The sequence below is a fragment of the Zea mays genome, chromosome 4 (genome assembly GCF_902167145.1).
Source record: "Zea mays cultivar B73 chromosome 4, Zm-B73-REFERENCE-NAM-5.0, whole genome shotgun sequence".
In the NCBI taxonomy this organism is placed as follows: domain Eukaryota; kingdom Viridiplantae; phylum Streptophyta; class Magnoliopsida; order Poales; family Poaceae; genus Zea; species Zea mays.
The window spans coordinates 204623645-204695449 of NC_050099.1; the positions used below are offsets into that span (position 1 = coordinate 204623645).

The window sequence follows — 71805 nt, forward strand, 5'->3', positions numbered from 1 at the left end:
AACAATTTCACAAGGAATGAGGTATGGCATTTAGTTCCATGTCCTAATCAAAATGTTGTAGGTACCAAATGGGTATTCGGTAACAAGCAAGATGAGCATGTGTGGTAACAAGGAACAAAGCCCGACTTGTGCCCAAAGGTTATTCACAAGTCGAAGGTTTGGTCTTTGATGAAACTTATGCACCCGTAGCTAGGCTTGAGTCAATTAGAATATTACTTGCCTATGCTACTTACCATGGCTTTAAGCTTTACCAAATGGACGTGAAAAGTGCCTTCCTCAATGGACCTATCAAGGAAGAGGTCTATGTTGAGCAACCTCCCAGCTTTGAAGATAGTGAGTACCCTAATCATGTTTACAAACTCTTAAAGGTGCTTTATGGGCTCAAGCAAGCCCCCAAGAGCATGGTATGAATGCCTGAGAGATTTTCTTATCGCTAATGGCTTCAAAGTCGGTAAAGACGATCCTACTCTCTTTACTAAAACTGTTGCAAAAGGCTTGTTTATATGCCAAATTTATGTTGATGATACTATATTTGGGTCTACTAACAAGTCAACTTGTGAAGAGTTTAGTAGGATCATGATACAGAAATTCGAGATGTCTATGATGGGGGAGTTGAAGTATTTCCTTGGATTCCAAATCAAGCAACTCCAAGAGGGCACCTTCATCAGCCAAACAAAATACATACAAGACATACTTAAGAAGTTTGGGATGAAGAATGGCAAACCCATCAAGACACCCATGGGAACTAATGGGCATCTCGACCTCGACACGGGAGGTAAATCCGTAGATCAAAAGGTATATCAGTCGATGATAGGTTCTTTACTCTACTTATGTGCATCTCGACCAGATATTATGCTTTCTGTATGCATGTGTGCAAGATTTGAGGCAAATCCTAAGGAAGTTCACCTTAGGGCCGTAACGAGAATCATGAGATACTTAGTTTACATTCCTAAGTTTGGGCTGTGGTGCCCCAAGGGATCTACCTTTGATCTAATTGGGTATTCCGATGCCGATTATGCCGGATGTAAAATAGATAAAAAGAGCACATCAGGGACTTGTCAGTTTCTGGGAAGATCCCTGGTGTCATGGGCTTCAAAGAAACAAAATTCCGTAGCTCTTTCCACCGCCGAAGCCGAGTACATTGCTGTAGGCCATTGTTCTGCGCAATTACTTTAGATGAGGCAAACCCTTAGGGACTATGGCTACAAATTGAGCAAAGTCCCTATCCTATGTGACAATGAGAGTGCAATCCGCATGGCGGAAAATCCCGTTGAACACAGCCGCACTAAGCACATAGACATCCGGTATCACTTTCTGAGAGATCACCAACAAAAGGGGGATATCGAAATAGCTTATGTGAGCACCCACAACCAATTAGCCGATATCTTTACCAAGCCACTAGATGATAAAACCTTTAGCAAACTTAGGAATGAGCTAAATATACTTGATTCTCGGAATTTTAATTGAAACATTGCACACATAGCTCATATGCATACCTTTGATCATGTCTCTTTCATTTGGTGCAAATGCATATTTCTTATTCTTCTTGTGCCAAGGATACGACTAATGTGCTTTTAAGTATATTTCCATATTTAGTCATAGATTGAAAGGGAAATGGAGTTTTCGGCAAAGACAAGACTTCCACTCCAACTCTGACGGTATCATTTACCCTTTGTCGTTACTCATGTCACTCTCAATGGTATGAATCTTCACTCATACTTATTTTAACATTTGAGAAAACGTATTAGGCCCCCAAGGGGAAGAAAAATGCAAAAGGGCTCTCAAGTTCTCCGTTTTAGGTGCTTAATGCCAAAGGGGAGAAAATATTAAGCCCAAAGCAAAAGGACCGCACCACCATTTCAAAAAAAATTCGAAATAAATTTCAATTTGTATATTTCAATTGGTGTATTTTTAAATTGGTATCTAGTTTTCAATGTGAAAATAAGATTTCAAAAATTGGTATCTATCTCAAAAACCCTCTTGAAAGCTAAGGGGAGAATTTCATTCAGGGGGAGGTTTCATATAGTCAAAGGAAAAGCATTTGAAACAGGGGGAGGAATTTCAAATCCTAAAAATACTTCTTGCAATCATGTTTCTATACCTTTGACTATTTGCAAAAGTTTTTGAATAGATTTCCAAAAGATTTGCAAAAACAAAACCTATGGTGCAAATGTGGTCCAAAATATTAAATAAAAAAAGCCAAACCATTCACTCTTATTCATATGTTTAAAATCGTTCATTGGTTTAATTCTAAGTAACCTATGCACAATCATCTTAAATTTCAAACTAATTACATTTGTACACATTTCATTTGCTTTGGTTTGTGTTGGCATCAATCACCAAAAAGGGGGAGATTGAAAGGGAAATAGGGTTAACCATTTCCGATAATTAATTTTGCTGGTTGACGACCAACACAAACACATGGACTAACTAGTTTGTCTAGAATTCATGTATTACATGTGCATAAGATTCAATATAAACCAAGAAAGAAATCATGTTAGGGACACAATTTAATTGGAGCAAAAGGACTTGAGTGTGCTGAAAAATGGCGCACCGGACAGTGTCCGGTGCACCAGGGCCGTATAGAGTTGAACCAGCCACTCTCGGGAAAATAGAGGCGCGCTCCTCTATAATTCACTGGACTGTCCGGTGAGCCACCGGAGCAACGACTCTCTGCGCCAACGGTCGACTCTGCAAAAGGAACAGTACGCAACAGTGCCGCGACAGAGTCAGAAGCGCAGAAGTTAGAAGGCAACAGACTATCCATTGTGGCACCAGACTGTACGGTGCAGCTAGAAGACAAAGGTCTCCAACGGTCAACTGCTCAGAACCCTAACGGTTGCACTGACGTGGCGCGCACCGAACAGTGCACAGTGGCTGTCCGATGGCGCACCGGACTGCCTGGTGTGCTAATCGCCAGCAAAATTCAGCCAACGGCTATAAGTGGTTGGGAAGCTATAAATACCCCAACCACCTCATTCGCTTTAATCCAAGAATTTCCGAGTTCTCATTCATTGCAAGAGCAAAAGCCCAACACTTTAAGACACAATCAAAGCAATCAATCTCTCTCACTAGTTTCTATCTATCTCTAGATTCTCTCTCTCTCTCTCTTCCTTTTAAGTAGAATTAGCTTAAGCTAGTGGAGGTTAATTATTTATTTTTGCCAAAACACTATGGGTCATGACATGTTGCATCATGCTGAGCTTAAAATATTCTTTGAAGTGTTGCACATGTTTGAATTTATTTGAATTTGAAACCTAATTTGAATTTGGAATTGAAAACCCTATAGAAAAGAAATAGAAAAGGAATTAGAAAATCTAGAGAAAAAGAAAAGGAGAAAGCAGCCCAAACCAGCCCAGCTCGGCCCAGCCAGGTCGCACGCCCGCGCTGCCTGACAGGCGGACCCCGCCTGTCAGTGGGAGCTCTTTCTCCTGCGCGCCCTCCCTCTCTCGCTCGCTGCCCAGTGGGGCCGACCTGTCGGCGCCAGTTTCTTCACCCGCGCGCTTCTCCTCTCTGCCTCGCGGGCCTGGTTCGCCAGTTGCTGAGTCGTTGCCCCAAGCGCCCCTTTCCTCTCTCTCTCTCTCTGTGTGTGTGTCGTGGACCCTCCCTGTCAGATCCCCCCCCGCGCCCGCCGTGGACCAGAAGTGCACACTCGCGCACATCGTCGGATTTCTCGGCCACGACGACCGCACACGCGCCCAGCTCCCTTCTTAGAGCCCCGCCAGTGCCCCGCACTCGCCCCCGCCTCATTTCGCGTAGCTCCGTCCTCTCTCGCGCTCTTCCCTCGCCGCCAGACGCCGCTGGAGACCCGAGCCCGCGTTCCCGACCATCCAGCTCGCCGGAGACCGAGCCAAGCCTCCCCAAGCTCCGCCGTGAGGTGAGACACCTTTGCCCATGCTCAATTTCCCTAGTTTCGCTCTGTGCTTGGCCAATTTTGGCATCGCCGGTGCTCGGCCGGAGTAGGTCCCTAAGGTGCATTGGCCTTTGCTGAAGCTAGCCCAGGCCATTGTGAAAGTCACCTAGAGGGGGGTGAATAGGCAAATCTGAAATTTATAAAGTTTAAGCACAACTACAAGCCGGGGTTAGCGTTAGAAATATAATCGAGTCCGAAAGAGATGGTGAAAACAAATCACAAGCAAATAAGAATGGATGACACAGTGATTTGTTTTATCGAGGTTCGGTTCTTGCAAACCTACTCCCCGTTGAGGTGGTCACAAAGACCGGGTCTCTTTCAACCCTTTCCCTCTCTCAAGCGGTCACTTAGACCGAGTGAGCTTCTCTTCTCAATCAATTGGGACACTTAGTCCCCGCAAGGACCACCACACAATTGGTGTCTCTTGCTTTGATTACAAAGATCTTGGGAACAAGAAATGGGGAAGAAGAAAAGTGATCCAAGCGCAAGAGCTCAAAAGAACACGACAAAACTCTCTCTTCTAGTCACTATTGCTTTTAGTGGAATTGGGACTTGGAGAGATTTTGATTCACTATAATTGTGCCTTGTATTGAATGCACTAGCTCTTGTATTGAATGTGTTGGCTAAAACTTGGATGCCTTGAGGTGTTGGTGGTTGGGGGTATTTATAGCCCCAACCACCAAAGTGGCCGTTGCGGAAGGCTGCTGTCGAAGGGCGCACCGGACAGTCCGGTGCGCCAGCCACATCACCCAACCGTTAGGGTTCGACCGTTGGAGCTCTGACATGTGGGGCCACCAGACAGTCCGGTGGTGCACCGGACAGTCACTGTTCACTGTCCGGTGCGCCATCTGCGCCTGCTCTGACTTCTGCGCGCGTAGTCCGTGCACTGTTCACCTTTTGCAAACGACCGTTGGTGCTGTAGTTGTTACTCCGCTTGGCACACCGGATAGTCCGGTGCTACACCGGACAGTCCGGTGAATTATAGCGGAGAGGCAATCCTAGAAACCCGAAGGTGACAAGTTCGGAGTTGATCTCCATGGTGCACCGGACAGTCCGGTGCGCCAGACCAGGGCTGCCTTCGGTTGTCTTTTGCTCTTTTTATTTGAACCCTTTCTTGGACTTTTTATTGGTTTGTGTTGAAACTTTGGCACCTGTAGAACTTATAATCTAGAGCAAACTAGTTAGTCCAATTATTTGTGTTGGGCAATTCAACCATCAAAATTATTTAGGAAAAGGTTTGACCCTATTTCCCTTTCAATCTCCCCCTTTTTGGTGATTGATGCCAACACAAACCAAAGCAAATATATAAGTACAAAATTGAACTAGTTTGCATAAGGTAAGTGCAAAGGTTACTTGGAATTAAACCAATTTATACATTCATAGGATATGCATGGATTGCTTTATTTCTTTTAACATTTTGGACCATGCTTGCACCACTTGTTTTGTTTTTGCAAACTCTTTTGGAAATTCTTTTTAAAGTCTTTTTGCAAATAGTCAAAAGTAAATGAATAAGATTTCGAGAAGCATTTTCAAGATTTGAAATTTTCTCCCCCTATTTCAAATGCTTTTCCTTTGACTAAACAAAACTCCCCCTCAATGAAATTCTCCTCTTAGTGTTCAAGAGGGTTTTAGATATTAATTTTGAAAGGGGTCATACCAATTTGAAACCATATCAAAAATAAGATACCAATTTGAAAAACTTCTTTAATACAAATTGAAAGAACATAATTTTTGAAATTGGTGGTGGTGCGGTCTTTTTGCTTTGGGCTAATACTTTCTCCCCCTTTGGCATGAATCGCCAAAAACAGATACTTGTGAGTGAAATATAAGCCCCTTTTTCAAACTCTCTCTCCCAATGGTAAATAATATAGGAGTGAAGATTATACCAACTTTGGAGAGCGGTGCGGAGCGACGGCGAAGGATGAATAATTCGATGGAGTGGAGTGGAAGCCTTGTCTTCGCCGAAGACTCCATTTTCCTTTCAATCTATGACTTAGCATGAAATACACTTGAAAACCACATTAGTCATAGCACATGAAAGAGAGGTGATCAAAGGTATATAAATAAGCTATGTGTGCAAAATATCAATCAAAATTCTTAGAATCAAGAATGTTTAGCTCATGCCTAAGTTTGGTAAAGGTTTTCTCATCTAATGGCTTGGTAAAGATATCAGCTAATTGTTCTTTGGTGCTAACATATGCAACCTCGATATCCCCCCTTTGTTGGTGATCCCTCAAAAAGTGATACCGAATGGCTATGTGCTTAGTGCGGTTGTGCTCAACGGGATTATCCACCATGCGGATTGCACTCTCATTATCACATAGGAGAGGAACTTTGGTTAATTTGTAACCATAGTCCCTAAGGGTTTGCCTCATCCAAAGCAATTGCGTGCAACAATGGCCTGCGGCAATATACTTAGCTTCGGCGGTAGAAAGAGCTACAGAATTTTGCTTCTTTGAAGCTCAAGATACTAGGGATCTCCCCAAGAATTGACAAGTCCCTGACGTGCTCTTTCTATCAATTTTACACCCTGCCCAATCAGCATCTGAATTACCAATTAAATCAAAAGTGGATCCCTTGGGGTACCAAAGACCAAACTTAGGAGTAAGAACTAAATATCTCAAGATTCATATTTACGGCCCTAAGGTGAACTTCCTTAGGATCGGCTTGGAATCTTGCACACATGCATATGTAAAGCATAATATCCGGTCGAGATGCACATAAATAGAGTAATGATCCTATCATCGACCGGTATACCTTTTGATCTACGAATTTACCTCCTATGTCGAGGTCGAGATGCCCATTGGTTCCCATGGGTGTCTTGATGGGCTTGGCATCCTTCATCCCAAACTTTGTGAGTATGTCTTGAATGTACTTCGTTTGGCTGATGAAGGTGCCCTCTTGGAGTTGCTTGACTTGAAATCCTAGGAAATACTTCAACTCCCCCATCATAGACATCTCAAATTTTTGAACCATAATCCTACTAAATTCTTCACAAGTAGATTTGTTAGTAGACCCAAATATGATATCATCAACATAAATTTGGCATACAAACAAATCATTTGCAATAGTTTTAGTAAAGAGAGTAGGATCGGCTTTTCTGACTTTGAAGCCATTAGCGATAAGAAAATCTCTTAGGCATTCATACCATGCTCTTGGGGAATGCTTGAGCCCATAAAGCGCCTTAGAGAGTTTATACACATGGTTAGGATACTCACTATCTTCAAAGCCGTGAGGTTGCTCAACATAGACCTCCTCCTTGATTGGTCCATTGAGGAAGGTACTTTTCACGTCCATTTGATAGAGCTTAAAGCCATGGTAAGTAGCATAGGCAAGTAATATACGAATTGACTCAAGCCTAGCTACGGGTGCATAGGTTTCACCGAAATCCAAACCTTCGACTTATGAATATCCCTTGGCCACAAGTTGGGCTTTGTTCCTTGTCACCACATCATGCTCATCTTGCTTGTTGCGGAAGACCCACTTGGTTCCTAAAACATTTTGACTAGGACGTGGTACAAGATGCCAAACCTCATTCCTCGTGAAGTTGTTGAGTTCCTCTTGCATCGCCAACACCCAATCCGAATCTCTCAATGCATCTTCCACCCTGTATGGCTCAATAGAAGACACAAAAGAGTAATGTTCAAAAAAATGAGCGACACGAGATCGAGTGGTTACCCCCTTATGAATATCACCGAGGATGGAGTTCACGGGGTGATCTCGTTGTATCGCTTGGTGGACTCTTTGGTGTGGCGGTCTTGGACCCTCATCGTCTTCCTTGTCTTGATCATTGGCATCTCCCCCTTGATCATTGTCCTCCTCTTGAGGTGGTTCTTCTTGTTCTTCATTTTCATCATCTTGAGCTTGATCCTCATCTTGGGTTGGTGGAGATGCTTGATTTGAAGATGATGGTTGATCTTGTGCATGTGGAGGCTCTTCGGATTCCTTAGGACACACATCCCCAATGGACATGTTCCTTAGCGCGATGCACGGAGCCTCTTCATCATCTAGCTCATCAAGATCACTTGCTCTACTTGAGAGCCGTTAGTCTCATCAAACACAATGTCACAAGAAACTTCAACTAGTCTAGTGGACTTGTTAAAGACTGTATATGCCCTTGTGTTTGAGTCATAACCAAGTAAAAAGCCTTCTATAGCCTTAGGACCAAATTTAGATTTTCTACCTCTTTTAACAAGAATAAAACATTTGCTACCAAAGACTCTAAAATATGAAACATTGGGCTTTTTATCGGTTAGGAGTTCATATGATGTCTTCTTGAGGATTCAGTGAAGGTAGGGACGGTTGATGGCGTAGCAAGCGGTGTTGATTGCTTCCGCCCAAAACCGGTCTGAAGTCTTGTACTCATCAAGCATGGTCCTTGCCATGTCAAGTAGAGTTCTATTCTTCCTCTCCACTACACCATTTTGTTGTGGTGTGTAGGGAGAAGAGAACTCATGCTTGATGCCCTCCTCCTCAAGAAAGCCTTCAATTTGAGAGTTCTTGAACTCCGTCCCGTTGTCGCTTCTAATCTTTTTGATCCTTAAGCCGAACTAATTTTGAGCATGTCTCAAGAATCCCTTTAAGGTCTCTTGGGTTTGTGATTTATCCTGCAAAAAGAACACCCAAGTGAAGCGAGAATAATCATCCACAATAACTAGACAGTACTTACTCCCGCCGATGCTTATGTAAGCGATTGGGCCGAATAGGTCCATGTGGAGTAACTCCAGTGGTCTGTCAGTCGTCATGATGTTCTTGTGTGGATGATGAACACCAACTTGCTTCCCTGCTTGACATGCGCTACAAATCCTGTCTTTCTCAAAATGAACATTGGTTAGTCCTAAAATGTGCTCTCCCTTTAGAAGCTTATGAAGATTCTTCATCCCAACGTGGGCTAGTCGGCGATGCCAGAGCCAACCCATGTTAGTCTTAGCAATTAAGCAAGTGTCGAGTTCAGCTCTATTAAAATCAACTAAGTATAGCTGACCCTCTAACACTCCCTTAAATGCTACTGAATCATCACTTCTTCTAAAGACAGTAACACCTATATCCGTAAAAATACAATTATAGCCCATTTTACATAATTGAGAAACTGAAAGCAAGTTATAGTCTAAAGAATCTACAAGAAAAACATTGGAAATAGAATGGTCAGGAGATATAGCAATTTTACCAAATCCTTTGACCAAACCTTGATTTCCATCCCCGAATGTGATAGCTCTTTGGGGATCATGGTTTTTCTCATAGGAGGAGAACATCCTTTTCTCTCCTGTCATGTGGTTTGTGCACCCGCTATCGATGATCCAACTTGAGCCCCCGGTTGCATAAACCTACAAAACAAGTTTAGGCCTTGTTCTTAGGTACCCAAACGGTCTTGGGTCCTTTGACATTAGAAACAAGCACCTTGGATACCCAAACACAAGTCTTTGAGCCCTTGTGTTTGGCCCCAACATATTTGGCAACTGCTTTGCTTGATTTGTTAGTGAACACATAAGAAGCATCAAAAGTCTTAAATGAAATATTAGGTTCATTTGATGCAATAGGGGATTTCTTTTTAGGCAATTTAATATGAGTGGATTGCCTAGAGCTAGATGCCTCACTCTTATACATAAAAGCATGAGAGCCAGAGTGAGACTTCCTAGAGTGAATTCTCCTAATTTTGCGTTCGGGATAACCGGCAGGATATAAAATGTAACCCTCGTTATCCTGAACCATGGGAGCTTTACCCTTAACAAAGTTAGACAATTTCTTGGGGGCATTAAGCTTGACATTGGGCCTATTTGGTTCAGCTTTTTTCTGACCAGCTTTTCTGAGAATCTGACTGTGGAGAGAATCTGGCTGTGGGAAGAATCTGAGTATTGTGTGGATTACGTGTGGAGGAAGATGAAGTGGTCCAAAGTGTTCAGGATCTAGAAAGCAACAGATTCCTACTATCGTGATGATTCGACCGATTTTGTGTTCATGTTGATTTTGGACGGTTTTTACCAAAGCATTCTTATAGAAGCTGGCTGAAAAGCTGGGGCGTTTGGCGATTTGCAGCAGCTTTTGGTGGCCAGAAGCTGAAAAAAGCCCAAACAAACAGGGGCATTGTCTCCCTGTTGGAAGCCAATGCCATCCTTAATGCCTGGGCGTCTCCCACTATAAAGCATGCTTCTAGAAAATTTAAATTTTTCATTTTCTAAGTCATTCTCATTAATTTTGGCACTAAGTTGAGCTATGTGATCGTTTTGTTGTTTAATTAAAGCTAGGTGATCATGAATAGCATCAACATTAATATCTCTACATCTAGTGCAAATAGTGACATGCTCAACGGTAGATGTAGAGGGTTGCAAGTATTTAATTCATCAATCTTAGCATGTAAAATAACATTCTCATCTCTAAGATTGGAAATAGAAACATTGCAAACATTTAAATCTTTAGCCTTAGCAATTAATTTTTCATTCTCAAGTTTAAGGCTAGAGAGAGATGCATTCAACTTGTCAATCTTAGTGATCAAACTAGCATTATCATTTCTAAGACTAATAAATGAATCATCACAAACATCTAACTTCTCAACCTTAGCAATTAATTTGGCATTTTCATTTCTAAGGTTTGAGATAATATCATGGCAAGTGCTTAGCTCACTAGTTAATTTTTCACATTTCTCTACTTCCTGAGCATAAGCATTTTTAACCTTAACATGCTTCTTATTTTCTTTAATTAGGAAGTCCTCTTGGCTATCCAAGAGTTCATCCTTCTCATGAATAGCTCCTATTAATTAATTTAATTTTTCCTTTTGTTGCATGTTGAGGTTGACAAAAAGAGCAAGCAAATTATCCTCATCATCACTAGAGTTATCCTCATCACTAGATGTTGCATACTTAGTGGAGGCTCTAGATTTTACCTTCTTTTTGCCGTCCCTTGCCATGAGGCACTTGTGGCCGACGTTGGGGAATAGGAGACCCTTGTTGACGGCGATGTTGGCAGCGTCCTCTTCGGAGGAGGAGTCGGTGGAGCTCTCGTCGGAGTCCCACTCCCGACAAACATGGGCATCGCCGCCCTTCTTCTTGTAATACTTCTTCTCCTTCCTTCTTCCCTTCTTATCATCGCCCCTGTCACTATCACTTGATAATGGACATTTAGCAATGAAATGACCGAGCTTACCACATTTGTAGCAAACTTTCTTGGAGCGGGCTTGTAATCTTTCCCTGTCCTTTGCTTGAGGATTTGGCGAAAGCTTTTGATGGTTAAAGCCATCTCCTCGTTGTCGAGCTTGGAGGCGTCGATGGGAAGCCTACTTGACGTAGACTCTTCCTTCTTCTCCTCCGTCGCTTTAAAGGCGACGGGTTGCACCTCGGGTGTGGAGGTGGCGCCTCGCTCGATGATTTGTTTGGAGCCTTTGATCATCAACTCAAAGCTCACAAACTTCCCTATAACCTCCTCGGAAGACATTAGCTTATATCTAGGATCACCATGAATTAATTGAACTTGTGTAGGGTTAAGAAAAACAAGTGATCTTAGAATAACCTTGACCATTTCATGGTCATCCCATTTGGTGCTCCCGAGGTTGCGCACTTGGTTCACCAAGGTTTTGAGTCGGTTATACATGGCTTGTGGCTCCTCTCCTTGGTTGAGCATAAATCGACCGAGCTCCCCCTCGATCGTTTCCCGCTTGGTGATCTTGGTCACCTCATCTCCTTCGTGCGCAGTCTTGAGTACGTCCCAAATTTCTTTGGCACTCTTCAACCCTTGCACCTTATTATACTCCTCTCGACTTAGAGAGGCGAGGAGTATAGTAGTGGCTTGGGAGTTGAAGTGCCGGATTTGGGCTACCTCGTCCGAATCATAGCCTTCATCCCCCACGAATGGTTCTTGCGCTCCAAATTCAACAATGTCCCAAATGCTAGCGTGGAGTGAGGTTAGATGGTGCCTCATTTTATCACTCCACATACAATAATCTTCACCATAAAAAACCGGTGGTTTGCCTAGTGGGACGGAAAGTAAAGGAGTGCGTTTGGAAATGTGAGGGTAGCGTAAGGGGATTTTACTAAACTTCTTGCGCTCATGGCGCTTAGAAGTGACGGACGGTGTGTCGGAGCCGGAGGTGGAAGGCGAAGAAGAATCAGTCTCGTAGTAGACCACTTTCTTCATTTTCTTCTTCTTGTCGCCACTCCAGTGCAACTTGACGCGGGGAGGTGATTCCTCCCTCTTCTTGTTACCGGACTCTCCTGATGGAGCTTTCTCGTGGCTTGTGGCGGGCTTCTCGCCGGTCACCATCTCCTTCTTGGTGTGAGCTCCCGACATCACTTCGAGCGGTTAGGCTCTAATGAAGTACCGGGCTCCGATACCAATTTAAAGTCACCTAGAGGAGGGGTGAATAGGCAAATCTGAAATTTATAAAGTTTAAGCACAACTACAAGTCAGAGTTAGCGTTAGAAATATAATCGAGTCCGAAAGAGAGGGCAAAAACAAATCACAAGCGAATAAGAACGGATGACATGATGATTTGTTTTACCGAGGTTCGGTTCTTGCAAACCTACTCCCCGTTGAGGTGGTCATAAAGATCGGGTCTCTTTCAATCCTTTCCCTCTCTCAAACGGTCACTTAGACCGAGTGAGCTTCTCTTCTCAATCAATTGGGACACTTAGTCCCCGCAAGGACCACCACACAATTGGTGTCTCTTGCTTTGATTACAAAGATCTTGGGAACAAGAAATGGGGAAGAAGAAAGCGATCCAAGCGCAAGAGCTCAAAAGAACACGACAAAACTCTCTCTTCTAGTCATTATTGCTTTGAGTGGAATTGGGACTTGGAGAGATTTTGATTCACTCTAATTGTGTCTTGTATTGAATGCACTAGCTCTTGTATTGAATGTGTTGGCTGAAAACTTGGATGCCTTGAGGTGTTGGTGGTTGGGGGTATTTATAGCCCCAACCACCAAAGTGGCCATTGGGGAAGGCTACTGTCGAAGGGCGCACCGGACAGTCCGGTGCGCCAGCCACGTCACCCAACCGTTAGGGTTCGACCGTTGGAGCTCTGACATGTGGGGCCACCGGACAGTCCGGTGGTGCACCGGACAGTCACTGTTCATTGTCCGGTGCGCCATCTGCGCCTGCTCTGACTTCTGCGCGCGCAGTCCGCGCACTGTTCACCTTTTGCAGACGACCGTTGGCGCTGTAGCCGTTACTCCGCTTGGCACACCGGACAGTCCGGTGAATTATAGCGGAGAGGCAATCCCAGAAACCCGAAGGTGACAAGTTCGGAGTTGATCTCCCTGGTGCACCGGACACTGTCCGGTGGTGCACCGGACAGTCCGGTGCGCCAGACCAGGGCTGCCTTCGGTTGTCTTTTGCTCTTTTTATTTGAACCCTTTCTTGGACTTTTTATTGGTTTGTGTTGAACCTTTGGCACCTGTAGAACTTATAATCTAGAGCAAACTAGTTAGTCCAATTATTTGTGTTGGGCAATTCAACCACCAAAATTATTTAGGAAAAGGTTTGACCCTATTTCCCTTTCAGTTAGCGCGCCTTAAGCCCCCTCCCCGTGACCGGAATGCCTCGCCGGAGTTCCTCCGGTCCGCCCGAGACCTTCTCCCCACCGTTCTCCCCTCTCTGCCCTCGGATTCGTTGCCTCTTCCCCACCATTGAGTTCGCCGTGGCGTTCTCTCCCTCTCTGCCCAATCCCGCTGACCCCGGAACCCCCTAGCTCACGCCTGCCTCAACTCCAGCAACCTCACCGCTGCGGAGAGGAGTAGCGCCGCCCGCAGCCATTCACCCCTCCCCGGTCTGATCCCCTCCGTCTGATCCTGATCGCACGGACCAGATCGCGGGATACCGCTTCGCGCACGCGCGCCCTGCGCCCCTGGCCCGCTTGTCAGCGCTCAAGTCCCCTGGCGCTAGGCCCGCTCGGTCAGTGCGCCCTCCCCCTCTGTTGCTGACGCCCCTGGCCCGCCTGTCAGCGCTCGCTCGCCCGCGCGCGTGCCCACGGCTGCAGATCTAATCTCAGTCGTTGGTTTTAGATCTGATGGTTAGATTCACCCGATACCCCTTCGCGCGGTAGTTTTATTAAAGAGACCCTCGGTTTGTTTAGAATCAACCCGCCGTCCCTGGTTTTTCGCGCGCAGACCCCTGTACTCTTGCAGATTGAACCCTGGACTTTTAAATATTCACAAAATTATACCTAATTTCATATTTTGAATTCCCAAACTTGTTTATTTCATATCTTTTGCATATGAACTCCAAATTTAGTGATTCAAATTGCAAAATGTTCATAGTTTTATTGTCTATTCAAATAAATAAGTTCTAGCTAGTGTCTGCACATTCTAATTTTTATGTTTAAGTATGAACTAATGTAGGTGTAGATTTGTTTATTTAATAAAATAAATAAAAGGAAAACCCTAGAGATTAAAACATGCTTAATCTTGTGAGATTAATAATGTGTATTAGATGGATTCCTCTCTGTTCTAATCTTTAGGTCACAATAAAATAAATTGAACTATGTTATGTATTTGTGAGTAACACTTAGAGAAATAATAATCTATTTCCAAATGAGGTTAGTTTATGTTATAGTTTATGTTATACTTTAAAATCATTATCCCTTATGTAGTATTGTGTCTTTTAAGATGCATTCCTATGTTTGTACATGTTTGGTGTGCTGTTCATTTGTACTTTCCAAATGTATTGAATGCATGCTCGCTTTATTTAGACAACGAGCAGTCCGAGGTTCCTGAGTGTGTTGTTGGAGACCTCCCTGAGCAACAACCTGGTGAAGGCAAGTGTCCTCTGACCTATTATGTCCTACATACTCTATAATTCACTGTCTCGCATTACATTATCTAAATCTAAGGATTGACTAGTTTGTATGTACCTTATCCTTGTTTACCTTTTGGGTTATCATGGTTAGCATTTTTGCTATTGTCTTAACTTTAATCAATGAACATGATGTGAACATTTATGATACGATATTGTTATCCTGATTATGTTGATGATCTTGTGATACTCTAGGGGGCTCAGGCCTTTTTCCTGAGTACCTCTCTGTAAGGACCTGTTCGTGGAGTGACCACCTGGGATAATAGTGCAACCATGAGGGTGGAATGGGACGCCCTTAGCTAATTAATTAGATGAACCTGGGGGTGTAGTTGGCTTTGCCGGAGGGCCGTCAATGGGGGTCGGGTGTCACACCCGGTTTTAGAAGGCAAACCGAATGCGAACCATGTACGTGCCAGGATCAGCAACTCGCGTACACAGCGGTTACATAACTGTACATCATCACACAGTGTTCAAATAATAATATAAAAGAAGGTATAATAGTCGATTACATCATGATGTCTGAGACATCTATCCACATAGTCTTTAACAATTATCAAAGTGCGGAAAAGAAACGTAGATACACACGACCTTCATAGGCAGCCGACTGGGGGTTTGCCGCTAATCCACGCCTATGACTCATCGTACTCTTGGAACTCTTGGAAGTCCTTCTCCACGACTTCATCCTCACCTGAGCAGTAGTTGCAACGCGGACAACCTGGGGGGGGGGTTTGGTGTGTAAAGCAAGGGTGAGTACACATCAACATACTCAGCAATATGTCCTGTTTGGCTGTAGTGCACTAGCTTTATGTGGAGTTTAGTCAAGCAGTTACTTTTAGTTGGTCAGGTTATTATTACTAGTAGAAAGCCAGGTTTTAGCATTAACCCAAGTTATTAACCCAATGTACCATTTCCAAATGGAAAGAATACCACTTACCATTACCATAGTCATAACCAAAACCATCATCCTCATCACCACCTGTAAACCAAACATATCTGATCAAGTATCTCTAATCAATGGAGCTCCCTTGGCCGCTCATAACCGCGAGCACGGCTGATATATCAGTTTCATAACACTCTACAGAGGTTGCACACTTTACCCACAAGCTGTGATTCCCTCTTGCCTCGGGCCGATCAAACCATTAGACACTACCAAGGTGAATAGGCAGTGTTTCACTACGTAGCCTTTACAAAGATTTCCTGAGGTTGTAGCCGCCCGTTAGGTTTCCTAAATACACCGCACTCCTCCCAAAGGGGCGAACCAACCTTGGCAGAGCGAACCGCATACACCGAGCCCCATTAACGGCACGACGACGAAGCAAACTACACCCCAGTTCCTCTAATTATTCAGCTAAGGGTGTCCCACTCCACCCTCATGGTTGCACTGTTTTTCCGGGCGGTCATCCAACGAACCAGTCCTTACGGAGAGGCACTCGAGAAACACCTCGAGTCCCCTTAAAGGCCACAAGTATATCATCATAATCAAAAGGGAAAACATCATACCATAGATAATCTCATCATGTTCATTGATAAATGTGAAGCACTAGCATATGGCTAAACCAAAATAACCCAACCAGCATAGGTAAACAAGGACAAGATAAACAAAAGCTAGTCAATCCTTAGGTATAATTGTGTCAATGCGGGGAGTGAATTATAAGAATGAGTAGGACATAGATGGGTCAAGGGAAACTTGCCTTCACCAACTAGCTGCTGCTCAGGGTCTTCACCTGCAATTCCTTCGGACTCCACCAACTGACCGTTATATATACGAGTTCAAACATACATTTCATACATTTAATACAAAAGAACAGTACACAATACAATAGAATATTATAAATAAACAGACACTCGGCGCAGGGCTCACACCTACGACAAAGCGAGAAAGAGAGAGTAACGGTCGAGGCTACGGTCGAAGAGCGATCACGTCACACGATTATAAATCAAAATAATCGTCTAAACAGAATGGTATTAATTTGGCCATCGTGTTATGCATCGGGTAAAGTCATGTTCCATGTTTAATCATTATGAACGGATCAAAGTAAATTTAAAAGGATTGTCGCGTGGCGAAGCGCGCGACACAGCACTTAGACTGAATTAAGAACAAAACGACTCGTCGCACGATGGGGCGCGCCACGAGACACCTGAACTAATTATGAAAATAACGTCAAACATCGCGCGACGAAGCGCACGACGGCATACGTCATCCAAACTGAATTTAAAACGAAGCGTAGCGCGACTAGACGCGCGACGCCGCACATTAAATAATCTGAAATTAAAAAGGATCGTCGCGCGATGAAGCACGCGACGGAACACATTAATAGAATCTGAAATCAGATTGATTAGTCGCGCAACAAAGCGCGCGACGCAGCATGTTAATTGAACAACATTTAAAATTAATTAAAACCCAAAATCAATCACCGCGCGCGTGGGGCTACGCGCGTGGGATCACGTTGCGCGTGCCGGGGACACGCGAGGCCGCGTGAGTCACGCCAGGGGCGCGCAGCCGCGTCGGGGACAGGGTGGGCGTCGTCGGGGAGGGGCCGAGCAGGGGGGTCACCGCCGGGGCCGAGCAGGGGCGCGCGGGGCCGGGTAGGGGAGGGGCGCCGCTAGGGGGCCGCCAGGGGCGCCGGGCAGGGGGCGTGCGGGGGGGGGGGGGGCTGGACCGGGGGTCGCGAGGGCTGCCTCCGGGGGGGCGCACAGGGGCGCCGCCAGGGGGCCGCGAGGGGCGCCACGAGGGGGGCGCGGGAGGGCGCGCAGAGAGCCGCCAGGGGCGTGCGAGGGAAGAAGGAAGGGGAGGGGGAGGGGAAGAGAGAGAGGGAGAGGGGAGGGGAGCTCACCTCGGGGTCCAAATCTGGCGATCACTGTCTCCAAAACCTAGGACACCACGGGGGAGAGAGAGAGAGGTGGAGGAGAGGAGGTTGCTGCGCGAGAAAATTGAATGAGAGAGAGATAAAAGGGAGGGGGCGCGCGCATGGGGGGAGGGGCAGGGGCGCCAGGGGCGCGCGGGCCAGGGCTAGGCCGAGCTGGGCCAGGTCGGGCTGGGTCGCACCGTGGGTCAAAATCCCGCGGCACGCACAACCACAGATCGGAATCCAAACGCGAAACGAAAACCGAAACGAGACTAGACAAACACGCGATTAAACACGACATCAAAAAAAATATGCCTCGGCATGATGCAACACCCATGACAACTTAGGTTTTTGTTTACACGCAACACGGACACCAGTCGCTATACTGCTTTGAAATTGGGAAGAAGGAGCGAAACGAAAGAGAAAAGAGAGTAACGCCTGAATTTGGTGAGTATTAAAGAAGAAAAATTCTACCCCCAAATTCAGGGCGTTACAAACCTATCCCCCTTAAAAGAATCTCGCCCTCGAGATTCAAGGTTAGCCAGCAAAGAGTTCAGGATACTTGGCCATCAGATCATCTTCACGCTCCCAGGTTACTTCTTCCTCGGAGTGGTGACCCCATCTGACTTTGCACATTCTGATAGTTTTCCTCCGGGTGACTCTGTCTGCAGTCTCAAGAATCTGCACTGGCTTCTCTATGTAGGTCAAGTCTTCCTGGACTACTAGACCTTCCACTGGCAACTGTTCTCCGGGCACACGCATACACTTCTTCAACTGAGACACATGAAAGTAGGGCTGGAAACGAGCCAAGCCGAGCTTGGCTCGGCTCGGTGCGGCTCGGTGCCTGAACGAGCTTGGCTCGGCTCAGCTCATCCATTCCACGAGATGGCGAAAGAGGCTCGGCTCGGCTCGACCTTGGCTCGCGAGCCGGCTGACGAGCCATATTCTGGTATTTATCGTTGCATTATTTGGTGAATTAACATTATATAAATTTGAAATATAGAATCATCATTCAACATTATGAGTAATTTAAATTATAAAGTGTAATATATTCATCATCAAAGACTAAAAATGAGCTATTATCCATAAAATTATCTAATATTCATTATTATTCCATAAATTGATCATTTTTGCAAGGCTCGCGAGTCGGCTCGCGAGCTGGAACGAGCCTGCTCGGCTCGGCTCGCTGGAAAAACGATCTCAAAGAAGGGGCTCGGCTTGGCTCGTTCGAGGCTCGCGAGCCGTTCTGAGCCGAGCCGCATCGAGCTCGAGCCGACTTGCGAGCCTCGAGCTTAATTTCCAGCCCTACATGAAAGACATCATGCGCCACTGACAAACCTTCTGGTAGACTGAGCTGATAGGCCACTTCTCCACGCTTTGCGAGAATCTGATACGGACCAACATAGCGGGGTGCTAGCTTGCCTTTGACTCCAAATCTTCTGACTCCTCTGATAGGTGATACCTTCAGATAGACAAAATCTCTGACTTCAAAACTTAGTTCCCTCGTTCTTGTGTCTGCATAACTTCACTGCCTTGATTGTGCTATCTTCATGTTCTCTCGAACCATCTTGATGTTCTCTTCAGCTTCAAGCAAAATATCTGGTCCAAACACTTGCTTTTCTCCAGGCTGATCCCATTGCAACGGAGTTCTACAACTCTTTCCATAATGCGCCTGAAATGGTGACATCTTCAAGCTAGTCTGGTAACTGTCGTTATAGGAGAACTCTGCATAAGGTAACCTCTTGTCCCATCCGGACTGATCTTGCAACGCACAAGCTCTCAACATATCTTCAAGGATTTGATTAGTTCTTTCGGTCTGACCATCTGTCTGTGGATGATAAGCTGAACTGAAATTCAGATGTGTACCCAAGGCTTCATGCTACTGCTGCTAGAAATGAGAGGTGAACTGCGTTCCTCTGTTTGACACTATCTTCTTTGGTACACCATGAAGACAAACGATCCGGGACATGTACAATTCCGCCAATACTGCACTGCTGTAACTGGTCTTGACAGGTATGAAGTGGGCTGACTTGGTTAAGCGGTCCACCACTACCCAAATGGAATCGTAGCCGGCTCAAGTGCGAGGCAATCCAACTATGAAGTCCATCCCAATTTCATCCCATTTCCACTGAGGAATTCACAACGGTTGCAACAATCCAGCTGGCCTCTGATGCTCTGCCTTGATCCTTTGACAACTATCACATATTGCTACATGCTCTACGATCTCCCTTTTCATTCCATACCACCAGAATTTCTTCTTCAGATCCTGATACATCTTCTCACTTCCAGGGTGTATAGAATAAGCTGACTCATGAGCTTCCTTGAGGATCAACTCCCGAATGGACTGGACATTGGGAACACACAAACGGTCCTTGAACCATACCACACCTTCTACATCTTCCCGAAAATCTTTGCCTCTTCCTTCTAGAAATAGCTGCCGGATTTCACTGATCTTCTCATCATTCTTCTGCGCTTCTTTGATTTCCCGCTCTAAAGTGGGCTCTAACTCAACTGTCACTCCTCACAAGTTGTTCAGAAATCCGAGGCTCAACCTGTCAAACTCTTTAGCCAACTCATAAGGCATCAGATGAGCGACCATCATATTGACTTGACTTTTCCTGCTCAAAGTGAAAGGGAAATAGGGTCAAACCTTTTCCTAAATGATTTTGGTGGTTGAATTGCCCAACACAAATAATTGGACTAACTAGTTTGCTCTAGATTATAAGTTCTACAGGTGCCAAAGGTTCACAACAAACCAATACAAAGATAAAAGAAAGGGTTCAAATCAAAGGAGCAAAGAAAACCGAAGGCTACCCTAGTCTGGCGCACCGGACTGTCCGGTGCACCAGGGTGGATCAACTCCAACTTGCCAGCTTTGGGTTTCTAAAAATGGCTCTCCGCTATAATTCACCGGACTGTCCGGTGTAGCACCGGACTGTCCGGTGTGCCATGCGGAGTAACGGCTACTGCGCCAACGGTCGAGTTCAACGGTCGGCTGACAATGCTACAATGCGGACTGCGCGTAGAAGTTAGAGCAGGCGCCAGAAGGTGCACCAGACTGTCCGGTGGCCCCACATGTTAGAGCTCCAACGGTCGAACCCTAATGGTTGGGTGACGTGGCTGGCGCACCGAACTGTCCGGTGCGCCCATCGACAGCAGCCTTCCCCAACGACCACTTTGGTGGTTGGGGCTATAAATACCCCCCAACCACCACACTTCAAGGCATCCAAGTTTTCAGCCAACACATTCAATACAAGAGCTAGTGCATTCAATACAAGACACAATTAGAGTGAATCAAAATCTCTCCAAGTCCCAATTTCACTCAAAGCAATAGTGACTAGAAGAGAGAGTTTTGTCGTGTTCTTTTGAGCTCTTGCACTTGGATCGCTTTTCTTCTTCCCATTTCTTCTTCCTAAGATCTTTGTAATCAAAGAAAGAGACACCAATTGTGTGGTGGTCCTTGTGGGGACTAAGTGTCCCAATTGATTGAGAAGAGAAGCTCACTCGGTCTAAGTGACCGTTTGAGAGAGGGAAAGGGTTGAAAGAGACCCGGTCTTTGTGACCACCTTAACGGGGAGTAGGTTTGCAAGAACCAAACCTCGGTAAAACAAATCATCGTGTCACTCTCGTTATTTGCTTGTGATTTGTTTTTTGCCCTCTCTTTCGGACTCGATTATATTTCTAATGCTAACCCCAGCTTGTAGGTGTGCTTAAACTTTATAAATTTCAGATTTGCCTATTCACCCCCCCTCTAGGCGACTTTCACAAAGTATCTGCCACTACGTTCGCTTTGCCTGGATGGTAATGAATCTCCAATTCATAGTCTTTGATCAACTCTAACCATCTTCGTTGCCTCATATTCAGCTCTGACTGAGTGAATATGTACTTCATACTCTTGTGGTCTGTGTAGACATCACACTCCTATCCGTACAGATAGTGCCTCAATGTCTTCAGCACATGAACCACTGCTGCCAACTCTAGGTCATGGATCAGATAATTCTTCTCATGAACCTTCAGCTGTCGGGACAAGTAAGCTACAACTCTCCCCTCTTGCATCAACACACATCCCAAACCAGTGTAACAAGTGTCGCAATATACTGAGAAGGGCTTGTGCACATCAGGCAAGACTAAGACAGGCGCTGTGGTCAACTTCACTTTTGGCGCTTCAAAGGCTTCTTGGCATTTCTGGGTCCACTTGAACTCAACTTTGTTGCCTAGCAAAGCTGTCATCGGTTTCGCAATCTTCGAAAACCCTTCAATGAATCGCCGATAATATCCGGCCATTCCAATGAAGCTCTCGATTCCTCGAGCATCTGTTGGCGCTTTGCAGTTTAGAATGTCTGCCACTTTCTTCGGATCCACGGATAATCCATCTTTGTTTATTATGTGACCCAAGAACAGGACTTCATTGATCCAGAACTCGCACTTACTCAACTTTGCATACAGCTGGTGCTCTCACAATCTCTGCAATACCATCTTCAAATGATCCACATGTTCTTCCTCACTTTGAGAATATATAAGAATGTCATCAATAAATACCACCACAAACTTGTCAAGATAATCCATGAATACATTGTTCATCAGATTCATGAAAAAGGCTGGTGCATTCGTTAGACCAAAGGACAACTCATACAACCCATACTTGGTAATGAATGCCGTCTTCGGAATGTCTGAAGGTCAAATCCTGAGCTGGTGATAACCTGACCTCAGATCTATCTTTGAGAACACGCTGGCTCCTCTCAACTGGTCGAACAGATCTTCTATTCTGGGCAAGGGGTACTTGTTCTTGATTGTGACCTCATTCAAAGCTCGATAATCGATGCACATCCTCCTAGTGCCATCTTTCTTCTCCACGAACAGAACAGGGGCGGCCCAAGGTGAGGTGCTTGGCCTTATATAACCTTTCTCTGACAGCTCGTCGATCTGCTTCTTGAGTTCAACCAATTCTGGTCCAGATACTCTGTAGGCTCTTTTAGAAATGGGCGCAGTGCTAGGAAGAAGCTCTATGGCAAACTCAACTTTCCGCTCAGGTGGCATACCTGGTAAGTCTTCCAGGAACACATCTGAGAATTCGGACACAACCTTGATAATCTTGAGTGAATCTGGCTCCTTGCTATCATAGCCATCTGATGAAAACCTCCTTTCCTTGGCTCAGGTGAGATTAACTCGACTACCACTTCTTCTCCTAGTGGGGACACCAACTTAATTATCCTCTTATCACAACTGAAATTGCTTGATACTTATCTAGCCAATTCATCCCAAGGATGACATCTATTCCCTGAGTACCCATTACTATGAGATTAGCGGGAAACACTATCCCCCTTATTTCCACACTTACATTCAAGCAAATGCTATCGGCTCAGATTCTACCACCGGCTGAGTCAATTTGGATGGGGGTTGACATGGTAGTTATTGGAAGATTATGTGGTTCTACCCATGATGCAATAATAAATGAATGCGTTACTCCAGTATCAAATAACACTTCTGCAATATGGGAGTCAACTGGAAACATACCTAGTATCATGTCAGGTGTTTCTTGAATGGCTTCAGCTTCCAAATGATTTAGTCTCCCATGGTTGTAGCGCGGCTAGGAGCCGTTGCCTGCTCCAGGCTGGGGCACATTCTGCTTTGCTAGGGCACTAGGGCCTGACTGCTGCTGGGTTGCCTTCTTCAGACATTGCATCACCCAATGGCCTTGCTCTCCACAATGGAAACATGCTCTGCTTCCGCCTTGGACTGAGGCTGCTTGACTGCTCTGGTTGGTTGCTGGGGCAGGGAGGCGAGGTGCCTGCTGATTCTGCCTCTGGAACTGACCTCCTCCTGACTGATTGTTCTGGAAATTCTACTGCTGGTGCTGGGGGTACTGCCTCTGAAACTACTGCTGAGGCGGACGCTGATTCTGTTTGAACTACTGAGGCGAGTTACCTGAGAAACGGGGGCAATTGCTGCTTTCAGGCTAAGGTCCACCAATCTTACGCTTGTGATCCTCCATCTCCTTGCGCTTCTTCTCTGTCATGATCGCTCTGTCGATCAGGTGCTAAAATGTGGGGAAGGTATGATTCATCAGTTGATAGTGCAAGGGATCGACTAGGCCTCTCAAGAAACGGTACTGCCTCTTGGCATCTGTGTTGACATCTTCAGAAGCATAGCGGGACAGCTGCAGAAACTTGTCACGGTACTCACTGACAGACATAGGCCCTTGTTTGAGCGCCAAGAACTCCTCCTTCTTCACTGTCATCAGACCTGTGGGAACATGGTTGTTGAGGGCCTTTTTCGGCTTCCGAAGGTCCTCAAAAATATGATTTAACAATGTTTCTGGAGTATGATACATGAACAGGTACCTTCGGACTTAGGTCAAAACCATAGTGTGAAGAAGCACAAAGAATACGAAGGATGGCGCAGAGCCGAAGCTATGTGCAAGGGAGCTTCGGCGTGATAACAGAAAAGGGAACCGACTTAAAGGGGAAAAGGCTATTTAGACCCCGATGGATTATTATAGAGTTATTAGCAAATGTAAAGGGCATGGGTGTAATTTTACATGGGCTGCGTCCTGTGCCTATAAATAGATGAACAGTGCTCCCGTACTGTTCACGCTGACTTGGCATTTGCTTTTGCGTTACGCTTGTACTCTTACCTTCTTTCAAGCCGAAGGTACCTTTGCAACTGGTTATCATTTCTATTTTTCCTTAAATAATGAAATAGAAATGAATTGATGGTAATAAATAACTGTTTGTATTATCTTTTATATTCCATATGTTTCTTTCCTCGTTTATATGTTGCTTTGACGAAGGTACATCCTTCACAGCCTTCGTCCGAAAATCATTATCTCCCAAGGGAAATAATGCTTCAAAGGACGAAGGACTTTAATGTTTAACATTCTCTGTGTTGCCTTGTTCTTGACTCATAGCATTTGAGAACAAGTCCCCAACATTGGCGCCCACCTCCGGTGAACCCTTTTCGATCACTTTCGGCAAGCATCGACCTTTGTCATGCCGCCAAAGAAAGCTTGAGCAACAGGGACTGCCGCTTTGCAGCCGCTGGACCCGAACCAGGAGACCCTTTCTCTTCGGGAGGCCTGAAGCCAGAAGAGGAAAGCCACCAGTCCAACGCCTCAGGAGGACGATTTGGACCAAGAGATCAGGAATATGGAGATGCTTTATCAGCAAGTGCAAAGGAGGAAAAGATGGCTCGGCTAGCTAACCTGCAAAGGCAGATAGACGAAGCCACTGAAGAGGTTCGTCATCTTGCTCAAGATGAACAAAACCGAAGGCCTCAGCACAGAGAGCTTCACCAAGAGGGCTTCGTCAACGAAGATGACTGGTATGAGGATTTCCATCATGAAAATTCAGCACACTTGTCTCTGGGCATCTGAGGCATCTAAAGCTGAGGTGGGGGTTGATGCTGCTGCTGCTGAATGGCGGCCAAAGTCTGACCGATGGCTTGAACTGCCTGAGTCTGCATTAAGAACATCTGTTCGATGGTCATCGAGGGCGGTGGTGGCAGCTGCTGTTGGGGTGCCTCATCCTGCGGTGCTGCCTGCTCCTGCTGAGCATGCCTTCCTCCTCTGCGCCTATTGTCTGACATCTGCAGAATGCAATCACGTATCAAAACTGATCTTGCAACTTGCAGCATAATAAAAGATTATAGAATCCTTCCACAATTCTGAACAAATGAACATCTTCACTGATTTCCAACACAGACAAACACAACTTCTTAGATAAAGAGAAAAGTAGAATAAAAAGGCTTTCCAACTAGATAACTAATTTTATAAGCATTATCAAGTAAACCAACGTGTAGGGGATACCCACACTCTGGCGACAGTCATTACAAAGATCCAAATCCATCATAGTTCATCATGACAAACATAAAAACACAGGATAAGCAAACTACCCTGTCTAACTAAGAGTAACTAAGAGTAAGACTAAGACTATAACTTCTATATTTTTTAAGAATTAATTACAAGATCCGACGCTGACGATATATGGTTCTAAATTTATCTTGGTCCTGCAGTCGGGGTTACCATAAGCATGGTGTCCATGCTGAGGTGAGCGGTACGGGTGCTGAGTCCCAACGGGGGCGGGAGAACCATCCTCTAGGTGACGACGCTCCGCGCGCTTAGCCCGTAATTGGGCGATCTCAGCATGAGCCCTACTCAGCTCATCTAGGGCATGGTCCAGCTCCGTGTTTAGCACGACGGCTAGGTTGACTGTGCTGCTCAACCTAGGATTGTCCTCACCGATAGGTGAGACAACCACGCCTCCTATGCTGCCCGATGGTAGGCGGGGGTAATACTTCAGGTTAAGACCATTGGCTACCCCACTGAACATTGAGCAGTAGTGTGAAAGCGCACGCCGTGCGGTATCTTGCATGGTCGCCTCAGCTGAGTCCCGCTCAGAAATAGAGTAATGCTCTGAGCAGACCTCCACACCCCGGAAAGGTTCCACACAAACCAATAAAAGATTGAAGTTAGGGATCAAATTCAAAGGAGCAAAGAAACCGAGTGTGCTCTGGTTTGGCGCACTGGACTGTTCGGTGTGCCACCGGACAGTGTCCGGTGCACCAGGACCGTACATAGTCCAACGAGCCACTCTCGGGTTTCTTCAGGCGCACTCCGCTATAATTCACCGGACTGTCCGGTGTGCCACCGGACTGTCCGGTGCACCAGCAGAGTAACGGCTATCCAGCGCAACGGTCCACTACAACGACACCGTGCAAATCTACAGTGCGCGCAGAAGTCAAAGCAGTCGTCAGAGGCGCACCAGACAGTGAACAGTGCCTGTCCGGTGCGGAACCGGACTGTTCGATGCCACTAAAGGACAAAGCCTCCAACGGTCAGAAGCTCACGAACCCTAACGGTTGGGTGACGTGGCTGGCGCACCGGACAGTGTCCGATGGCGCACCGGACTGTCCGGTGCGCCCATCAACAGCAGTCACCCCAACGGTTTTTTGGTGGTTGAGGGCTATAAATACCCCCCAACCACCACCACTCCAAGCATTCAAGTTTTCTGAGGTTCTCATTCAATACAAGAGCTAGTGCATTCACTCCTAGACACAATTCAAAAGAATCAAAGCCTCTCCAAGTCCCAAATTCATTCTAAACAACTAGTGACTAGAGAGAGTGTTTTGTTCGTGTTCTTTATGCTCTTGTTGCTTGGATCGATTTCTTCCTTCCTCATTCTTGTTCCCAAGTGAATTGTAATCAAAGAAAGAGACACCAAGTGTGTGGTGGTCCTTGTGGGGTCTAAGTGACCCATTTGATTAAGGAGAAAGCTCACTCGGTCTAGGTGACCGCTTGAGAGAGAGAAAGAATCGGTCTTTGTGACCACCTCAACGGGGACTAGGTTCTTTAGAACCGAACGTCGGTAAAACAAATCTTCATGTTCATCCGCTTTATTCCTTGGTTGATTTGTTTTCCCTCTCTTTCGGACTCGAATTCATTTCTAACGCTAACCCCGGCTTGTAGTGTGTGCTTAAGTTTATAATTTTCAGATTCCGCCTATTCACCCCCCTCTAGGCGACTTTCAGTCACCAGCCATGTTTACGCTCTCACCGGTGTGCTCCGCGGGGCGACGCTGCCGTTCCTGGAGTCGAGATAAAGAAGAATGGTGTTCGGCCGTTGGATCGGTGAATGATGGCCGTGTGCCATTGATCTCCCTTTGGACGATGCAGATTAGAGGGTAGAATAACCCTTGGGTCGGATTGATCTGGGCCATCGATCATGTGGTCGAGGGCTAAGATCGTATCTCTACGTGGGGATTTCGGGTCGTGGATCTCGGATCCAAGGACAGTTATTGTGTACCGGTTGAGCCTTTAGCCGATCTAATCCTGACCCCAAAAACATGATCCTGCGGGCAGAAAGTCATGTACCCCCTTTTCAGCCGAGCATATATTCATAAGAGCCCTCGTAAAATTACCAAATAAACCTGCCATCCCTTACTGGTTGAAAACTATTACAGTTTGGTCCTCGGATTGTGTAAAACTGGCCATATACTCTCTATATTTTTGACCCGCAGCGCAACAGTAAATAAAAGGGAACAAATTAGTGCATAAAATTGTTTTTAATAATTCCAGAAGCTTGATTAATTCATATTTAATTCATTTTAACTCCGAATTGACCCGTTCCAGTTGCGTTAGCTTTATAAAAAATATTCTCTATGCAGTAACAACATTAATTATACCATGTCACATACTTTTATAGTTAGATAATTATTTATCCAAGATCTACTAGATTAACTCTTCTAAATCAAAGCTAACATGTACATTATTATAATTTGATTAAAATATAATCTCTGGTCAAGTTATAAATTAGATTAAAGATAAATTAGTTATTTATTTGTCATAACCTTTATGACTTATATTAATCAATAGAGACTAAAATATTTACTGTATAATCACCTACAACTTTAGAATATTATATCTTTTTGACTGTAACTCCGATTCTAGTGGTTCGCAAACCCACGATCTCGTAGCGACGCATAGATCATTATTATGCAGTTTATTCTTATGTTTGGTGTGATGTTAGTTTTTCCTATACCATGTTTGTCTGTATTGCTACGTTTAGCAGTGAGGTCACGAGTCACCTGATGAGCAAGTTGGTACCTGGAATCTCAAGCCCCAGGCAAGTTGTGTCCTTGATTACTTTTATTTACCCAATAATGTTCTTTATAATCATTTATTCATGCATATGTTTAATTTTGATGGGACGCAATAGGTCACCCTAGTCTGGTTATCTTTATACCTTGTTTACCCCTGAACTACTTGGGTAGTTTTGCTATTGCTCTATATGGTTTTGGGTTTAATATTACATTATGTTTATGTTACAATTATACTGTTATTTTATTTATTATTCATGACAAGATCATTATTTTAATTGGAACATGGAGCTTAACTTGAGAAACACGTGCCACCACAAGGGTGGAATGGAACGCCGTTGGCTGACTAACTAGGAAAGCTAGTGGAGGACTACCTTCCCCGATAGGGGCAAGGGAAGTAGGGAGTAGGTGTGTAGGGAGGTTCCCGGGTTGATTTTGCTGCGATGGCGGTCAGACGGGGGATTCCTGCATTGATCTTTCTAAAAACTGTAGCTTGTTTTCTGAAGCTAGTGGAACTTTGTAAAGGCCTCGTAGTGGATCCCTAGCCATTCACCTCGGTAGTGTCTATGGGCCTTGCAAACCCAGACAACATGGGATACACAACTTGTGGGTACAGGGTACAGCCTCTGCAGAGTGTAAAACTGATATACTAGCCGTGCTCGCGGTCATGAGCAGCTCAGGACTCTCGCATGATTAAATTATGGAACTAAATTCAATTTGTCATTTGCATTGCATGGGATTTATTATTAATTTTGTTCTATTATTATTATGGTTTGGTATTTACTTGCATTTAGTAACTGCTAATAAAATTTGACCAACTTATTAAAAGCAATGCTCAGCTTTAACCCCTATTATTGATTAGCCTTACACATCACATGAACTCCCACCTTTGGTGAGTTCATGCACATTATTCCCCACAACTTGTTGAGCGATGAACATAGTGAGCTCACCCTTGCTGTCTCACACCCCATAGGTCAAGAACAGGTATCACATGATGAGGCGCATGGGGGATGTTGCGATGTGTTCGTGAGAGGTTTAGATCGTCGTCTCCCAGTCAACTTTGGGTTGCTGGATCGTTGTCTCCTTACGATGTAATTAATTATTTATTTTGCACAGAACTACTATTATAAAGTAAAGTTGTGACATTCGTTTCTGTACCATGATTCATCATATGTGTGAGACTTAATCCCAGCACACCTGGTGATTATGTTCGCGCCCGGGTCCCTAAAACCCGGGTGTGACATGAAGCTCGTTTAACGCACGAGTTTCCATCGTCTTACATCACACATAAAACACATAGATCTATTTCTTGTCTAACAACAGATAAACTTCCAAACATATAATCGAATAAAGACAAAAAAAACTTCTATGCATAAGATTGAACTAGGAATATGCTCGTGCGTTGCTACGAAATCAATATGTTAAAATACATTTATATGCAAAAAACAAATAATAGTAGAGATGTTGTTGCGATAGTGAAAATGTCAGCTGGAGTAATATATGAACAAATCTGTCAACATATGCAGTGTAGTTGTAACTGAAAATGCAGAGAGTGAAATGAGAAACATAAAAACCCACTGTGGACGCCTGCACTCTATTCTTAAGAACTAGTAGAGATTGTGCACGGAGCTGACGATTGTACGGCTAGGGCAACAAAGTAACAGAGACACTGACTGTCCAGTGTCCAGCCACCATGAGAAGACCGTCCATCATCCTTTCGCTTGCCTCCAGAATCAGGAAACTATTATGCATCTCCACTGCGTTGGTACGACATGAACCGATGATCTTTGGAGGCATTCTTCCTCCGCCGCTTTTCCATGAATGCATCAAGCTTTCCTGCCTCCTGTGAGCAATGAACACAAATTTTATGAACTGAGACAAATACCCCAGTTTTCAAAAAAAAACTCCCAGTAAACCTTGTAGACTTTACCTTGAGCTCGTTGTACTTGTTCATCAGCTTCCTTTCGTGAAGTTCAGCTGGTGAACAAAAAATCAACCATTAGGTTGAGGAAGAGATAGTAACCATTTGATTAGAAGATAGACAGACAGTGAGGAGAGGAAGGAGGTATTGGGATTGAGGAACTCACGTTTCTTCAGATAGCATGGTCGTTTTCTAGCCTTTGTTGCCTCCCTCTCTTTCTTGATATGCTCACACAAGATTTCTGATTCAACGTTCTTTGGAGGATGATACTTCAACTGCTTATCCTGTAGGTAGTTACATTCTAGGAATCAACTAAACCAATCAATCATATTGCTTCCAGAAGCATACAAAGGTCAGCTTTTAAAAGTTCTCTCATAGATGTCAGCTTGTTTCTGGCAAGGCGTAATAGCTAACATCATCTTTAACTCCATCCAGATCAAAAATCACAACTGTTGTCTAGTTTGTGATGCAATAACAAATAATTATATCCACAATATACTTTTAGCGGATAAACATAGATATCCAAGAGTTTCACCGATGATGGATACTCTTTATAGTTTCTAGTGATGCAGTATGGCCAACATTGCCTTTTTGCCTACTAGGACTGAACTGTTGAAGTGAACATAGTCAACATACTTCAATCAACTATCATATATCCAGTGGACAAAAAGTTAACCAAATATGCTATCAGTAAATTAAAATTCACGAAGTTTAGCTCACCAATTATCACAAGATAAGCATCAACCTTTTATGAAAAAAAGATAATTTTCATGGTAATAGCCAACATGTTAAGTATACGTACAATCCACGTGACATGACTCTTCATTTCTCCAATGGCATCTAGGTCCTTAGATTTCTTAATCATTTTTTGGAGTCTCTACAAAAAATTGTGGATAGAATTAGTTTCGTCGAATAGAAACATCTTCTAATCAATGCATTTGAATATGAACACTGAGCTCACTTATTTTTCAGCAGGAAAGTCTTCATCAAATAAGAAATTGTATCTTTTCCTAAACCTGCATACCAACCAAATCGATAAGTGTCAAGAATTCATCAAGCTTACAACTAGTACCAGAATGAACAACCAAATAACACTTGAGGAGTAATGCTTTCAGAAGAAAAATGAATGGAAATACCAACTGGGTGAAATAAGTTAGGGGTCTGAATTCACCCATTCTAATAGGAAGCAAATAAATACATGCTTAGAGCATTAGGCTAAAAACACACTGGAGAACCTCTAATGGTATATCAAGATAAAGCAGAGATTGACAAATAAAAAATGAACCGAATGTGTGTGGACACTAAAGAACAATTACATATGCGGACACTAAAGAACAATTACATATGCATCCGAGTAACAAAGTCTTACCCTTCTTTGTCAACAGATCCATAAACAGGCTCAAATCTTGGATCCCTTCCAACCTATGGGAAAGAACGATATCAGAAATTGATATGAATTTAGAAGACAAAGTGCATAATACAACCTCTAAAGACAGAAAATAAGATGCAGATAAAAGCACTAACTGGAAGTAGAGGAAGTCAATATATAAACTGCATTCTTTCATGATGAATGTTTTCAGTTAATGAACATCGATTCAACATATATCTTTTATGTAATAAATTGAACACAACTAACCTTCTTGGGAACCTGTATCACCTCCCTCAATTTTGGTGGCCTCACTTTCGTGCTTATCTCCATAGGTCTGTTGAAAACACACGCGGACCCATTAGGAACAATGGCCACCGGGAACAACAGAACCCATGAAGGGGCAACAACAGCTGGGCCCTAGGCATCTCCGAACCTCCTCTTGCTAGCCCTGCGAGTTTTCTTCTCCAGCTGATCACCAGCTGCACAAACACAGAAAGGCACGCGCGCGTGTGCCCACCTATTAGAGCCGGAACCAACTACGGCGAGCTAGCGGTGAGGCGCCTGACGCTAGATGTGTACGCACCTGATAGGAGCCGAGGGCGATGTAGGAGCGGAAGACGATGGTGTCGCGCTCAGTGGTGGCGTCGGTGTCGAGGCCCGGGACGTCGATGTTAATGGCTGCCTGATAGGCGTCGAGGTAGAAGAGGTTCCACAGATTGAAGAGCAGGTCGGGGGAGGCCATCGCTGCAATGCAGCAGAAGACGGCAGCGACAAGGCGTGGGTGGGAGAGAGATCCGGGAGGTCAAGGTTGCTCTCGAGTCTAGACTCCGCTCGATCGTCCCTTCGATTCGAGTTGATGCGGGGGACGCGCGGGCCAGTTCGCATCCGCTTGGGCTCCCGCGTCGAGTCCGAGGACGGGTCAGCCGACGACGCCGCCACCGGCGAGGGGATCGGCTTCAGAGGGTAGGGGAGGGCACAAAACAGATCAATTGAATGTCATTGTTGAAGAAAATGAACGGAAGGTCCAAGAATAAGAAAACCACAAGCACGTACAAAACAGAGAGATGAGATAGGCCAGATTCATGCTGATACGAAAAATCTATGTTTACCATTAGCATTAATAACACATTCCATTCCATGATAGAAGAGAGCAGAGAAAGAATAGAAAAACATAAATAACCTTGAACTGATAGGATAGCACACCTTTGTATTGACGACGAACAAAAATTATAACACCAACAGTAAAAAGATCTTAGTAAAGGATGTTTCCTAAGGACTCATACATATTGAACTGAAAGGCCTATTTAGAATCTCGAATTTAAGTGTACATTAATTGGGGCTCAAGTAATAAGCTTTTGACGTGTGGTAAATGCTGAGTTTTTTACAGTAATTTGGGCCCCAAAAATCTAGCAAAATTTCAGTAAAGGCCTTTGTTTAAATGTCTGAATTTCTGGGAAGCCTGTAGCCCTTTGGTCACATCCAATACATTTTTTACCAAACTATAGTCAACAAAGTTCCAGCTAGACAATCATTTAACAAGGTCAGTTGAAGGCACAAACCAAAAATATCCCAGGTCCATATAGAAAAAGGGTCAAAACCATTTTAGCTTTCTTATAAAACCATTTGCAGCAATCCAAGTATGGAACATTGTGAATAACTCAAACCATTCAATTGAAAATGCAAGCCACAAAACAAATATATGCAGAAAAGGCCATTTGAGTGGTAGGTCATGCTAAATTTTATATTACTTGAATACCAGTAAGCTACATACTAAACAGAAAAGTGCCTCCGTTCTCGAATATTTGTCGTCCGCTAGTTTATTTTTTAACTAAAACGTGACAAATAAAAAAAGGGAGTAATATAAAAAGATAATACTAGTGTAAACTATGTAGCATAAGCAAACTATATGAGTAAATTGAAACTGAAACTATAAAAAGGTAATGCTACGGTAACAAGTATGGCATCTGTGGACAACTGAACATCCCTGTCATATCTTGCCTAGACCCAGTACAGTATTGCACGCTTGATATGTTGCCGCAGTAGACAATCTATTTTCCCATATGCAATGTTATTAAATGTTAGAACATCAAAAAAATTGTCCTAATGTTCATAATAAAAAGACAGCAGACATGTAAGTTCAGAAAAGCAAGACAAGGGGAAAATGCAGGACAAATAGTGCACGGAAGCTAGTTGAGACAACCTAATGTTCATAAGAATTATCTAAGAAAGAAACAAGTAATGGGCGCTATTGGCCTACCATATGCACAAAGCTTCTTATCTATTTGATTGAGGCAACAAAATATAGTAGACAACCGTGCTCTCTATCTCAAAATGGAAAGTTAACACATGTAACTGAAAATGATATGATTATATGAATGGCAAGTATGGCTAATGAGATATTTTATAGTTTTCAGGGTTAAGAAGACTGGTTTAAATATGGTAAATAATCAGTAGAGCGCCTACCCAAACTTGCATTCTCTTTTTCCATCTCAACAATACAAGCTAATCTATCATGAACCTGTCAAGAACATATTGCCAGTTTAGCTCCATAGCAAAACATTATCATAAAAAACTATGATAGTATCTCACATCTAAAAGTTTTTGCGTTGCTTCTTGTTTGAACTTCTTGTCGTACATGAAATAATATAAAAATTAACCTCCTAAAGATGCAAATGCTTACAGACTTATGCCATGCTAGCCAGAAGTTACCATTCTCGGGGTTACCAGCTTCATCACGAGCCGTGTAGTTGAATGGACCCTTCAGTACAACGTCGTACTCCTTTATCAAGTCTAATGTTTAAGTGAACATTCCATTAGTTAGCATGATCTTGTATAATCATATATCACACACTATAAAATTAGGAGGAGAGCAAACCTTGGAAAGTATTGCTTGGTTCACGACCCATCACTTGGCATTCTTTGAGAAATCAATACAAACCATAGAGGCATGTGCAAGCTCTTCCTCTACCACTCTTGCCACATTGTCTGCAGATCGATGGTCCCCAAAACCAGATAACCTTTGGACTAATCTTGGTCCAGCAGCAAGGCCTCTGGCTTCCTATCAAGGTTCTCATAATCAAGATATTAGTCAATTTTAATAATGTAGAGTTCTTCAGCAAGCATTGTGACCTAAAACATAAACTACAACTATATGAGAAGTAACAATATCCTCACCTGAACAAATGACTATACAAGATATTTAACCCATAGGGAACTCTAGGACTGGCCCTGCTTTTTCACCATTGTGTACCAAGAAAAAATAAAGTATTATGAGAACCTTGAAATTCTACCTCACTTGTGCTTATCCAGTCCCCCTAGGCAAACAGACAAGAGTGACAAGTTCAGTACTTCAAGCCAACGACAGTCTCGATTTGTTTTCTAGAAATTGCAATGGAACAATGTATTCTTTTTCATGTTTGTTTATATAGGATAAAAAATCGGGATACAAATATTCTGGGAAAATAGATTGTTTTTTGAGAAGAGAGAAAAATCATGCCTTAAACAGCGTGCAATCAATTCTGACTAAGTTTTTTCTAGAATAGCGAAAATAAACCTGCCAAATTTTTAGCTTACATGTGGTCATCCTCAAGCTTTCCTACATTCTCACAATTTTCACACTTGGACAATAAATGGTTTATTAAAGGATTTTTTAAAAAAGTAAAGAGTCAGTACTACAATTATCAACATCAAAGTAAAGTTATGGTTTTTAAAAATGGAGAAGAATAAAAAAGTAGAAATCTGAAAATATATGAATTACCTTTTTGCTGGTAGCAGTATCTATTGCTTGCTTCAACAAAGACATGATTACTTAATTGACATGCTGCAAAGAAGCACACTTGTACCAAGAAAATGGAACTTGTTTAAAAGTGCTAGTTTTTTTACCTAAGAAATCAAACTGTCAAGTTGGACTGGTACTACTCAGATGCAAATGTGATAGCGTTAGATTGAAAAAAAATCAATCCTTTTAAAGAGAAAGACCATTCATCACCTGATTGATAGTCTTCACTATACTCAGATGTAATTCTGACTAAGCTTTTTCTAAGTCGTCGATGCTATAGTCCTGCAAAGAACAAATGAAATTGCATCTATCAAGATAGTTGATCTGCTATTGGACTCACAATGTGAAAAAACAAAAAAAACGAGCATGACCTGCTTCTGTACATCGAGAGAAAACTGCAGTTTGGCCTATTTTAAAAATCATGTGAAAATACAAATCTGACTCTGATTGCCATGAAAACAGAATTACATCTTCCCCTGATGTGTTGTACACTGAACAGAGAAAAAGGTACAACTTAACCTATTTAACAAAATTAGTTGCAAAACCAAACGCGATGCAAAGTTATCTTCAACTCGATTGTTACCCATTTCCAAAATGAAGGCATCATACCCTACTGGCAGAATTCTTAGCATCTTTTGTTTTGAAGTTGGTTATTGAACAAATTTAGACTGACAGGAAACTACACAATATTGTCGTAGTGTGTGAGGTAGTAGTTCCCACTAATAATGTGAAGACACCATTGTGGTGATATATATGGTGACCCAGTTAACCTTAACAAACAGTAGACTGATAGCTAACACTAATTCGGTCTGAAGCAACCTTACCTGCACTCTTTTTTTGAATAACCAAAGCAGACCAACATGTTGAAACTATCAGTCTGCTTTGTTTATCGCATCAAAACATGTTGATTTTCAAGCAGAGAAAAATTTGCAGAGATAGAAACTTACGTGGTGACAAGGTTGGCAAGTCTCCCTGAGCTCTGCGACAACCCCGAGTTGCTCTAGAACACTTCAGCCGTTGACATGGACACCAATGGAGTCGCCATATACTCTCAGTCTCCGACTTCTCCAACACAAGGCTCACAATTCCTTTCCTGCGGGATGTGAATCAATCAGCAATAGATTGTTTTTGTTGTTGACATGGCAACAAAGTACTTCAGAAATCAAAACTGAACCTAAGGTTTGCCATCCTAATTTTGTCTATTTCAGCTAAGGGACCATAGGTGACAGGTGGTGGGTGCGCCTACACGCATATGCATAGGCATCTTGTATGCTCACATAGTAGCAACCATACAGGGAGCCTTGAGCAACAATTTCACGTCGTTTGATAACATCCCTTATTCCCTTTCTTTTGGCCAGAACTAATCCCAACCTAAAGCATAGCTCAGACGCATACAAAGGCAATCGTCTTACCTTGCTCCGAACGGAGTAGCCTCTGATACTTCACTTTGCTGCAGATACAGTGGAAGGCATAAAAACGAGAAAGGAGAGGTCAGGTGAGGAGGATCTGGGCGGTTGTCGTGGGGAAGGAACAAGGGAAGGGTGGCGTAGATCTGGCCATTAGATTCCAATAGCCTTCGCTGATTGATTGGCGTGCGACCAGAATCGAAGGCGGATCCCGTCGGAGAAAGATTCGGTGCGGTGCGTGTAGAATCACCAAGATGGAAGGGTGGGAGGGAGGTCGCCAGAGTCGAACGATTCCTTGATCCGAGGAGATCTTGGAGCCCCCTGTCCGGCCTATGCATGCAAAGGCAGGCGAAGACCCTGAAGACGGCGGTGGACAGGCGCGACCTGCACAAAGTCGACGAACGCGAGCCAGTAGCGCCTGGTGGCTCCCTCGATCAGCGATAGCGCGCCCGCAGGTAGTAGAGGAGCTAGAGGCCGGTGCGGGTGGCGACGGTGTAGTAGACGTGGTCATCGTGCGAGAAGTCAGTGAAGTAGGCCAGCGTAGCGGCGGGATCCGGTTCTCGGGCGGGCGGGGGAGGAGGCGCCGATGATGGGGCGGGATCCGGATCTGGCGGTGGACGGGGGTGGGGGCGCTACGGATGGGGCGGTCGGGCGACATCGGTGGCATGGCGTGCGGCTGATTGAAGGGTGCAGATGGAGGGGACTGCGGGCTCGGCGGCGAGGATGGCGGGGCGCGGTCCCTCGGGGGCGAGGATTGCAGGCTCGACGGCGAGGATGGCGGGCGCGAGCGTCGATGGATGACTGGTCGGGGGAGACGCGAATCGTGGAGGGGAGCGCGGGATCCGCGAGGATGGAAGGTGAGCGTTGGCGGAGCTTGGCTGCGGGGTTGCGCAGACGATGGAAGGAGGGCGGCTGCGGGATGTGGGGCTGCTGGCGGAAGGGGAGGGTTCGGGCGCGGGCGTGAGCGGGGCGGCAGAACAAGCGATTGTGTAGACGTCTACGGTACTCACATAATTAGTAGTAGAGATAAGATAGCATTGTTGCTGCTTTAAAAACCTTCCCCCTCACGTAGTCTATCTCTAGCCTCGTCCTCTGCCGTTTACACGCATGTCAGCGCCGATCTCGCTCTCGACCGTGCTCGCCTAATCGTATGCCCCAACGGGCGTGGGCGATTGTTGCCGCGGACAAGCGTGTCGAGATGCACCCGTTCGATCTCGTCGTCGACGTTTGCAAACCACTCCCTGCCGTCGCCACATTCCCCTTCATTGCCCGTGTCAAGGGTGTCCAGGTGCATCAAATAATTTGGGTGTCGTTACGACGACATTATACTAGCAATGTATCAAGCATGAGTACATGACAATGCCAAATCCCACCCAGTAGCTGTAGGTGTTGGAGGTATGGCCGGCAAGTATGAAATACTTTCTGCACACGAATCAGTAGTAGTAATCATCTACTACTACTCTATAAGACAGCAGTGTGGGCGTCCACACCTGTGTATGCCCCCGCCTCCACCCCACCCACTTATCGCCATCCGCGCCCCACACATCCCGTCTCCGGCGCCGCCGCTCCCGCAAGTAGACGCCGGACCCATGCCCACCCGCACAACCTGACATCCCCGTTCTCCTCCGAGCGTGCACCGGACGCCTGCCATCTTTGCCTCCCTCCCGTCCGGCCCTCCCCATCGCGAGCGCGCTCTGAATCGTGTCTCCGCCCCCAGCCGCCGCCTTTAATCTCCACACCGAATGCGGAGGGAGCTCCAATCTCCGCTCTTTCTTCCAACGCTTTGCACGAGCCGAGGCCTATCCACCTCTCGCTCGAATTCATCTTCCTCCTCCCTAGATTGCACGCGCTCTCCTGCTCCATGCCGCACATACCCCACGCCGCTGCTAGACCGAGCGATGGGAACCACGGTGATGACTATGTGCAGTCATTGTTGCTTCTTCCCACCCTATTGCGAGGCATACCATCCGGCGGCGAGGCCCTTTTTGATGGAGCGGTGTGGTAGTCGTGAAGGCCGAGGCTGCATTGCGAGGGCAGTGGAGGAGCTGGGCGACGTGGTCAGACGAAGGCAGGGCAAAGCCACCTCCAGCAGCGACGAGGCTGCATCGCGAGGGCGGTGGAGGAGCTGGGCGACGAGGTCAGACGAAGGCGAGGTGAAGAATCACTGTTGGGCTGCATCGGTCGGCACCCTCTAAGGGAGGAGGATGCATATGATGCGACAGCTTAAGAGCATCGCCTTCGGCTGCTCGTCAGTCTCCAATCCGGTGAGAGCTCCAATTATTGGTCCATTCCCCACTGCTATTGATGATTCGGGTACCCGTATTGGGTGTTTTTTAGATAGCAAACATTTATTTTAGATTGTCATATGACTTGGATTTGTGAAAGCGATAAGAAAAGAAGTAGATTCAACTGAAACTTTTCTAATTTATTTAGTGCTCAATAATATTCCATACTGACGTTACATATTGTCTTTATTAAATAAGAGGTGGTTCATTATCTTGTTTTTTGGTGCGTTTGAGATGTTTATATTGTACTCTATTTTTAAATGTATTAATGTTTTTAGAAATATTATATTTTGCGATGTTTTTATAATAGCCGTGAGATGTTCATGTTCCCTCCTGCTCTTCCATGTATTTGGGTTCATGATGCTGCTGAAGTCTGTGGCCATGGGGTAGATTATCGTCCTCATGGACCAATTCGCAGAAACTGTATGACAAGAGTCAGGGATGCTCGGGTGTTCTTTAACTAGGCCATGGTGGAGCAACCCATGCTGCCCTTTTTTATCTAGCTTGGCCTCTTTGTCTGGTTCATTGAACGGTGGGTTGTGCCATTCTCGAACTGGGTTCCCTTGCTGCTGTCATTTGAGCAACCATTCAGGTATGCATTTTTGCCATGTTATTTCATCTAAATTAGTTTAGGATTATGATGGTTTTGCTAAAACTCTTCGGTACCATTTTGAATTGATAGAACAGTCTAAGTATAGTATCTGAAAGGGCTTTTGAGATGATGATTTGTAACTTAGCATGAAAATTGTCCTTTTCTTAATAATGATGTCCTGATCTGCCCTTTGGTTGTGAAAAGTGCTCAAGGTTTCAGGGAAAGATTAATGTCAATATACGACCAGCCGGCTTGAAGGACACTGCTTCAATTTGTTGCCAGAAAAGAACAATGGTTTCGTAGCAGATTTTTGTCTAATCCATGTCTAATTTTTAAAATAAGAGTTTGAAAACAGTTTCTCAGCAATAGTTGCAAAGGAAAAGCAGTGACATTAACCACAAACTAACCTTTACTAATTTTGCACTTGGGGATATAATCTAACAATTGTACTTTAGGTGCCCTTGAAACTTTTTACTCCATTTCAGTTTCTTCGGATCAGAGGACATTCAAGCTTCTGAGTAGGTTGAGCTAGACTTCTACAGAGTTGGTGCATTTGATTCTTGAAAGTGGGTCCTAGATACAAATACTCACTAGCATATTCCTTTATGTGATGTACCATAAATATGTATTTGAACATATATAGATGCTATCATTCACCGTCCATACACAGTTGATTATGATTTTGCAGAGACATTTAAAGAATTGAAAACCAAAATTAATACTAAGTTTCTTATCACCAGACTTCTGGTGACAAGTTAGTAATATCTAGCTATCATGTCGCGCGAAGAAGACAGGCAGCATGCCCCGCTCCGACATGCCCAACAGCTGGTATGAGTTGCTGCTCATCTCCGCCACGAACATGCCCATGTTTGACATCTGGTGGCCTCAGTTTTTTACCCTGATATTGTGCTAGCTTTGGTACGATTCTGTCATGATAGGGTTAACTACGGGTTCTACTACTGCTAGATTTGTATGACTGTGTGATATCCAAATTAATACTTTTGTATTATTCCCGTGACAAATTTAAAGTTTGGTGGCCAATTAGGCACTTATGACTTAGCTGAATACTAAATGGAAGGAGAGGTGAATTCCTAGGTTAGCTTTTTTTTATCATTTACATAATTTCTTTTCCATCTGTACGAAGAGGGTCAAATAGACTTTTCCCAATATCTAAGGATAGCACAAATTTATATTGGAGTTACGCATGGGGCTTATTTTGGTCATGGATCCAGTGCTGCTCTATGTTTTATACTACCGGAGCAGAGCTCATGTGCCTTACCGCAAGGTAATTAAATTAGACATGCATGGTAAACTGTCAAGTATGTGTTTTTACTGCAAGTGCATGGAGAGCATTAATCAAAGAGCAACACCAAGTACTCTTTCACTATTTTCATTTGTTGTAACATTAGTACTCATTACTAGCATGATGGCAACCTTTGCATCGCACTAAGCAGAAGGCTAGCTAAAACCGTCTCGATCTAGATCTCCCAGTTGCATTCCAATTATTATAAAACTGTCATTTTCTGATTGCTAGATGAGGAGTTTAATGTCGACAGTCATTGGTTCGTTACTGCCAGTAAAAAAGGTATGGTAAAATAAGTCCAAGCCAAATTCACCTGCGTCGACTATATTACGCCTTGTGAGCATGTGATGATGACGAGAACAACAATAACATGCAGGTGCATTAACTCAATCCAAACTCTTGGTGCAATTAACATGTCCATGTTGAATACTTTTGCATGTGTGACAGTGGGGTTCATGTCATCAGTTGCTTGGACAATTATATCATGAGAGTGATTGATGTGTCTTTGCCCTTGCAAGGTCGATTGTCTCCCTATACTGCCATAATTTACCTATTGTCCTTTTTTTTGTAGCACTAGACATTTTGAAACTCTAGCACATCACATGAAGGCCATTACATGTCAGTTTATTTCGGATGGCAACCAAGTTTTTGAGGGGGGTGTTTTTTCAAGTCATCGATGTGTAGGGTAGGAATTGGCAAAATGGGTTAGAATTGCGTTAGGAAAAACAGAATCCTATAATTAAGGGCGCATTAATTCCCCCACTCGACCACTCTTGCCAATATTACTAAGTGAAGTTGTGGGCTGCATCTTTTTTCGCTGCTGCCTTTTGGAATTTGTAGCTTTAGTCAATGCTATCTCAACTATGTTCCTATATATCATGTATCTTTTCTTTATCGGCTGGTAACAGGGGTACTTTGCGCATATAATCTTTGCTAACCAACTACAATTTCGGTTGCGTGCAATCAGTACTATTTCGTTCATGAATTCTTATTTTAGTGTCCCACTTCATCAACTTTTATGAATGCTCACACTGAAAATGCTACTCTGCAAAATATAAGTAAAATGTCGCCTTCTGTAGCTATTACTTTTAAGGTGATTGACGTGCATTGGGTTGAGCATTTGTTTCTCGTTTGCTAGCTGCAACTGCAACAATGTTTTTGTTTATTGTTGGGGGCATCCACTTGCACAAGTGTTGGGTGATAGTGATCTTTTGGTGTTGGTTGTTGGTCGAAATGGTAGTAAAGAGCAGATTATCGTGAGTGGATCAATGGAAGTGCTGAAACCTTGTTGGGCAGTTGCTAGATCTGATATGCCAGTGTGGGAGCAACTTTTTAACGTCTCTATTTGCCATTACAACCATTTTAATATGTTCCATCATGGTGACTTCTCGAGAATTTTTGGGATAACATTTGATACAATTGGTTTAGAGGTCGTGACAGACGATGGACATAAACACAGGAGAGGAAGCCATGGTGATATCATATTTTTGACAAGCCCGGGAGAGTTGAGTGTTGCTTTGTACGAGTTGATAAAACATTGAGCCCTACATGTATCTGAAAAACATATATTGGTGATGTATTTGTGAATGTAGGCGACTTCATACTCTTCTAGGCTACTCGGCTACAATGCAGTGTGGAGGCAAGTATCATCAGGGATGACATGGTCCAAACTCCCATATCCATCGGGATTGATGGAGAACATAGTGGTGCCTACCTTGAAGGCTTTCTCCCTGCATGTCTATGACCCAAAAGAGGTGACCATCGCCGGCGTTGACCAAGAAGCAGTGGTGCTCTCCTTGGGGGAGCATATTGGCCATGATTGAGTTCCCAGCACCCTCGACTCATGGACAAAAAACAATGGTAGCCTCCAACACTTCGTAATTTCTATCGATATCGCTAAAAAGATTAGATTAATATACAATTGTTGATATATTTTCCTATCATTTAAAATTCTATATTGATTTTTTAAATAGTTTGTATGATATTATAATATTTGTTCCACATCATATCATTCTATTTAAGTCGACATATTTATAACAATATTACATATTTATAATAATATTATATATTTATAATAATATTACATACTACCCTTGTATGATATTTACAGTGATTTTGTCACACGGATTTTGCATATCATAATGATGTTTGTTGTTCCGTATCTATATTTTATATTAATTTTTAACTTCTGTGACAACATTCTATGACAACGTACGAGCACATCACCAATATGTTCGTTCGGATTTGAAAGTTGATGTTTGTGCTACTTATTTGGTCTAGGAACTAGATTTTTCTACATTAATTCGGATTTAGATTGAGCAATGTTCCTTTGTATATGAACAAAGAAAAATCGTAGCAATGCTCCTTCGGATATGAACAAAGAAAAACCGTAGCAACGCACGGGCACCATACTAGTCTCTACTAACAATTAAGAGTGCTATGTAGACCGCCCCCGCCCCCTGGAAACCCGCGCCCAGCTCCGTCCGCCCGCACGCGAAACCTCGCCGCAGGAAACCGCCGACCCTACCGCCCGCCCGCAAATCCTTCCGCCGCGAACCGCCCTATCCACCCTCTCCCACGCCGCAATCCCACCGCAAAAGCCGCGAACCCGACGCCTTCCACCATCCCGCCGGCCGGGCGGCTTCTGGGACCACCCCGAGGACGGCCACCGCCCGGGCGACGCGACCTTCAAGGGAGGGCCCCACGACGCGCGCCTCAAGGCCTTCTTCGTCCGCAACACCCACATGTAGCCGGCCCGACGTTCTCCGCTAATCCGCTTGGACGCCTCGCCGGCCGGAGGGAAAGGAAGAGTCAGAGTAGCCTGCCCGGCTGGGAACCGGCAGCTTCTCCGTTTCAAAAGCACGCGGGCGGGGAGGTGGGGCCGGGAGATCGCGGGGTGCTCCTTTGTCTCCAGGGCAGAGGAGAAGCGCGCACGGCTGGGGAAGAACCGAAGAAGGAAGAGGAAGGTGCCAGTGGACCAATGTAGACCGCCCCCGCCCCCTGGAAACCCGCGCCCAGCTTCGTCCGCCCGCACGCGAAACCTCGCCGCAGGAAACCGCCGACCCTACCGCCCGCCCGCAAATCCTTCCGCCGCGAACCACCCTACCACCCGCTCCCACGTCGCAATCCCACCGCAAAAGCCGCGAACCCGACGCCTTCCACCATCCCGCCGGCCGGGCGGCTTCTGGGACCACCCCGAGGACGACCACCGCCCGGGCGACGCGACCTTCAAGGGAGGGCCCCACGACGCGCGCCTCAAGGCCTTCTTCGTCTGCAACACCCACATGTAGCCGGCCCGACGTTCTCCGCTAATCCGCTTGGACGCCTCGCCGGCCGGAGGGAAAGGAAGAGTCAGAGTAGCCTGCCCGGCTGGGAACCGACAGCTTCTCCGTTTCAGAAGCACGCGGGCGGGGAGGTGGGGCCGGGAGATCGCGGGGTGCTCCTTTGTCTCCAGGGCAGAGGAGAAGCGCGCACGGCTGGGGAAGAACCGAAGAAGGAAGAGGAAGGTGCCGGTGGACCAAACACGGATCTTTCGATGGAGTTCGGGAAGAGTACTGGCACGCACGCCAATGTTGCATCTCCGCCGTTCACCACGAAGCGCACGCGAACCCGACGCCTTCCACCATCCCGCCGCCGGGCGGCTTCTGGGACCACCCCGAGGACGGCCACCGCTCGGGCGACGCGACCTTCAAGGGAGCTCGGCATGTTCGACGGGGACCCGCGGCTGGGCCGTTCGGGCGCCTGGGCCCCATGGACGTGTGCTCCAGGGAGCACCAGGACCTGGCGCTCGACGCGGCGCGCCAGGGCATCGACGCCGCGCGCGCCTACGACTGCGCCGCGTTCCGCATGCGCGGGGCCAAGGCCATCCTCAACTTCCCCAACGAGGTGGGCTCCCGCGGCGCGGACTTCCTCGCGCCGCCACCGCCCGTCGCGGTCGCGGCCACGTCGTCGTCCCAGAACAAACGGAAGATGCGCGACGCCGAGGCCACAGCCGGTGGGGCCGCCGAGCCAGCAGCAGCCAATAAGTCCGTCAAGGCGGCTGAGGCGTCCGGATCGCCGGCGCCGCCGTCGCTGTCCCCCGCGACAACGACAACGACCACCACGGCCTCGACGGTGACGACGTGCTGCTCTCCCTTGTCGGGGTCTGCTGCAGCAGCACACGAGATGTTTCCCATGACGCCGTCGAGCTGGACGTGGGAGCAGCTGGAGGGCGTGTTCGAGAGCCTGTCGCCGCTCTCGACGACATACCCGCAGCTCGGCTTCCCGGAGGTCACTGTTAATTAAGCGGTCACCGGACGTTAATATCACTGTTAGCGGTTTTTTAGTTACATGTGTGTGTGACTGTGTGTATGTGTACAGATCGAACGAAAGGACGTGATAGGGTATTTCTTAGCGTATACGTGTCGGTTTTTTAGTTACATGTGTGTGACGTGATAGACGTGAAAAATACATACATATACATGGGTGTGCAATTACATCAGAAACGCCGGTACATATAAGATTATGTGCATTAATTCAGTAAAGAGAAGAGGGTACATGGCTACACGCATGTTTACTTGTTTAATACTGTACATCAGTAGTTGTTACATATTTGTGGATCGTATCGATCGCCAAATTCATATTTATGTTGCTTTTTGCATTTTCTGGTGCCATATTTTTAGTCGACACACGTAGAAAGGCGCAGGAGAAAATGGGTACCTGGGTAAAAGTAACAAAAAAAACTGTAAACCAATGCCCCTTGTTTATATATACAACAATATAATGCAAATAAAGACTTGCGCACATCTCTTTTTTTAAAAAAAAAAGACCCGACAATATATTGTTTCAGCATATATTAGTAACACAAAAGAATTCGAGTGAAAAGGCAAGTATGGATAATATCTTGTTGTAGTTGCTACCAAGCCTCACTAATTTCGTGATCTGATGTTCTCCGGGTCATGGATAATTTCTTGGAGTATGTCAGATTTCTGGTCTGCCGATGAGCTTGGTAATTCTATTAAAATAGTGAAATACCAATGGAGAATATTTTGTAGATCAATTTTTATACTTCATGTACCAGGAGAACTCCTAATATGCATGACATGTGATTGATTTTTTTTATGGACGAGCAGTTCTCTTATCTTTTGCCAACATTTCCTTATCCACGTGGATGAGGAAAGGCTTCTTGATTTCTTAAAATCTTTAGGCAAGCTCATCAATCCTACTATGCAGTGGAAGGAATTGGCATTCCCATGTTGTTGTCTCTTGATGATCTTGTCTTTTTGAACCGTGTCGTTGCCAAGGGTAGACAACTTTGATGGCTCATGAATGACAAAGAACACAGGAAGAATGATGACAAATGAAAGAACTTTTGAAGGGCATAAACCATTTTACTGATGCTAATCATTTTGCTCTCATGAATGAACTTATGCTTATGTTATCTAAATATCTAAACTATGATGATCTGTGAAAGATCATTCTTAATTTTTGTCATTAGCTTTTCTTATTAAATCTTATATAATATACTATCCTTTTATGGAGTCAACGTGTTTTTTGAGATGTTGATTAATATTCGCTACATATTTATCATTGTTTATTTTTATCAATGACAAAGCATGACCAACATGAATCATGGGTTTTGTAGAGCTTTTTTACTTCTGTAGATTTTTTTTACAGACCAAGTGAACATGAGTGATTGGTTACTTCATATAAATGTTTTACCCTTCGGTATGGTTAATATTTAAAATGGCTTATTTTAGTTGGAGCACTTCTTCCTGTCTTCATACACTTAGTGCATTTCATTATATATTAATTTTCTATTAATGATATTGCACGCGAACAATAAGTTATACATTCTCCCATTTTGAGAACAAGGAAATAAGTTCTGTGCATTAAATTGTGGGCTTTCTTAAAAACTATGTTGCTGTTGTAATGGAGGAAACTTACATGCTTATGTGTTTTGCAGTTGTGTTCAAATATGGAACTGGTTTGACCTTCTGGTCTGATCCAATCCTTGGACTTCTTTTGTTCCTGCTTGATGCATGTTCAACTCGAATTTTAGACTTTTTAGGATTTGAAAACAATTTTGCTATGTGTTCATCTTCAGTTTTGAGTGATCAGTAATGCTGAAGATTCAAAAAAAATATAAAATTTCTTATTTTCTTGAGTAAACCTACATACTATAAACTTGTACCGATATGTTTTTATCATTGGAATAGCCTGGTTTGCCGCTCTTGCAACAATATCTGTCTCAGTTTGAGAAATTAGTTATGGAGCTCATGCCAAAATTGGGAGAACACTTTGTTGAATAAATGATAAACCCAAGCATGTATGGAAGCCGGTGGTTTATCACAGTTTTCTCATGTTCCTTCACATTTCATCTAACTATCAGAGTTTTCGAAGTAAGATATTTGGATGCTCTGCTTTTTCTGTAGCTGATCCTACATCTTGTATAGTCTAACATTTCGTTCTTTCTATTTAACGGAGGATAGGAGTGGATAGAAACTTCTCGGATTAGAATATGTTTGAATAACTATTCCATTAAAAAAGGTCTACTTGTGATATATAAAAATTGTAGTAACACACAATTATCTAACTATATTTATATTTTTTAAGGTATGTAAACATCCTATTTTAGTGATGCTAATAAAAAGTGTCGAATAACAATTAGTGTTTTTGTATATCAATATATTTTATTATAGTGTTTTCTTATCTTAATGTATCTTAGCAATACATGTTGGTCCCGTAGCAACGCACGGGCATACACCTAGTAGAAGCATATGACGCAAACACTCAACAACAGCTCAGTCCTAAACACAAATGGCCTACCATATGTCCAAAAGAATGAATCCATAAACACCCATATATAAATTAAACACGGGGGGCCCTAAGCTGAACCCCGTACTTGCTCCTTCGACACGGACACACGGTGAGGACGAACTCGTCGATCCTCACCACAAGAGCACCAGGCCGCCGGAGACAGCGATCGCCAAGTAATGGGCGACGACACCGGCTCGGCACGACGAGCTCTTCTCTCCCGCCTTCTCCTTCGCCTTCGCACTCGCTGATGATTTCCCCGACGCCGGGCTGGGAGCGACGTCGGATGCCTTGGCATCCGGTGCCGGAGCGGGGGCAGGCGCCAGCGGGGGGTCGCTCTTGAAGATCTGCATCGGCAGGAGAACCTTGCCGACCTCGTACACCGCGACGGGGCGGGTGGAGTACACGCTGCTGCTGATCTTGGGGTCGGACCACATGGACTTCACGCGGACGGTGCCCATGTCGTAGGTGAGGTTCAGCGTGTACTGCGAGCCGGCGAGGGTGGCCACCGGGCCGAGCGCGCTCAGCCGGTCGAACTCGGCCAGCGAGTAGTACTTGGGCAGCGCGTGGCACAGCAGCAGCGACCTGAGCTGGTCCTGGGTGAGGTTGGCGAACGTGGTCTGCTTCAGCGCCGCGAACGCCGAGTCCTTGGGCACGAAGACGGTGATGCCGCCCCGCTTCGTGTCGTTCGCCTGGCTCTGGAAGGTCTCGATGACGCCGGTCTTCTGCAGGTAGTCCAGGAACGTGTGGAACGGCCCGGCCACGCTGAGGAGGTCCGCGAGGTCCACGTGGTGCGGCGCCGCCGGTGCGGGCGCTGGCGCCGGCGCCAGGACGACTGGGGATCGCGGAGCGGGAGGGCTCTTGGGCTTCTGCGGGGCTGCTGGTGTGGAGAGCACGACGATGGCTAGCATTGCCACGGTGAAAACGCCGGCTTTGAACTCCATCCTGGAGTCTGGTTGCCTTCACTTGGATGAACGAATCGATTCCCTGAGGTCACACACACTGACACACAAGAACAGTGCAGCATTATATTAGACACTGACTGGATATCTCATCATAACTTCTTCTATTTTTTTTCATATAGATCTGGAAAACTAATGTACCAGGATATTATTTTTGCAAATTGTAAAACTGACAAAGCTGGAAACATAAGCAAAAAAAAAAATGTTGGGGGCCAGAGGTAGGCAACAGGTACTGAGCTCACACATTTGCTATTTGCTCGAAGTTGCTAGCCGCCAGCTGTAAAAGATCTAAATTGCGGTTCCTAATCTCAAACGCACTTGTTCTACAGATTCATGGAATTGCTCTTTGCTAGTAGGCAGGAATATTTGACTTGACAACAACCTCAGCAGCTACCATAGACTTGGAAGTGTTATTAGCTCTAGAGATGACGCAACATTGGTGTTCAGATCTTTGATGCACAGATTCGGAATGAGCAGTGGGCACAGCTTGAAAGAAACAATCGATTGGTACACCACCTTTCCCTATCACCACGAAAGACAAGCATGGGTGCCAACTGCCCGAGAAAAGAAACGCCCATCCAATCCATGTCCCGATCTGGCGGAATTGAGCATCAGCATTATAGAACCGTCAGTTCCCACCTACCAACCCACAAAGACGCGGCATATATGATAAATTAACGCATGAACCGGCACTACCGTCTCCTGCAGGCTGCAGATCTCAGCAGCGCGGAAGACACGAAATCCCTACTGCGTTAGACATTTGCGTCAGGTTGAAGGAAACGGGAGCGCGGGACACCAGGAACGTCTGCTCTTCTTCCTCGGGTCAGCAGGAGCCGAGGACCCAGATCCAAGTGCAGCTGAAGCTGCAACTGCACTAGGCCAGTAGCAGCGGCGCACACTGAATCCCCCCAAGCGCCTCTGATCTACTAGTAGAAGGAAGAAGAAAAAAATCCTCCGGAATTGCAGCACATGGATATGGATATGGATATGGCACGGATGGACTGGAATGGAATTCGATTGCGGGGGCGAGAGGGGCGGGACGACAGGGAGGAGAGCGGGAGACTGACCTGGGCGGATGCAGGGGCCAGCCAGAAGCCGGCGAGCAGGACGGCCGGGGGAGTTGAAGAGGAGGGGGGCCGAGTGTGCTATTGCTATATACTAAAGGTGGTGTGCTGTGCTGTGCTGTGCTGTGCAGTGCTCGGGTACGGATGAGGTGAGGAAGAGGCAGAGGTGGGTCTCACGCATGAGAACGTATCTTGTGAGCAAGGAGCCCTGCTGCTCCCATGAGCAAAATCAATTCAGACCACACCCTCCACATCCAACGGTGCTGCGTCAGGGGGATTTTTGTAAAATGTACAGAGTTGCAAAGAACATTTTACAAAAATCCCCCTGACGCAGCACCGTTGGATGTGGAGGGTGTGGTCTGGATTGATTTTGCTCATGGGAGCACCAACGGTCCTTGCTCACAAGATACGTTCTCCGCACGCATGCTCTCCCTCTCCTCAAATAGAAGCCCACCGCGACGAGAGGCGAGAGGGAGGCAGGAAGACAGCCCAGCCCAGGTAGGACTGGAGCTAGTAGCTGCCATTTCAATAATATATATTTTGCACTGCAGCTGCTTCTACCAATAATTAATTAATGGCACTAAAACAACCGACTGGGCGCGTGGCCGATGTGATTACGTGAGGCCGCGGCCAAACGCGATGCGATGACAGGGACGAAGCCGAGGCGGTGTCGGTGGGACGAAGAGACGACGCTTTCATGAGATCGTACGCGGGTGGGCCCTGTTGGCCAGTCTCAGTTCTACAGTTTTTTAAACTTAGCGGTGTTTCCGTGTTTATAAGACTTTCATAATATATAAAGTAAAATATAGATGAACATATTCATTTTAATAATAAATATCGTTCCATAATTACATGTACTTAATTTCACTATTTATAGAGAGTTTTAAATCATATAAAAGACTTTTATTTTTATAAAATGTATTTTTTTTCAAAAACAAAATACTATAATATTACCAAAAATATTTATGTGACAGATTATTAAATACATGTACGATAACTAACTGATGTCCCGCCTCTGTTCTGGGTAATATTTGATGATTAAACACGGCCCTAATTATGAGGATCACATTCATTTTTTCCGTGCTGGTACACAAACACCTTGCATGCACGCCGTACTCGCCACCAGCGAGCATATATCCCCTGGGCCTGGCTGTCGTCTCCCGCTGTTTATGGGCTGGAATGGGCCGCTCAAACTGGCCCGTTACGTGAATTTGGCGGGGCTGCCGCAGGGATCCGAGACGTGGTGGCTGCACAGCGACGTCCGTGGGAGCGGGCGAGCGACTGCAGGCAGAGGGTTTCGTCCGAACCCTAGTGTCCTCCACACGCCGTCGCCATGGCCGCCGTCCGCGCCGCCCTCCGCCTGCAGCGCCAGTGCCTCGCCGCCAACCCCTTTCTCTTCTCCGGGCATGGCCTCCGCTACCGCAAGCTTGAGGTCATCCTCACCACGGTAACGCCTCCACTACCTTCGCGACCATTCCGCCTGCGTCACCTCTTTTTTTTTTTTGGGTTTAATGCTACGGCATCTGTTAGCCAAGCGGTCGCTTTGCCTCGCTTTGGGCTGTTTTTCTTGATCTGTGCGTCACGTATGACCTGTTTTTGTTTTACCCTGCAGACTATTGATAAGCTGGGGAAAGCAGGCGAGGTGGTCAAGGTGGCGCCTGGCCACTTCCGCAACCACCTTATGCCCAAGATGCTCGCAGTCCCGAACCTGGACAAATTCGCCATACTCATCCGAGAGCAGCGCAAGGTAAGCTCCGTGCCTTCGTCCTTTAAGACGCTACCACCGCAAGCATGTCTGTTCGGGTGCCTAGTCGCTGCAAACCATGAGGTCCAGTGTTTGGCCAGGAAAAAACTGTATCACTGTCCGAATATGTATTGCACATTGGACTAATGGACTATGCACAGACTGTTCATGCAACATTCCCTGGCACAGCTGTTTCCTACGGCAATCTGATAAGTAGCCTAAGAATTTGGTGCTACTTGGTGCAACCCGCATTCAAAATGTTGTGGTGCGCTGGTGCCTCTACTCCATTCCTAGTTCCTACCCATGTTTGCTGTTTATAGCTCTGTTCGTTTGCAACCTTATAAGGCGTTGTTTCTTTAACCAGCTCTATCAACGCGAAGAGGAGGTCGCGGTGAAACAAGTCACGGAGAAAGATGATGATGCACGGGTAGGTTGTGCAGCTCACAAGCTAGAAATATTTTCTGACCTCCTTTATTGATGAAAGTTCTTAGTAGAAACTGGATTGGAATGACTGTTTGTCTCTTCAAGGCCAGTTACCAGTTAACATACCTCAAGATGGTTTTTCCGTTTGGTCTAAGTTTGTTTTGATGCTGTCTACTGCATTAAGATAGTGAGTTCTCACAGGTATTCATTATCATAACAGCAGAGAAGTCAACATAGAAATGTGCTGTGGGTTTTCGGGCCTGCTTGGTTAGGCTGCACTGCACTGCCAAAATCAGGGCATGCCAAATTCTGTTTGCCAAAACCTAGGCAAGAAATTTAGTATAGTCTCGGTCAAAAGAAAAATCGGTATAGCATTTGGTCAGATGCCAAACTGTGACATCCAAAATTATGAAACTAAACTGGTTTAACGCCAAAACATATATGCCAAGGTCCATGATTTAGTACTTACCACATAAAATCTGAAGAATCCGATGTGCACAACATATGAAGTGCTAATAACATATTACTATGTTGCATATTATTATACACAACGCCAGTTCATCATATCCAGCCATCTTCATCTAAGAAGAGGGCAACATAATATCCATTATGCTAGAACAGTAGCACTAGTAGCTAGTTAATCATCAGCTCCTGTGTCCTAATCATATATACCACTTATGCTGATGACATGAAGCACGTCCGAAATACCCAAACTCCATATTCTTGTCGCCTGAAGCATGTCCACAATACCACAAGTTGGAGCGTCCATATTCACATACAGCTACCATATTCACAGGCTCACAGCATGTCACTGTTTATTTTCATGCATAGTTGTTAAGGTGTCGCTTAAGCGTCACTTAAGCGACGCTAACCTGCAAGGCGTCCGAGTTGCCTTACTGCGTAGACTAAGGCGTCCGCTTCAACGCCCAGTTGGGGCGTCACTCCGTGCATGCCTTGATCTGTAGGTAGCCGCTTTTGAAATCCCCAATGCCCAAGACACTGGATCTCTAGCACTGCTGCTCTGGCGATGGGGATCTCCCAGCGGTGGAGAGGAGCAGGGAGAGAGAGGGGACTGAGAGAGGGGATAGAGGGAGGGACTGGTGGCGCTGGTGCGGCTGGAGAGGAGGCGTTAGTGCAGCTGGGAGAGGGAGAAGTGGGGAGAGAGAGGGATAGGAGAGGGGCGGCGGCTGGAGAGAGCCCTGTGCGGCTGGGAGATAGGAAGCTGGGAGATAGAGGGAATAAATGGGCTTGACCTAAGTTTAATGGGCCAGATGGGCTGAGTTAGGCTGCTGGGCTGTTTTTTTCTTTTCTTTACCATTTTTCTCTTCTTTATTAGTATTTTTGTCCTAAACATTTTTCTCAAATATCAGTATTTAATCTATTTTTTAAATATATTTAAGGCATCCCCTCGCCTTACGCTTTACCGCTTAAAAGGTAAAAAGGGGGTCAGTCGCCTTACCTCGCCTTACCGCTTTAACAACTATGTTTTCATGTCTGTTTAACTCATCTGATATATGGATTGGACTGAACAGTTGCCTTGGAAATTTACTCTTTTCTCTACTTGCTAGTCTATGTTTTGATCATGCTGCATAATTTATTTATTGTTAAAAAAAAGATATAGCCACCACTGTTTTTCTGCTGTGTAATATGAGTTCACCAGCTTCTTCTTGGCTCTTAAAATTGCGACGTTCATACTTCTGCCTACTATAATCAACATATTTCTTAACTGCATGATCGAATTCTATCTGCATGAGTTTGGATCTAAAAATTCCCGATTCTGCTCGAAGATTGATTGATTTTGTGTGTTTTCCTCTACCACACACTTCCTATTTTTCTTTTTCTGATTGTAATATTTTGCTTGTTGATTACCATTTGAACAGCTACAGGAAGAAAGAATGAAGCAGTACCAAACGGCAGCGAAGCGGCTAGATAACGCACTCTTGGTTAGTCTGCTACCACTAAAAGTGGAAATTTTACTGCACTGTTTGTTTTCATGTTTCAGCATTAGACCGTGTCTTCATGTAGTGTGCATTTGCATGTTTCATTTAATGTAAACTTTAGCACCATGTAAGTGCTGATCGTCTCTGATACTTGTTAGGTGTTGAGGAGGTTCATCTCGACTGGAAACGAGCTGCGTACTCCTGTAACAAAAGACGAAATTGTTTCCGAGGTGCCTTTGCAGCTCTAGATAACCCCATGCGTCATCCTGAAATTTCAGTTTTCCCATGACCTGCCTCACTTCACCTACAGGTGGCGAGGCAGCTCAACATCAACATCCATCCGGAGAACCTGCATCTGCACTCACCTTTGGCGTCGCTCGGCGAATTTGAGTTGCCCCTCCGGTTACCGCAGAACATACCGTGCCCAGAAGGTAAGCTCCAGTGGACTCTGAAGGTGAAGATCAGGAGAAAATGAGCGCAGGAACTGGGGAAGTTTCTTTTGTCCCCCCACAATCTGGTGTATGGTACCAAACCATTGTTATGCAAAGTTTCCTTTGCATAACCCGGTCCCAGTTTAGCTCCGAAACATTTTTTTTCTGATGTATAATAAAAGAGTAAGGTTGCAGAAAGATTGAATAGCTTCTACATCCTTCAGTTCCCTTCTTTGCAGCAACATTGCACATTGTGATGGATAGGGGTGAAAACGGGTCGAGAATATCCGCTGGGTACCGGATAGTGCAAATAGACCAAGTCAGATTTAGAAAAGGAGAGAAGTTCTCTTCACTAGATTGCTCTTACAAATGTGTAAACTTAGAGAAATATTACCAGTGAATCGAAGAACTTAGAGAGGAAGAAACAATCGCAATAAGAAATCACACAAGATAGACATCGATTTTCTCGTGGTTCGGTTAAGCCTCAAATGTTTGACTACTCCATGTTGTGGTGTCCAAACAGATAAGAGTTGCACTCAATCCTTCTCGAGTGATCTAATCATCAGCTTTAGTGTCACGACCTTCGTTATATCAATATTAATCCCCTCACAAGGAACCTTCATAAGTTGGAGTCTCTTGTAGTCGTACATAAAAAAATGAGCTGCAACTTCGAAGTACAACAAAAGAGAGAGGAGAGTACACATAAGAGCAAAACACAACCACACAACACAAGAAAGAAGATCACAAGACTGCACTATCATATAATGACTAAAACAGTTCAGAACGGTGCTTGGATCTCAATAGAATCATTAGAATGCGTTGTGGTAGAGTACATGAGTGATCAAGTGCTCTTAGTATGCTTTTGGTAGCTCAGAGCTATGCTTGGATCTCAATAGAATCACTAGAATGCGTTGCGGCAGATGTTGGAGGCCTTCGTCTTCCGAAGGTCCTCAAAAACATGATTAACAATGTTTCCCAAGTATAATATATGTACATGAATCTTCGGATTCGGAATGAAGTTGAACATGATAGGAAAAGCGTGATCAAGACGAAGGTTGAACCAGTTCCGAAGCTACGCGCAAGGAAGCTTCGGCTCAGCAGAAGAAAAAGGAACCGACTTAAAGAGGAAAATGCTATCTAGTCCTCGATAGATTGTCCTTAAGTCAATAGTAAACATGAAGGGTATGAATGTAATTTCATACAGGCTGCGCCTTGTGCCTATAAATAGATGAACAGTATTCCCGTACTTTTCACGCTGACTTGTATTCGCTCGTGCGTCACGCTTGGACTTTTGCCTTCTATCAAGCCGAAGGTACAAATATAATTCAATATTGTTCTTGTTTATCCATGATGATATAATAAAGTTATATTGATGATGGCATATGATTATTCGTCTTATCTCTCATATTTCATATGCTTCTTCTTTCATTAACATATACTGTGATGATGAAGGTACTTCCTTCATGACCTTCGTCTGAAGATCATTATATCCTAAGGGAGATAATGTTTCGAAGGACGAAGGGTATTAACCTTTAACATTCTGTGTTGCCTTGTTCTTAACTCATAGCATTTGAGGACAAGTCCCCAACATTGGCGCCCACCTCCGGTGTACTCACCGGCATCGAGGGGTCAGAGACCGACCATAGATCATGTTCAATAAGTGGAACACATTAGCCGTCCGCTCTCCGGTTGGGCAGTAAGGGTCGGAGAAGGGCAAACACTCGTTCTTAAAACCAGCATTCTTAAGTTAAGATCAAAGAGTCAGGCGGAAAAAGGGGAGAGCTCCCCGTTCCTGGTTCTCCTGTAGCTGGATTCCCCAGAACCACAAAATATTATTCAGAAATAGCATAGTCCAAGCAAACCCACTTAAAATCTTTACTTAACTATGACCGACCATCATATTAGCAAATAAACGTATTCCTGAGCTTAATGCACGAAAACAATGAGAGATTAGCTCAAGGAGTACTAAAAAAGGTGCTAATGGAAGTGGGACTCCCGCTGGTAATAAGAAGCTAAAAAATAAAGCCCATGTCTTTGAAATCCAACTTCCACAATCTTCGGCAAAGTATCAACCTTCGTCATGCCGCCGAAGAAGATAACAGCGCCAGGGGCTGCACTGCAGCCACTGGACACAAACCAGGAGACTCTCTCTCCCTGAGAGGCCAGAAGCCAAAAGAGAAAGGCCACCAGTCCAACACTTCAGGAGGAGGAGTTGGACTAGGAGATTAGGGACCTAGAAATCATTCACCAATAGGTGCAAAGGAAAATGGAGAAGATGGCCTGGCTGGCTGATCTTCAAAAGAAGATCGACGAAGCTGCTGAGGAAGTGCGTCATCTTACTAAAGATGATCACGACCGAAGGCCCCAACACAGGGAGCTTCGCCAAGAGGGCTCAGTCAACGAAGATGAATGGTACGATGATTTTAATCATGGTAGCTTTACTTTTGATGATGCTTCTCCCCTGGTAGCAGAATTGCAGGCTATTCCATGGCCACAATCCTACAAGCCACCTCAGTTACACATGTACGATGGCCACTCGGACCCAAAGCAATTCTTGATGAGCTATGAGGCAACAATATCCTCATATGGAGGCAATGCAGTTGTCATGACAAAGTCCTTCATCATGGCAGTCCGAAACGTGGCCCAAACATGGTACTCTTCTCTTCGGCCAGGGACAATCACGTCATGACAAAAGCTCAAGGACATGTTGGTTACCAGTTTTCAAGGCTTTCAGACGAAGCCAGTCACAGCTTAGGCCTTGTTCCAGTGCACACAAGACCATGAGGAATACCTTCAGGCGTATGTCCGAAGGTTCTTGCATCTGAGAGCACAAGCACCCACAGTGCCCAATGAAATCGTCATTGAGGCCATGATCAAGGGTCTTCGGCCAGGGCCTACGACCCAATACTTCGCCAGGAAACCCCCCAGACTCTGGAGAAGCTGCTTCAGAAAATGGATGAGTACATACGGGCTGATAATGACTTCCGACAAAGAAGGGAGGAAGCTTATAGATTTTCTGAGATGGCTAGGGGCTTCGGAGTAAGAATCCACCCTAGGAATGTTAGATCAATCCACAACTCCAATCAGAATGATGACAAAGGAAGCCAGCTTCAGAGGCCACAACACACCTCACAGTCTTCGGGACAGCAGCAAAGCTCCTTCAGGCCACCAGCTCCAAGGGGCAGAGGCCTCAGGGGCTTCGGGGGAAGATATTGGGATTAGCCTAGAAAAATATATTGCTTATTCTGTGGTGAGGACAAGGGCGACACTATAAGAACGTGCCAGATTACTATTCTGAAGCAAAATGAGATTGCCGAAGCAGAAGCTCGGCAGAATCAGCCGAAGCAGGTTTTACATACTGCTTCGTGCCACTCTCCTTACATACCAGAATATGTGGGCAACCAACCTGCAGCTTTTGTTGCTTCGGCAAGCCATTCACAAGCTTCTTGGCCTCAGCTCCCACCGCCACCACCACTGCAACCTACTTATTCCCGGAGCCAGCAGCCAGAAGGGCGCCAGCACTCCCAACAACAACGTGACTTCAGGGAGGAGTCCGAAGCTCGTACAGTCAATAGTACTGTACCAGAATCGAAGCACATATATTGAGCATATATCCTGCTTCTGAAATACTTTTATCTTGTAGGCCATTTTGTTTTTTGAATAAGAAACAAGCAATGAAAACTTAGTTTGATTTCTTGTAATGATTTTGTTTCTATCAGAATGAAATATATCTTCTTCACAGATTTACGAAGTTCAAAAGTCGTTCCTAAGGGAATGCAGAGCCAACATTAACGAAGCTACAAAAGTCGTTCCTAAGGGAGTGCAGCGTAAGTTTTGTGCTCAAAAGTTGTTCCTAAGGGAGCACAACGTAAGTTTTCTGCTCAAAAGTCGTTCCAAAGGGAATGCAGAGCCAAATACCGCTGAAATATAAGGTGAAGAAGTTCAAAAGTCGTTCCTAAGGGGATGCAGAACTTATACCGCCGAAATAGAAGGCGAAGAAGTTCAAAAGACGTTCCTAAGGAGATGCAGAACTTATATCACCGAAATAGAAGGTGAAGAAGCTCAAAAGTCGTTCTTAAGGGGATGCAGAGCTTGTGTGTTCCAGTGTGGGCGTGTGGTTGTGTCTTCGGCATCCTCATCATTTTGCATCATATCATCACATCATTTCGCATAACATTACATCATACATCATATTGCATCAATGACACAAGAATCGAATATGAAGCCAATCTTCGGCAAATGCTTCGTCAAAATGAAAATGTGCTAAGGCATGAAGTAAGCTTCGGGAAATACAGTTTTATCAGCCTTGTCACAAGAAGGAATCTCTTTCTTTACGAAGCATGAAAAGAAGGGAAGGTGTTTTTTCGCTGAAGGCTCAAAAACGATATGTACATAAGTTTCATGCATCGTAAAGAAATAAATTACAATAATTTACATATCCGATTCAAAGTTACATACATCAAATATTACATAGTCTTGTTACAATAGAAGCTTAATGTTCATTCCATTGTCCCACACATCGAGCATTTCAAAATATTTTTACAATGAAGTCTATTCTTCTCTGACAACTTTTTTCGCAACTTCGTTTAAAAGTTTATCGACAACTTCGTCAATAATGGAGTCCGCCATGTTTATAATGTCCAGCGCTTCCTTCATTTCTGGATCAGCTAGGGGATTGTACGGTTCCGACGGCGGAGATAGTTCAGCTGAAGTAGGTAAAATTGATAAGTTCGAAGCCACAAAACAAGTACCGAAGCTAAAAAACCAAAAGATAATACCTATACGCCTTTCATGTTCTGCAGCCTCTTCAGCTTGTTTTGCTTCTGCTTGGGCGTCATGGGTGTCTTTTTCACTCTTTTTTATAATCTCATGGGCCAACTCTCGGCCACCATTCACCCAGACATCATTATAAAATTTCCCGCCCATTAAAGTTGCTTCAGCTGAAGGATCCTTCGTATCATCTATGGAGAAGGCAGCTTTGGTCTGAGCCATGGCTTTAACGTGATCGCATCCGGCCTTCTCAAAGATGGTTGAAATTCCCCGCGCACCGGAAAACGCGCAGACATCCCCGCGATCACTCAAAATTTCTGCGAAGGCTTCGGCTTCTTCACTTATCCATTCAACGACGCCTTCGGGGTCGTCTCGTATGAAGTTTTCTTCAGCAGAGTAGGCACCCACTTTGGCGAAGCTAGTTTTCAATTTCTTCAGACAATCCAAGGATTTCTCGAAGCACCTTTCCTTGGATTCGTGAAGTTCTTCAACATTTTTCTCTAGCTTATTTTTCCAGTACTTGCTGATTTCTCGATTAGCCTGTGCGAGCGCGCAGTTCTCTTTAGCTTCGGCTAGCTGTCTCCGAAGGTCTTCAATATCAGTTTTCTGGGCTTCGGCCTGAGCTTTATAATTAGCTTCATCTTCCTTTACTTTGTTTACCAATGAAATCAAAATTTTATCTTTCTCTAGACCTTCGTTTCTTAGTTCAATCACCTCGGACCGAAGGTTGTTAAGAGCCATTGTACAACCTTCGTCTTCGGCGCTCTTCTGAGCCCTCAAGGCATTACTAAGAATTAATCCCTGTAAAGAAGAAGAAAGAACTGAGTATGAAAATAAAAACTTCGTTTCTAACTTCAAAGTCAACTTTTATACCTTTATGCTATTATATGCGAGGCTGTCAGCAAGATCATCCTTCGATAAGACCGAAAGGCCTTCTTCAAGTTTAGGAAATCCCATACTTTTAGCTATCTCCCGGCAAACAGATATTTCTTTGTTATCCGAGAGACAGTACAAGAAATCTTCTTCGTTACTACCATTGAACACTAAGGCCCCCTTCAGATATTTCAACCTTTGGGCGTAGTGTCCGGCTTCTAGTATTTCTTCTTGGGATAATTTCTTCCCCGAAGCATGTCGAATGATGTAGTCAACATTTTTGTTTGGAGCTTCGGGAGCAGGAGCTTCGATCTTTTCAGGTGCAATCTGCCCTGCCGTTTTTTCCTCAGGCGCGGTAGGCTTCGTCTCGATGGGCACTGAAGGCCCAGCTTCGGCTTGGCATGAACTTTCGTAGCTTCAGCAATTTTCTTAGGGGCAGGGCTTAGGGCCTTCGTAGTCTCTATAACAGCGTCTAATACACTGGCCATCCTCCTCCTTTTGGGAGTTGTGGCAGAAATTTTTTTGAATCTTTGGCGAATTTGCCTCTATCGGTGGGCTCAGGATTTCTGGCGCTTTTATCACCTTTTCCACCTGTGGCTCTTCAGCCTTATCATCTCTAGCTTCAGCTGGCCCGACTGTAGGCACCTTCGGCACTACAATCGACTTTTCAGTACTCTGCACAATCGGAGCAGCTTCCTTGGCCTCGGTAGCTGAAGAGGTCCCCGCACCAAATTTAGGCACCACGGCCGGTTCAATGTACCGCAGCCGGTGGGTCAGAACCTTCATCTTTTTGCTTTTCGGCTCAGCTGCAATGGCCAAAGCGGCAATCTTCCTTTTTTTCTCTTGCCCTCGAAGCGGGTAATGGTAATCAGGGTATACGAAAACAATAGCATCAAATACCCTGTTTAATTTTTTCTTGCCCCGACCTCCAAAGGCTGCAAACAAAGCATTATCTTCGGCCTTGGAGTATGCCCCAAGTAGTTCGTCGCTGGTAGCTTTGATGCACTTTAGCCAGTCATCGTCTGACTCATCAAACTTCCCTCCTAAATCTGAAGGTATACTTCAATCGGACTAGACCACCCTCACTAGAATCGGCGGTGGTCTCCTTCGGCATATCCCAGCTCTCCACAAGTGGCCATACCCTGAAGGCTATATGCTCTTGAATCAAATCCCTTGTGCCAATGAAGGCACACACAGTGCTAAGAGCCCTCTGACATGCTTCGACATTGCCATCAATTTCCACCTTCGGCCTTCGGAGGCCGAAGCAAGACCAGATGGGTCGCTGGATGATTTCTTTGATGTCTTCCCTTGGCTTTAAATCATTTTAACGTAAAGCCACTCCCCCATTCAAGACCTAGACCATCTTTTCCATAATATTGGTACTGGTGGCTTGCATTGGGCCGAGCAATAAATCCGTAACAACCGAAGTTGTTGTGGTACTGTTCTTTGCCAGTATCCTTCGTCTCATATAAAAGCTCATGCATACTGCAGAAGCACTTCACGCTTGGCTCTAGCCCCTGACTCCTTATAGCCCAGACAAAAATCCCCATCCTAATTATAGCTTCGGGGGTGATCTGATGAAGGAAGATCTAGTATATCTTCAGCACTTCAACCACAAACTTGCTCAAAGGGAACCGAAGACCAGCCTTAAAAAAGCTTCGGTAGATAACAACTTCATTTTCCTCAGGAGCAGGGACGATGTTGTCTCCACCAACTCTCACGATAGACATGTCACGAAAGTACCTTCCTCTCATGTTGTCAAGATGACTCTGTTTAATAGTCGATTTTCCAAAGACAGCATGGCTTGGTCGCCAGGGCCGATCTTCAGAATCTTCATCTCCACTCTCCACATCATAACTATCACTGCCATCAGTATCTTTCGACAAACCCTCCAGTATCTCTTTAGTAATCTTCTCTGTGTTCATTTTTGACATAGACTCAAAAAACCCGGCGATAAAAGGATCCACAACTTTCTTTTCTTCAAACAACTTTGTCTCCTTAGTTAGCTTCATCTCCACAGTCATCTTCTTTTCCTCAGTCATCTTTTCCCCAGACATGGTGAAAACACGTCTTTAAACCGAAGCTCGAAAAGCTTGAAAATCAGACGAGAGCTAGTGAGCAAGAGCTAAAAAGTTTGAGAAAATAACGCAAATGGCAGAAATGGTGTATCAAATGTTGCTGGTGTGGGTTCATATTTATACACCCAGTGCTTTGCAACTTGGTGGACCCCATCTGTCATTGTCTATTGCTATTCTAGCAAAGGGAAGGTGTTTTTTTGGACCTTCGGCTTAAGGCCTTTGTTCACGTTGCAGTCTAAATTTGTTGTTATAACAAATTAATACTGCGAGGGGCTACTGTTGGGGGCCTTCGTCTTCCGAAGGTCCTCAAAAACATGATTAACAATGTTTCCCAAGTATAATATATGTACAGGAATCTTTGGACTCGGAATGAAGTTGAACATGATAGGAAAAGCGTGATCAAGACGAAGGTTGAACCAGTTCCGAAGCTACGCGCAAGGAAGCTTCGACTCAGCAGCAGAAAAAGGAACCGACTTAAAGAGGAAAAGGCTATCTAGTCCGCGATAGATTGTCCTTAAGTCAATAGTAAACATGAAGGGCATGAATGTAATTTCATATAGGCTGCGCCCTGTGCCTATAAATAGATGAATAGTATCCCCATACTGTTCACGTTGACTTGTATTCGCTCGTGCGTCACGCTTGGACTTTTGCCTTCTGTCAAGCCGAAGGTACAAATGTAATTCAATATTGTTCTTGTTTATCCATGATGATATAATAAAGTTATATTGATGATGTCATATGATTATTCGTCTTATCTCTCATATTTCATATGCTTCTTCTTTCATTAACATATACTGTGATGATGAAGGTACTTCCTTCATGACCTTCATCTAAAGATCATTATATCCTAAGGGAGATAATGTTTCGAAGGACGAAGGGTATTAACCTTTAACATTTTGTGTTGCCTTGTTCTTAACTCATAGCATTTGAGAACAAGTCCCCAACAGCAGAGTACATGAGTGATCAAGTGCTCTTAGTATGCTTTTGGTACTAAAGGAGATCGCCAAAGGGGTCCTTCTATAGCCCCAAAACACCCCATAGTCATCGCTCTTTCCTTTGTAAAAGATGCTGAAAATCGGCTCTGCTTGGGGGCACCGGACCGGGTATAGTGCCCGACCTCTAGGATCTTGATTAGCTCCTTCCTTCTAGGGAGAGCACCGGTGTCACACTCAGTTTCAGAAGGCAAACCGAATGTGAACCATGTATATGTCATGAGCAAAACTCAAGTACACAACGATTACATAAATGACTTATCGTCGCACAATGATTTGAATAATCTTAAAGAGTAAGTAATATTATTACAGACTTGAGTCATAAACATCATTTATATCACAGTGCACATGATAGAAACATAGCCAACGTAAATAATCCTAGCACATGCAGCTGACTGGAGGAGATCGCTAGCCTAATCCTCGAACCTATCAAAGTCCTAGAACTCCTAAAGAATTTGCTTCAACGCCTTCTTCTCTGGAACAGTGGTTGCATCAAGAGCAACCTGGTGTTTTGTGAAAACAAGGGTGAGTAGACATCAACGTACTCAGCAAATATCCCATTTGGCTGGGGTGGACTAGCTTTATGTGAAATTAGGTTCATAGCAGGCTGCTTTTACTAAATCAAGTTTTATCATTAATACAAGCCAAGTTTTAGCATTAATCCCAAAGTTATTGGCCCATGGGATGTCTCCTCATAGAGGAAACATCAGTACCTGTATTCATGTTCATAATAATCATAACCATTGTATCTCTAATCAAAGAGGATCCCAAGGTCGCTCTTAACTATGAGCACGACTGATATATCAGTTTCATTCCTCTTCATAGCTGTGATTCCCTTTTTGCCCAAGGAGCAATACTTCCCATTTATCACTTCCAAGGTGAACTAGCAGGGTTTCACTATGTATCATTTACAAAGATTCCCTAAAGGTAATAGCCACCCATTAGGTTTCACCAATTCGATAAGCACAATACTCCTCTGTCACACCCAGTTTTAGAAGGTAAATCGAATGCGAACCATGTACGTCCCATGATCAGAAATTCACGTATACAATGATTACATAATTGGACATCATTACACAATGCTCAAATAATAGCGGAAATACGTATTACTTTATTACATCATGATGTCCAAAACATCCACATAGTCATAGTAAGGAAAATGGACCCCGGGCCATTTGGCTAATTGAGTTTTGGTGTTTGATGAACAACACAATCCGTGAACTAATAAGTTTTCTAGTGTTTGTGGTTCACAGGATGCGAAGAGAATTGGACCAAGGCAATGAGGATGCAACACCTCAAAAGAAGACATAAAAAGATGCATAGGAGTCCAATACTCAAGAACAAAGAAGCCCGAAGAAATCAGCGAAGAAATCCAAGATAAGGGCTGTCAGCCAGCGCCTGGTGGCGCACCGGACATTGGTGTCCGGTGTGCACCGGACTGTCCGGTGAGGCACCGGACAGTCTGCGCAGAGAGGCCACAGACAGGCGCTCTCTGGCTGTAGCACCGGACTGTCCGGTGTGCCAACGGGCAGACGGCAACGGTCGGATCCAACGGTCGACTGCTACAGGCGCCAACGGTCGGCTGACGTGGCGTGCACCGGACATCTACTGTGCAGTGTCCGGTGCACCCGACGACAGAAAGCTGCTGCTTTCTGTCCAACGGCTAGTTTGGGGTGTGGAGGCTATAAATACCACCCCAACCGGCCATTCTCAAGTGTGGGAGCCCAAGAAACATACCAAGGCATATTGTAGACATTTCCAAGTGCTCAAACACCCAAGTGCTTAATAGAATCACTCGGTGATTAGCGTAGGTGCTTTGTGAAGTGCTTAGGTTAGTTAGACCGCATTAGCGCTTGCTCTAGGTGAATCCTAGTTAGTTGAGTGAGTTTTGTAAAACCACACAACCCCTCGGCTCTTGCGTGAGTCGTTGTAATTGTACCGAGTGGGGCGAGAGTCTTGCGAGACCGTGACAACCGCGTTTGTGTCACGGCTGCCACCGTGTACCGGAGGGAACGAGGCCCGCGGCGTTTCGGCCGGAAGCTCGATAGTGGAGACGACGGGGAGCGTCCGAGAGGAGCCGGAAGCGGAGCACCACTTGCGCATGGAGAAGGCCCGCGGCTCTCTACGGAGTTACTCGACCGAGGTGCTTGGCCCTCGCGTGGGCTTCCCTTTGCGTAGGGGCACCAACGAGGATTAGTCGGGACCTTGCGTGGTTCCGGATACCTCGGTAAAAATACCGGCGTCATCCACGAGAGTTTGCTTCTCTACCTAGCTCTTTACTTTCCATATTTATATTAAGCATTTAAGTTTCAATCTTGTAGTCATACTTGTTTAGTGTAGATTGAAACTTAACCTTTGCGGTAGAGATAGCAACACTTAGACAAAACCTAGTTTGCACACTCTAGTTTGATTACTTGCAAAGGTTTTGCTCTAGGGATTTAATTGTGGCCTAGTTTAGTAAAAGTTTTGGAAGTCCTAATTCACCCCCCCTCTTAGGCGTCACCCGTTTCCTACAAGTGGTATCAGAACCCGGTTTGGCTCATTTGAAACGCTTTAGCTTCACCGCTAAAAGAGCCGACGCTTTTTAGAGGAAGGGATGGATACCCATAGGCCACCACACTTCGACGGCACTAACTTCCCATATTATAGTGCTAGAATGGCTTGTTACCTAGAGGCCGTTGATCTAGGTGTTTGGAGAGTCACTTGTGACGGGATGAAACCCCTCAAGAATCCCGAGAAACCCACCACGAGTGAAGAAAAAGAAATTCATTTAAATGCTAGAGCCAAAAATTGCTTGTATGAATCTCTTAGCATGGATATTTTCAATCAAGTATTTACCCCGAAAACTGCTAATGAGATTTGGCTAAAATTGCATGAGCTCCATGACGGCACATCCAATGTCCGTGAGCAAAAACATTGCCTAGTCTTAAATGAGTATAATTCTTTTGCTATGAAAGATGATGAGCTTGTTAGAGACATGTATTCTCGCTTGAATCTAATTATCAATGAGCTCAATTCTATTGGCATTAATAAGCTAGGTGATGCGGACATTGTGAGGAAGATTATCTCCCTGCTACCACAACAAAGATATGGGAGCATCATCACCATCCTTCACAACATGGAGGACTTAAGCAACATGACCCCGACCATTGTGATTGGGAAAATCGCGGCCTTTGAGATGTCGCGAAAAATGAGTCGGGGAGAGGAGCCAACTTCCTCAAGACCATATGCTTTTGCATGTGATGAAAGGAAGGGCAAAAAGAAGGCTCCCACTCCAAGTTCCTCAAGTGAAGAAGAGAGTGATGATGATGAAGATAATCAACCATGCACATCATCCTCCGAGGACGAAGAAACGATCCGACGCGTCGGAAAGGTAATGGGGATGATCCGCAAGATTAATCTAATGGGTGTGCCCCTGCAGGTCGAGGATCTTCTCTTTAACATTGACAGGAAAAAGCAAAGGAAGAGAGGATGCTTTGCATGTGGGGAGAAGGGTCACTTCAGGGACAACTGTCCAAATATGGCCAAACCCAAAAAGGAGAGGAGCAAAGGCAAGGCGCTAACAAGTGTTAGAACTTGGGATGATTCTTCAAGTGAAGATGAACCTCCAAGGACACGCAGCCACCGGTCCTCGTCACGATCATCACGGTCATCACACAAATGCCTTATGGCAAGAGGTAACAAAAGCATTCCATCCTCTAGTGATGAAAGTAGTAGTAATGATGAAGGTGAGGGAAAGCCCTCTCTAGATGAGCTTGCGGAAGCCGTAGAATTTTTCCAGGATGTTTGCACTAAGCAAAAAGCTCAACTTAAAACTTTGAAAAATAAGTTGGTTAGCTCTCAAAATGATTACAAAGGTTTGCTAGAAAAATTTGAAACTTTTGCAAACTTAAATAGTGAGCTATCAACTAAAATTGAGCTATTAGAATCTAGTGCTCCATCCACTGCTACCGATGATAGCCTTATTAAAAAGAATGAAAAACTTAAGGCTAAGTTAGCTAGCTCCCAAGAAGCTATTGAAAATTTGCTAGAGAAAATGGAAATTCTTAGCATACACAATAATGAGCTAACTACTAAGCTAGAAAACATTGGTAGCACCCCAGCAGCATCTTTAGTTGAAATACCTAAAATAATTAAGAAAGATGCTTCTACTTCCTGCTTTGATTTAATTGATGATTCTAACCCCTGCAACCAAGTCGTTGTTGAGAATATTGTTGTAAAGACATGTTCGGATGAGGTTGCAAAGGAAAATGAACAATTAAAGCAAGAAGTGGCTCGCCTTGACAAGGCTTTGTATGACAAGAAAGGCAAAGCCAAACAAATCCGACCTTCACAGGATAACACCACTGCGGGAGTGAACAAGCCTATGGAGGGAGAAACTGTGATTTGTAGACTATGCCACATGGAAGGCCACAAGTCTTTCCAATGCAAGGCGATGATCGGGGATAAACAAAGGCGAAAGCTCAAGCAAAAGCCATCAAGCAAAATCTCCAACACCTACATCAAAAAGGTGAACAAAAAGGATGCTACACCATATTTGATCAAGAAGAAAAAGAACGGAAAGGTGATAGCAATCAAGGCCAACATGCAAGCCAACAAAGGAAAGGGGGCCAAACGCATCTGGGTGCCAAAGGAGATAATTTCAACCATGAAAAGCACCAAGAAGGTTTGGATCCCGAAAGGGAAGTGAGTGGACCGAAGGTCCTTGGGAAATTTGGAGACTTGGCAAATTTGGATGTATATCATGAAATACATCATATTAGATCAAGTTTATTGCCAAGTGGGTTAGTGAAAATTTTTGACCCAAATTTCCCACCCATGACTAAGGTAACTAGTTGTATTATATTTCTCGTTTTTAGATATGCGTATCTATTTACCTTTTATCTAGTTTACCTTTCTTGCCTAGTATTACATTTGTTATGTACTTTTGTTCAAAATCATGCATACTAGGTAAATCATATTGTAGGATTGCTTGTTTTTAAATTCATATACTTGAGCAAACCTACATGGCTTAAAATGTTTATTTAAGCACGACACATAGCTTCTATATCTCTCCATAGTAAATGATGCATAAATTGAAAATTTTGATTCCTACAAGTTGTATCATTTAACTTATATGTGCCAAAGTTAGGATTATGGATAATTTACCCCTCTTGATATCAAATCAAAGTGCATGTCTCCTACAAGTATTCAAAACTTGTATGCACACCTTTAGGGGGAGGTTACTCTATAATCTAACACTTTGAGACTAACACCTTTTCAAGTCTATTTCTTGTGATAGTCTCATTGTAAGGAAAATAAGGTCCCCGGAGAAAGACAACAATCTTCCACTGCAAAATCTCCAAGAACTCTCATGTCTCTCAAGCTCGTCATTGATCTTCAATCGGTATCTTTTGAGACTACATTCAGTATTGTTTACATGTCTTCTCCAATATTTGATTAGACTATATTTCATATCATATGCTTCCATGTTGCTAAAAATGCATAAGTAGTTAACTCATATTCTGTTACCTATGCATAAGGGAAGTTAGTCTTTTCAAATCATGTCTTGCACCTCTAATTTTCACATGCTTTTTCCTAAGTAGAGGATCTCTGTCAGGGGGAGTATTTCTTCATCTCTAAAAAGGGGGAGAAACTTCTAAAGAGAACACTCATTTAGGGGGAGTTCCTTTCAACCGGTATCATTCATGTGGTTTAATTTAATATCCTTCTAAGTGATATCATTTGATAAGATTCTTGATGAGGGCAAGCTTTTTTTTACTTCCTACATGCTTTTAATGTCTTCCTTTTCGGTGGTTGATGCCAAAGGGGGAGAAGTTTAAGGACCAAAGCAATGAAAACTATATCAAACACCAAACACCACCAATTTTAAATTTTATATCTACAAATGGTTTTTCCAGTGGTTTTGGTTATTTGGTCCAAAATAGGAAGTAAGTGAATTATGGAGTTAGGGGGAGGCTTAAGTCCATAATATCACATTGTGGGGACAATCATGCATCTTAGCAAGTAAAATGCGTATTTTCATTCAAATACTTGTATTATTTGCTTGCTTTGGTTGTGTTGTCATCAATCACCAAAAAGGGGGAGATTGTAAGGAAAATGGACCCCGGGCCATTTGGCTAATTGAGTTTTGGTGTTTGATGAACAACACAATCCGTGAACTAATAAGTTTTCTAGTGTTTGTGGTTCACAGGATGCGAAGAGAATTGGACCAAGGCAATGAGGATGCAACACCTCAAAAGAAGACATAAAAAGATGCATAGGAGTCCAATACTCAAGAACAAAGAAGCCCGAAGAAATCAGCGAAGAAATCCAAGATAAGGGCTGTCAGCCAGCGCCTGGTGGCGCACCGGACATTGGTGTCCGGTGTGCACCGGACTGTCCGGTGAGGCACCGGACAGTCTGCGCAGAGAGGCCACAGACAGGCGCTCTCTAGCTGTAGCACCGGACTGTCCGGTGTGCACCGGACTGTCCGGTGTGCCAACGGGCAGACGGCAACGGTCGGATCCAACGGTCGACTGCTACAGGCGCCAACGGTCGGCTGACGTGGCGTGCACCGGACATCTACTGTGCAGTGTCCGGTGGTGCACCGGACTGTCCGGTGCACCCGACGACAGAAAGCTGCTGATTTCTGTCCAACGGCTAGTTTGGGGTGTGGAGGCTATAAATACCACCCCAACCGGCCATTCTCAAGTGTGGGAGCCCAAGAAACATACCAAGGCATATTGTAGACATTTCCAAGTGCTCAAACACCCAAGTGCTTAATAGAATCACTCGGTGATTAGCGTAGGTGCTTTGTGAAGTGCTTAGGTTAGTTAGACCGCATTAGCGCTTGCTCTAGGTGAATCCTAGTTAGTTGAGTGAGTTTTGTAAAACCACACAACCCCTCGGCTCTTGCGTGAGTCGTTGTAATTGTACCGAGTGGGGCGAGAGTCTTGCGAGACCGTGACAACCGCGTTTGTGTCACGGCCGCCACCGTGTACCGGAGGGAACGAGGCCCGCGGCGTTTCGGCCGGAAGCTCGATAGTGGAGACGGCGGGGAGCGTCCGAGAGGAGCCGGAAGCGGAGCACCACTTGCGCGTGGAGAAGGCCCGCGGCTCTCTACGGAGTTACTCGACCGAGGTGCTTGGCCCTCGCGTGGGCTTCCCTTTGCGTAGGGGCACCAACGAGGATTAGTCGGGACCTTGCGTGGTTCCGGATACCTCGGTAAAAATACCGGCGTCATCCACGAGAGTTTGCTTCTCTACCTAGCTCTTTACTTTCCATATTTATATTAAGCATTTAAGTTTCAATCTTGTAGTCATACTTGTTTAGTGTAGATTGAAACTTAACCTTTGCGGTAGAGATAGCAACACTTAGACAAAACCTAGTTTGCACACTCTAGTTTGATTACTTGCAAAGGTTTTGCTCTAGGGATTTAATTGTGGCCTAGTTTAGTAAAAGTTTTGGAAGTCCTAATTCACCCCCCTCTTAGGCGTCACCCGTTTCCTACAGTCATTAACTTAAACATAAATCTAAGTGTTGAACGAAACATAGTAAGATAAGGCCTTCATAAGCAGCCGATTGGGGGTTTGCCGCTAGTCTAGTTTAGAATTTCTCGAAGTCTTGAAACTCCTGAAAATCCTCCACATTTCCTTCATCTTCTCCTGAGCAATGGTTGCAATAGGGACAACTTGGTGTTTGGTGTTTAAGCAAGGATGAGTTCACATCAACGTACTCAATAATTGTCCCGTTTGGTTGAAGTGAACTAGTTGTATATGGGGTTAAGCTCAAAGCAAATGCTTTTAGTTGGTCAGATATTTATCATTAGTGGAAGCCAAGTTTTATCATAAAACCCAACTTGATATTCCCAAAAGAAAGCACTTCCTTCAAGAGGAAAGTACCAAATGTCAAAAGTATAGCCATCATCATTAATTCATCAACATAAATGAATCCAGAGTATCTCTAATCAAAGAGGATCCCAAGGCTGCTCTTAACCCTGAGCATGACTGATATACCAGTTTCTAACACTCTGCATAGGCTGCACACTTTACCTACGAGTCGTGATCCCTTTCCAGCCTGGGTTTGCAAGACCGATCTTCAGTACCGAGGTGAATGGCAAAGATTCTCCTAGTGTGTAGTCGTCCGATAGGTTTCACCAGTCGTACAAACACAATACACTTCCCTAAGGTGTGTGACTAACAAAACCAAATCGAATGAACCTCAGCACTCACCCTTAGCAGAGCAAGCACTATGCCCCAACCTCCATTGATAGCACAACGATGAAGCAAACTACACCACCAAGTTCCTCCAATTAATCAGCTATGGGCGTCCCATATCACCTTCATGGTTGTACTGTTGTCCCGGGTGGTCTCTCAACGAACATGTCCTAATGGAGAGGTACTTGGGAAACAGTCCGAGCCCCCTAAAATGCCACAAGTTCATAACCACAATCATAATGAATCATTTTATTATAAAGTAATTCTCATCATGTTCGTTGATTAGGGTAAAGCACTAGCATGTAGCTGATTATAATAACACAACCCAAAAAGGTAATCAAGGACAGGATAAGTACAAAGCTAGTCGATCCTTAGATTAATCATAGTATGCGGGACAGTGAATTATAAAGTAAATAGGAAATAATATGTCAGAGGACTCTTGCCTTCACCAAACTGTTGCTGCTTAGGGGCTTCTCCTGCAACTTCTTCGGACTCCACGGACGGAACGTTATCTAAGCAAGTGCGAACACAACGGTACTCGCCGTGTAGCCATGCAGCATCCTGCATGACTGCCTCTGCAGTGTCCCTCTCGGAGATAGAGTAGTGCTCTAAGCAGACCTTTGTACCCCGGAGATCATCCTCCAGACGGCGCACCAAACAGGTAGCCTCCTAGCGTTCCAAGTACATCCCGCGACTATGCTTGTTGACAATACAATGGTACTCGATTGACCAGGTGTGTCGGTCTATAGC

General features: G+C 44.8%; 3 protein-coding genes and 1 long non-coding RNA gene across 5 annotated transcripts; 1 reads left to right on the forward strand and 3 right to left on the reverse strand.

The window, feature by feature from the left end:
* Positions 1-29875: 29875 nt before the first annotated feature.
* Positions 29876-34136, reverse strand: LOC103655848 (rRNA processing protein 36 homolog). Its single transcript, XM_020551931.1, has 4 exons — positions 33885-34136; positions 30219-30336; positions 30062-30108; positions 29876-29974 (listed from the first exon to the last, which is right to left on the reverse strand). Exons 1-4 carry the CDS (start codon positions 33894-33896, stop codon positions 29876-29878), a joined length of 276 nt encoding a protein of 91 aa, XP_020407520.1. The 5' UTR covers positions 33897-34136.
* A 9-nt stretch (positions 34137-34145) lies between these two features.
* On the reverse strand, positions 34146-34730 carry LOC103654481 (uncharacterized). The gene is made up of 3 exons (XR_002268871.3): positions 34596-34730; positions 34297-34479; positions 34146-34211 (listed from the first exon to the last, which is right to left on the reverse strand). It is a non-coding gene; the product is annotated as an uncharacterized lncRNA (long non-coding RNA).
* A 12722-nt stretch (positions 34731-47452) lies between these two features.
* On the reverse strand, positions 47453-49933 carry LOC100281475 (fasciclin-like arabinogalactan protein 7). Of its 2 annotated transcripts, XM_008678977.4 has the most exons (2): positions 49610-49933; positions 47453-48582 (listed from the first exon to the last, which is right to left on the reverse strand). In XM_008678977.4, the coding sequence occupies exon 2, from the start codon at positions 48522-48524 to the stop codon at positions 47715-47717; it is 810 nt and encodes a 269-aa protein (XP_008677199.1). In that variant the 5' UTR covers positions 48525-48582; positions 49610-49933; the 3' UTR covers positions 47453-47714.
* A 972-nt stretch (positions 49934-50905) lies between these two features.
* On the forward strand, positions 50906-54381 carry LOC100282104 (50S ribosomal protein L9-like). The gene is made up of 6 exons (NM_001155017.2): positions 50906-51053; positions 51219-51353; positions 51715-51777; positions 53654-53716; positions 53872-53943; positions 54024-54381. The coding sequence occupies exons 1-6, from the start codon at positions 50940-50942 to the stop codon at positions 54186-54188; spliced, it is 612 nt and encodes a 203-aa protein (NP_001148489.2). The 5' UTR covers positions 50906-50939; the 3' UTR covers positions 54189-54381.
* Positions 54382-71805: the final 17424 nt, after the last annotated feature.

What these genes read in the sequence shown, in the direction of transcription:
- LOC100282104 (NM_001155017.2), top strand. Translation starts at nt 50,940, where the DNA reads ATGGCCGCCGTCCGCGCCGCCCTCCGCCTGCAGCGCCAGTGCCTCGCC. An exon ending in TTGAGGTCATCCTCACCACG is followed by an intron (nt 51,054 to 51,218) that starts GTAACGCCTCCA and finishes TTTACCCTGCAG; the next exon opens with ACTATTGATAAGCTGGGGAA. An exon ending in TCATCCGAGAGCAGCGCAAG is followed by an intron (nt 51,354 to 51,714) that starts GTAAGCTCCGTG and finishes TTCTTTAACCAG; the next exon opens with CTCTATCAACGCGAAGAGGA.
- LOC100281475 (XM_008678977.4), bottom strand. Translation starts at nt 48,524, where the DNA reads ATGGAGTTCAAAGCCGGCGTTTTCACCGTGGCAATGCTAGCCATCGTC.
- LOC103655848 (XM_020551931.1), bottom strand. An exon ending in ACCATGCTATCTGAAGAAAC is followed by an intron (nt 30,109 to 30,218) that starts GTGAGTTCCTCA and finishes TTTGTTCACCAG; the next exon opens with CTGAACTTCACGAAAGGAAG. An exon ending in ACAAGTACAACGAGCTCAAG is followed by an intron (nt 29,975 to 30,061) that starts GTAAAGTCTACA and finishes CATTGCTCACAG; the next exon opens with GAGGCAGGAAAGCTTGATGC.